The sequence below is a fragment of the Phyllostomus hastatus genome, unplaced genomic scaffold (assembly GCF_019186645.2).
Source record: "Phyllostomus hastatus isolate PE091 unplaced genomic scaffold, TTU_PhHast_1.1 phas_scaffold_93, whole genome shotgun sequence".
NCBI classification, from domain to species: domain Eukaryota; kingdom Metazoa; phylum Chordata; class Mammalia; order Chiroptera; family Phyllostomidae; genus Phyllostomus; species Phyllostomus hastatus.
Genome location: NW_025334042.1, coordinates 13,162,557 through 13,234,645, shown reverse-complemented (window position 1 = coordinate 13,234,645; position 72,089 = coordinate 13,162,557).

Below are 72,089 nucleotides of genomic sequence, written 5' to 3'. Positions count from 1 at the left end.
ATGTGAGTATATCATAAATATTTTTGAATGTCATGCTGTTGGGATAAAGTCTTTGAAGTATGAATGAGAATATTTAAACCAAGTTGTCTTATTGTCAGTAATTTATTCTTTTTAGAACATAAGTGAAAGGCTAATAAAATATGTGCCTTCCTATTATTAACCCTATTCTTTTCTATAAACATATAAAAGGTATGTCATTTTTTAAGTGGAAAATCTAATTTACTTTATGTTCATAATGTCAGCAAATATATAAGTCTACCAACATATGCATATGCTAATAAACATATTTTCATATGGAAATATACCTTGTGATTACAGAGGCAGGTATTTGTAACACTACTTCTGTGGGATTGTTGTGTAGTGAAAAGATAGAGTTTTAAATGAGAAAGGTATTCACTTATATTCTAGCTTTGCTTCTTATTAACATGTTGATTTTAGATTTCATTTATTATCATTAGTTAATTGAAACCTAATATGTTAAGAATTTCAAGTAAATGCATGGAGCTAAAAACATTTAGCATAATGTCTGGCATATACAAATCACTCAGTAGAAATCAATTCTCCTACAAGCCAACTATTTTTCTTAAGGCTTCTCTAAATGCAGTTATTACATGGTAAACATTATTTAAAAAACAAAATTTGTATATAATTCAAGGAATTTTTCTCTCATTTGTTTCTCACAATGACCCCTTTATAGTTAGAATGTTTATCAAATATGATAAAAGACAATACAACAGTACAACTCTAACTGGTTTAAACTACGAGTGAGTTTTGTTGGCTCAGTGGTTAAGAGTACTAAGGGCAAGGTGGGTTTCTCACTGGTTTCTTTCATTAGACATCTAGTTTCATTTGTATGTGGTTTTCTTAGCTTTGCTGTTTTCTGGTTTTCATTTTTGCTCCTCGATATCATGTCCCTCAACATGGAAAGATGGCTAGTATTGTTTTTGTTTGCATTTTAGATCATCTAGAGTTTCTATATTACTAAAGTTCTAGAAACAAGTATCATGCTTTGCACTGAGAAGCAGAGAAATTCCATTCAGTTGACTAAGATCTGTACTTCCTCAATTTCTGTGATCGACTGGGAATTGTACTATTGGCTTAGAACATACTACAGGGGCTAGGAGTAGAATAAATTTTTATTCATATCATATGCCTGGGTGTAATGAAATGAATGCTGAAGTAAAATATCATAATGTTCAAGAGAGACCCGGGGGAACATGTGGGAAAAAGTCTGCCTAAGCCCTTCTGTGTAGAACTGTGGTACTGAAGGAGAACTTCCACTTTATCAATACAGCCCTTTCTTCAAAGCTTGAGAAATATATGCTTAAGAAATTTGAATTACTAATTCAATATAATGTAAAATATTCTACAAAAACTTATTCTGGAGTTCATGCTTGTGACTGCAAAGAGGTCCAATAATCACAGAGATGTCTTACCCAGTGACTCTGGACCACTAACGTTAATGAGAAGTATGGAGCTGCTCTAAAATATTCAGCAATCTATCTGAATATCAAAACAGGATTAACCTGCCAAATAAATAAAATAGTAACTATTAATATAGAAATTATTATAATTAAAATGCCATCATTCTAAAAAAAACTTGAGAGCTATTGCACCATTACTTGCAACAATTCAGATGAAATATTTTCAAAATGTTTACAGGAAACTAATTCCAAATTATGATTTTTATGACATGTTTTTATTAGTACAAGGTTATATACAATTAATTTATAAACAAAATTTCTAATGTACTTTCATGTACTATAATTATCAGTTGTAATGACAAGTACAAGCTAATATTTATGTGATCTAAATGTTCATGGAGTTTAAATTGCATCGGACATTTTATGACATTCACAACTGAAAATGGTGGGAGCAGTATTATAACTTGTTATCTAGTGATAGGAAGGAGAATAGAAGTTATCAAAGTTTTATTACTATGCCGTTGAGTGAAAACTTTACTCTAAAATTATATAAAGAATATTCTTATAGTGATTTTTATAATAGATATAATACCAAGAAAGAAAACCAATAATGATTAGTTTATACATGGCAATTCACTAATGACTAGCACTACTATTTTCTGTGTTTCTTATTTTTCTTTTCTTAATAATTATTTGTAATTTCAAAATCAGTAGCAGGAAAACCCCAAATTAATTATCTATGGTTGCTTAATGATTTACTCCAAAATTCAGTGGTTGTAAACAGCAAACTTTTTTTAAAGCTTTCTATGTATCAGAAATCTGATATGACTAGCTGGGTTCACAGGCACAAGATTGTCAGAAAATTGCTTTGAAGCTGTACACAGAAGTTGCATTTTCCTCTTGAGGCTCAACATTGGTGCATCCACTTCCAAGTTCATTTCCATGGTTGCTAGCAGGCCTCACTTTTTGTACTAGTTCCTCTGCAGGGCTGTCTCCCACATGACAGCTGACATTTCCAGAGTGAGTGATCTGAGAGAAAGGGCACTACTCAACTTCATGACTTACGATAAAACCTCAGTAGTTAAGAGAGTACAGTACTGGTGAAAGAACAAACAGATAGGTCAAGGAACAACATAAAGATGCCAGAAATAGATGCCATATCCATAATCAACTGATCTTTGACAAAGGAGCAAAGGCAATACAATACCTTAAAGACAGTCTTTTCAACTCATGGTACTAGTACCACCATACATGTGCATATAAAAAACAAAAGAATCTGGACACAGGCCTTAGACTCTCCAAAACATTAATTCAAAATGAATCACAGAACTAAATGTAAAATGCATTACAGAACTAAATGTAAAATGCAAAACTATAACACTCCTAGAAAATAACATAAAAGAAACTGTAGATGACCTTGGATTTGGTGGTGACTTTTTAGACACAACACCAAAGGGAATGATCCATATGAAAAAAATGGTTAAATTTAACTTCATTAAAATGAAAAACTCTGATCTGTAAAAAACACTGTCAACAGAGCAGAAAGATAGGCCATTGATTGGGAAAAATATTTGCAAAAGATATGTCTGATAAAAGACTATTATTCAAAATATGCAAAGGACTCTTAAACTGAAAAAGCAAACAATCAGAGGGTATATGTGAGATCTCTGTACCTTCCTCTTAACAGTGCTGTGAAACTAAAGCTGCTAAACTAAACTAAAATAAAGTATGTTTTAAAAATATTAAGCTCTGTCTGGCATAGCTCAGTGGATTGAGCGCGGGCTGCGAACCAAAGTGTCGCAGGTTCGATTCCCAGTCAGGGTACATGCCTGGGTTGCAGGCCATGACCCCTAGCAACCACACATTGATGTTTCTCTGTCTCTCTCTCTCCCCCCCTTCCCTCTCTAAAAATAAATAAATAAAATCTTTAAAAATATATTAAATACAGAATGATATAATAAAACTTTTTCATTAGCCCTTATTGTGTAAACTAGGCACCTTTGATAGTAAAGTAGCTAATATTTAATTATGACTTCCATATAATGTATGATGTTAGTATTATTATATAATTGCAGCTTCAACCTCCTCTCTTTTACTCTAATTTCTGTTTCAGTTCATCCAATTCAATTTAATAAAAAATACTTTAATACTTTTTATATGAACTGTGTGACATATGTAAATTATTAAGTTACTTTCAATATTAAGCAATTTTAACTTGTGTTTAAAAACAGTAAAATTTAAGTTAAACTTAAGTAAAAAAAGAAGCATTAATGGAGGCTTATAAGGGGATGTCACATTTTCCTTAGTAGAAGAACAGGTGCATTTGGACCTCAAAGACAACTACCTCGGAACAAAATTGTATTAATGTTCTGTCTTTCTCCATCTATTTATTTTGCTTATATCAATATGTCAGCTTAATTATTTCTTACTGCATCCAGAATTACCTCCACATGCCAAGACATATGACTGCTGAGAGCTGATAATTTTTACTCCTCTATCAGGTGGTCATTGTGACAAATCTCAGTGGCATAAAGTAGCAATGATTTACTTTATAGATGAGGAAACTTCTTTTGGAGAGAAATATATAGTAAATATTTTAGGCTTTGTGGGCATAAAAGTCTTTGTTGCTACTCCCAACCCTACTATTGTGGTGTTGAAGCAGCAATAGACAATACATAAATAAATTATTATCCTGTGTTTTGGTACAACTTTATCTATAGAATCAGGCAGCAAGCCAGATTTTTCTCCAAGCTAGAGTTTGCCAACCCCTGATTTATTTAGTGTATGATTTGATCATCATAATTTTTGTATTAGAATCAGTTGAGAAGTTCTCCTGACTCTAATCTCAGCTGGTTGTGCCCATGCATCTTCAATGAGCTGTATCACTAGGGAAGCTTTGAACTCTGCTTCTGAAGACTGGTGTGGTCAGCTGCTGCCTGAGGGCAACTAGATTCTCTTCTAGACACTCTCTTGTCATTCAGCAGGTTAACTAGGCTTGTGTTCATGGAGGCAGGAATCCAATACAGAAAGCAGAATTGTGCAAGTCCTCTTTAGTCCTCAACATGACACATCATCTAGTCCTCCACAGTATATTTGCTAAAGAAAGTCATGAGGCAAGCCTCAACTCAAAGGGTGGGAAATATTTTCCTTCACCTGTTAGAAAGTCATGTTGCAATAAAGTGTAGTAAGGAGGGATGATGTTTTCTGGCCATTTTTAAAATCAGTATATCACAACTCCTATGACTCTCTCTTATCACCACCAATGCAGGGATAATTCCTTTTTCATTGGTCCTGTTTTGAAATTATCTGGACAGATCTCTGTTTGACTGAATTAGATCATGTGCTTATTTCTGATTCAAGCAACTAAGTCCCACAGATGCCACACAGGTTTTTATGAAGGCCAATCAACTACTCTCTGGGTGGTGAATACACGTTCTATGGTGGTGAATTAGATATTATCCATACCTAATTATAAAATACAACAAATATGTTTTATTTAGACAAACTTTTAGTCTTATCTTATTGAACTTCTTAACTACTAATACCTTTCTCTCCACTGCACTGTTTCACTCCCTTGGTGTCTGAAACTCCATATTCCTCTGTTACCCTTGCTATTTTCTAATAATTCTATCTCTACTCAAACTTTTAATATTAGTATTTTTCAGAGTGTCTTCCTCAACCCATTCATTTGTCATCCTAAATGCCTATTCTTCTAAGAAGTACTCCTCCACTCTTCTTATCTCAATTATTATCTCTATGTTAATAGCAACAAATCTTAGTTTCCAACTCAGCTTCACATTTATGTAGATGGTACTCAGTCAATATATCTTGATACATGAATACATGATTGAATAATATATGTGTATTAAAGAGCTCTGTAAATCTCAAGGCTCTAACAAGCTACAGTTGTTATCATGTATAATTGTACAACCAGAATTACAGTTTTATATGCCTCTGGAAGTTCTTAATCAAAGGATAGCCTTCATACCTGTGCAGGCTTATCTTTCTAATCTAAATGACTCATCACTTGATATTCCTGAAAAATATTATAATTTATGTTTATTGATTAAAGTAATTAAATATTTTGTTATTAAGGGAATACTTTTTGTTTGTGATTTACCCAAATATTGACATAGTTTTGTTATTACTTTATTTTGACAGGGATCAAGTAGTTTTGACTGGCAGTTTTGCCTTTAGGAGGAGGCAGGACACCTATACAGTACTATCTTAGGACTAACTGGAAATAACTTATGTTGGAAGGTTTTTCAGTTTACCAGAGGTTTAGAGTGCAGACTAGGAAAAGGAGGCAGCTTTGCTCGACTCTTTTTTGCTCAAAAGTGAGGCAGCAGGTGGACATTTACTTTTGAATGTTCCAGAGTATTTGCATCATTCCTGCTTTTCTTAATAAACTTTGGAAAACACCGGCCTGGGTGTATATTTGTTTATTGGCTTTGGAATTCTGCCCTTTTATTATCTTCATGAAATACATTCTCAATAGTTCGTTTATAAAATGACTTTAGCAAATTCAGCCAAGCTCAAAATCATCAAAACTGCCATTTCTAAGACCAAGTGGATTTAAAATCTGTTGCCCCTGTTTGCCAAGTGTTGAAGTATAAAAATGTTCCCAGTGAATAGAACCACATATTACACTTTAGGAACATTATTATTTATACATGGATTATTTATAATCCAATTTTTGAACTTGGACCAATTCTAAATGTGTTATCCTGCCATTTTTAAATATTGGTGAAAACTCTTTTTGGACAAGACAAATAACGCCTGAAAATAATTTTTTTAATCACTCAAGATTGGAAATATACCATATAGAAACCATTTATATGCAAAATTGCCAGATGAAAGCATTTAGTCATTCTGCTGGTAGTAAGGAAATTAAATGTGTGGGCTAATAACTTGCAATATGCCATTTGAGGTAAATGCAAAATTTCCTGTGACCTCTGACATATTGTAAAAAAGAGTTACATTATTAAAAATGAGCATGTTAGAGCATAAAATAAGAAAGGAAAGATGAAATTTTCCTTAATTCAACTTTTCATTAAACCAAATGTTTGTTATGATATTAAATTTTAAGGCAGAATCTCACAGACTATACTTCTCACATTGTGAAAAAATAATGAAAACCAAAATGAAAATTTGCCAGTATTTCACAAAGTGACTATGAAAAGGAGTTTTTCTTTGAATTGAAGGCTCTGAGATTAATGGTAGTTAGTAGTTGCTTTCCTAAAACAAATAATCCCCAGTCGCATTTAACTATCGTATTCAATTTAAAGACCGAAAATCTAAAGTATGTACATTTCTCACCTTCACAATTAAATGCAGATACATATAATTTGTATTTGTAAAAGAAAAGTGAATTTATCTCTCTTCACCTTTTCTCATGACAAACACACACATGTACTAGTGGTGGTTGGTGGCACAGGGAGAGCACTGTGCCACTGCAGCAAATACTTTCTTCCGAAAGAATAAGACCTCTGCCCATTTTCAAATTGGATTGTTAGTTTGGAGTTGTGTGAGTTCTTTATATATTGTCAGAGCTGTTGTTTGCAAATATCAACTCCCATTTGGGTGGTTGCCTTTTTGTTTTGTTGGTGGCTCCTTTTGCTGTGCAGCTTTTTAGTTTGATAATGTCCCATTCATTTATTTTTGCCTTTACTTCTCTTGCCTTTGGGGTCAAAATCATAAAGTGTTCTCTAAGACCAAGGTTCCCCCAAGAACACATACAAATAGCCAACAGATATATGAAAGATGTTCAACTTTACCAGCTATAAGGGAAATGCAAATCAAAGGTATAATGAGATACCACCTCATGCCTGTTGGAATGGCTATTATCAATAAGACAAGTAATAAGTGTTGGAGAGGTTGTGGAGAAAAGGAAATCCTCATACAATGCTGGTGAGAATGTAAGTTAGTACAGCCACTATTGAAAGTAGTATGGCAGTTCCTCAAAAAATTAAGAATAGAGTTACTATATGAGCCAGCAATCCCTCTTCTTGATACCTACCTGAAAAACTCAAAAACATTTGTCTGCAAAGATATATGAACTTCTATGCTCATTGCAGCACTATTCATGGTGGCCAAGAGGTGGAGACAACCAAAGTGTCCTTTGACAGAGGACTGGATACAGAAGATGTGCTACATACCATATATACAGTTGAATACTACTCAGTCATAAGAAAAGAAAAAATACTGTCACTTGTGACAACATGAATAAACCTTCAGAATAGTATGCTAAATGAAAATAAGTCAGTCAGAAAAAACTAAAAACAGTGTAATTTCACTCATATGTGGGATATAAAACTGAAATTCAAAGACACAGGCAAATGTATGATGGTTACCAGGGGGCAGTGGGGGGATAGTAAAGGATACAGGGGGTTAAATATATAGTAACAGAGGATGGTTTGACTTTGGGTGATGGGCACATAATGCAATACACAGATCATGTATCATAGAAATGTATACTTGAACCATATATGATCATATTAACCAATGTCACCCCAATAAACTTAATAATAAAAGAAAAAAGAAGTAATAGGAAGAAACACAGTATCACTGGGCAATGGCAATTGAAAATGCCTGTGGGTAGACCCTGCTTTGATGGCAGGAGTCCAGTGCCTTGTGTACCCCTCTGCTTATGCCTTCTAGGAGGCATGACTGGCTCTATTGCCTATGTTCCAAGCTCAGCCGTCTCAATGCTCTTCATTGTCCATTTAGATGTCTTTGAGGTGGGTACCAGGGATGGATTCTTTTGCAAAGATTTACTGTTCTTTCAAGTTTGGGGATTTAAGGTTTGTTTTTAAGACTCAAATTCAAGGATGTTTTACAAATTTAATAATTTGGCAATACAATTTTCTCAAAAATTTTGTGAGCTTGAGGTCTGTTTATTTCTAGTCAGTTCTATCAGCCAACCAGACAAAAAATCCTTTCCAGAGAAAACTTCTAAAACAGATTCATTTATCTGTTTTTAACTAACTTGGCTCTTTCTCTCAACATAATGAATAGCTGGAGGCTGCCTGAAAGAACAGGTTTGGATGAGGAAGACCCCGTTATTAATCTAAACTTGCAGGTATAAATCCTAATGGGCACATGTCATGCCAATACTTTTTTAACCACATTTTTACTTTTGGTATCTAAAAGTATTTGACTTTTCAAATATTAGAGGCCTCTTAATTTTGGACTTCTTTCACAATTCATTATCTCCTGTTCGCTTGTAAACTCACTCGTCTTGCCCGAGCTCATATTGGTCCTCTAACACCTTGAGAAACTCAGCTGCTTATAGCAAATACATGCCTCAGCTGTCCGTTTCCTAGTGTTTTCTCATACGGCCTTATTCTTAGAAGGAAACCTGGTCATCTTTGAATCACTCACACTTTTACCAATGAAAAGTTTCTATCCCCAAATTTTCTGCTCTGCTATCAGTTTCTGCTCTGCCTGATAAACATCTAACTTATGCCACATTTTTTTTCAGGATTCTTTAATTGTTCTTGTTACAACAGCATCCACTTTGGTTATAAATGTCTGTATTATCTTGAATAAAAATTAGCTGTAACAACAAAAAAAAAATAAAAATTTTTGTAAGTTTCTCCACTTCAGAATTCCACATCTGATTTGTTATTAATGTATTTCAAGTATCTAGCTAATTTACAATGTTGATTTATGTAGATACAAATTAGATAAATCTTTAATATGTTGGCTTAAACAGATGAATAAAGAAAGTATTGGGTCACAAATATCATGTCAATAGTAGAAATGAAAATTCATGGATGTTGGCACATATATACACATAACTATTCAGTTCAATCAATGGTTCTATTGCTAAAACCACTTCAGTGAAAAACTGAGTAAATTTAGTAAGGGAAAAGAAAATGTATTAAAAGTGAATATTCAAAAGGAAGAAAAATGACATGGAAGAGGAAAACTAAACTATGAAATCATTAATAGAGTAGCAGGATAAATTTATGTCCTGGATAAAATTACTGCTGTAACATCTCTTTAGTAACAAAGTGATGCTGTTTAAATTCATTAAATGCTCAGAGATAAAGCAATCATTACACATGCACACACACCACCACCACCAGGAAAGGTTAGAGTACTTTCAAACTATTCCAAAAAGAAAACAAATGCAGAGTTCCAAATGAAATATGTCCAAGGAGTCCCACACCAAGACACATGATAATTAAAATGACAAAGTTTTTTTAAAAAGAGAGAATATTAAAAGCAGCAAGAGAAAAGCAGTTAGTGGCCCACAATGGGACTTCCATGAGAGTGTCAGCTGATTTCTTGAGAGAAGTTTTGCAGTCCAGAAGGAAACGGCAAGAAATAATCAAAGTGATGAAAAGCAAGGACCTACAGACAAGATTACTCCATCCAGCAAAGCTATCATTTTGAATGGGAGGGCAGGTAAAGAGCTTTCTAGACAAGAAAAAGCTAAAGGAGTTCATTATCACCAAACCATTATTACAGGAAATGTTAATGGGTGTTTTTTAAGGAATAAAAAGGTCAAAAATATGAATAACATGGCAATAAATACATATTTTTGGCAAGTAAAAAAAACTACATTGGTTTAATACCAATGGAAACAGATGACTGGCACTTTTTTTTAAAAGAATGATGAAGAACTTTTGCAATATCATCCTCACTCAAGGGAATATACTGGATTTGTAGATTAATATTTTTAACTGTATAGAATTTTAACTGCTAAAATAATTATTGCAACTTTGCTGGGTTATCTTTAGTACTGAGTCAGGTTTTGAAAGACTTGACCATAAAATTATGTTTACTTTTAATTCCTTTTTAATGAATACATTTAGAATTTATTGATTAATTGCGTCACACATCACTACATTTTGCATTTTGACTAGGTAATAGTTTTAAATGATTCTCTGGATCATTTAACTAGATATCTGTAAAACAACTAAACCATAGCTATTTGCCCCATAAAGGACAAAACTTTTTTACTTCCTGTATTATGTTTGTAAAATTGACCTGCTGCCTTCACAGAGACTTTCTTTGTGGGCCTAACCTCATACCACCCAGAGTATTGTTTGGCAGATTTCATCACCTTGAATTGTATTTCTGCCCTCAATTATTTATATCAACTGTTTAGTAATCAATTTCAACTCACCAATCCTTAGAGCACTGCACTGACTGATTTAACAGCTTCTACTGAGGTACACTTCATGCACAATAGCCCACACATATTTAAAATATGTAATTTGAGCAGTTTGGGCATATATATACACACTCATCAAACCATCACCACAATCAAAATTACAATTGTGCCCATCATCCCTCAATAAGCTTAAAACCCTTTGTAATCCATCCATCACATAGACAACTAGTTTTGTTTCTGTTCCTAAATAATAGTTTGTATTTTTAAATTTTTATATAAATGGAAATATATAGTATGTACTCATTCTCCTGCCTTTGGCTTTTTTTCATTCAACCTAATGATTTTGAGAGCTATCCATGTTTTCATCTGATTTTAGTTTTTGTGTAACCACTAGCCAGTAGATCAAAGAAACATAAAAGTAATTGTTTACTTGTTCTTTGACCAGATGTTTTTTTTAACAGACTAAAATTCATCAGTCTTGACTTAGATATCATATTGTATTATAAAATTGTGTATAAATGATTATTTAGGCATTTAAGTATAATAAATATTATATATACATAATTACAATCTATATAATATGCATAGTCATGTGCATATAATAACTATGACTTATCTATGTATCTAAAACTATTTATGCCTTCTATATTTCCTGTATCTAACATTTCACAAAATATCTCCCAGTGTTTCTATCTTTTTGACTATTTGGACCCTGATATTGACATTTCCAAGAAAATGTAATATAGACCCTGAACAGAATTCACAATCATCTGCACAGAAGAATAAAATCCACACGGTTTATATGTAAATAAATATACCCAGGATGTTCATATTAGTTAGTGAGTAAATATAAAATGAAATTACAAAAAAGTGTACTTCATAATTTCCTTTTCCCTCCCATGGAAGATTGTCAAGGAAGAGAGGAGGATTACAGAAGCATAAAAATAATGCTATAATCTTTTTCTGGAAAGTCTCTCTCAAACATATTTACCATATATTAAATTCAAATTTTTAAATCTTAAAAAATGTAGCATGTGTAGTTACATTTTCTTAAGAACCTGTGACAGAATTGGGTTAAACAAGTAGTATTTCATATCAAATACAAAGCAGAGAGTCTTATTTCCCAGCCTGTCTTGTGCTGATAATAGTTGTGAAACACATCATAAAAACTGTAATTTGAGGAAACAGACTATTGTATTTTGCATTTCATTTTTGCTGTAGCAATGGGGTGTAATGTTTGCTGTTGTGAGCTATCACATGCACCTTATGTTTAAAAAAGTTACTCTACTAATCTCATTAAGAATAAATTTCATCTTTTGTATCCAGCAGTGACATTGAAATTCATTCTGGTAGATTTAGAAAACTCTCAACTATTTCAGATTTTTATTCACCTATGATTTTATTTTATAGCTTTTTTTCTCTACACCAAACTTAATGTTTAAAATAAAAGACTAAGCTAGTTAGGGGCGGGAGGTTAAAAATACAAAGAAAAATTATCAAGGAATTATCTAACTTTAGTATGTACCATAGGCCCTTGTGAGGTTACAGTATTTCCATCAGAAAGTAACATTTTCACATTCACATATAATTTATTGCCTGTTTGCTGGCCTCGTGTGACATCTTAGTGCTTGTATGACATTCTGGTGGTGGTGGAGGGGTGTAATTAAAGAACCCAGCAACAGAAAAATCACTATTGGGAGTCTTTGCAACTGTCAGCAGTTTTTTCGCTTTTTACATGAGAATGGGTTTGTTAATTGGGTTAAGTCTGTCTCTAACCATAATCTCAGCAAGCATCATTTAAACAAGAACTGCCGTGTTACACCTGGGTTGTGTTCTAGGAGGTGAAGCACACAGTTTAATAAGAATAATTTAAAGCACAGCCTGTGTGCATAATTAACTACACCTACTTCCTTGATTAAAAATCTGCTTATCAAGGATAATTGCTCAAGTGAATTCTCAGGGTTATCTGGAGTAAGACTACCTATTTTATTTGAACTAGAGGTGGATTGAAGGTCTCACCAAGTGTTTTAGTTATTACGCAACAAAATTGCAGCTGATTTTACAGACTTTAAAATGAGTGTAAGGACTGAGTTTTAGTGCTAGTATATAGTAGAGAATTACAGTGTCATTTGAAATTTTTTAGTAATGAAATATATATGACTTCAAGAGAATGCAAAGTACTGCTGAGTATAGAATCTATTTGGGGGCAAATTTTGCTTATTTAAATAATTTAATGATATTTACTAAGCCGGAAGTTGTTTACCAATCTCAATGAACTGTCTCTATTTAAACAAAACTCCCAGGCTGCATCTGAAGTGTTCTGGCATTTCTATAATGTGAAGCGACCCAGTTTTAACCAGTGAAAAGTGAACAAAGAGGCTGGCTACTAAAACATTTCTCTTTGGCCATTGGCTACAGTGATACAGTTTCCAGGGGGGTATGACCAAGGCCTACAGAGTCACCAAACCACTACATGGAATCAAACCAGGTCCCCAATAACTGCATGGAGCAAAGACACTCTCCCACCTCTACAACTGACCCACATTATGGTATATATGAAGCAGGAAATAAGCCTTTGTTGTGTATCAGTTACTTTAAGATCTGGGAAATAAAAATTCTAAAAAATCAGTTGTGGTAGTTAATGTAGTATAAAATTTCATCTGCAAATTGGGAAGTACTTATGTTGGTGGTTTCTTTTTCCCTACAGTTAGTAGAGAACTGTGAAACTTCCTACATGGAATAGAAATTCCTTTTTAATTTACATTAGGTCCTCAGATAACACCCTTTCTTTCAACATCATTTCACTGTAACTTTGATGAGATGCCCTAGCAACTTAATTCTTGTATATTTCAATTAGTCTATGATAAAATTGGTTTTGTTATATGCCATTTTGCTTAAAGTTGCAGAAACTTGATGTACAATCCTCCACTGGTTGCCACTGGTGTTAGTCCCATAGGTAAATGTGAAATAACTATGTAATTCAGGGCCCTGTACATAGGTGAGTAACTTAGAAAAATCGCTAGTGGTACAAGCATTGTAGCCTCTGACTCAGTTTTATGTTCAGGATGGTTTACTTGCTGGTGTTTATGCTTAGGCTGAATAGTCTCTAGCAGTGGCAGCAGGTGTGACTCAAGAAATGAGTATACATCTTTCCCCCAAACATTTATTTTATTCATCATAAGCTTTTATTCCAGTATATTTCCTAGAATCAAAATGAGAAGCTCAAGTTTATTCCTACTATCTGCTTTTAGAGATCTCAGAAGACATAAACATTACCACATGCTAAGTCTGGACAATTTGTCAACCTGTGGCCCATACCCAGCTGAAGCTCCAAGTAATGTGCCATTGAATGTCATGGCCCCTTTGTTAAGGGAGTGAGCAGTACCCTGTAATTAAAGGGCTATTAAAAGATACGATTTCTTATGCTAGATTCCTCTTTTATCTGAACTCATCATAAGGAATATGTGTATGTAGTAATTTATGGTTATTAAATTCACAAAGTTTATGAACCATTGTCAGTTATACCACTCAGGGTAATGCATTTAGAAAAGAATTATCATACAACCTCAATTAGATGAGAACATTGAGAAAGAAATGTTAGGTCATTTTTTGAGGCTTTATTAGAATGAATATGATTTTAAAGAAGTGTTCTTTGTACCTTTTCTGTAACCTTTTAGTTACAATGAGTTATTTTGTAAACATTTTTATAAACAATATTTTCCTTGATTCCTCTTCTCTGTTCTTAACCAACTGAGCCACACCGGCCAAGCCTGGGCAGTACATTTCTTGGGGAACTTTTTATAATCGTCTTTGTATTCCTATTTTTTTCACTGAATGTATACCCATATAACAATATACAAAGTCTATTTACAGTAACATCTAGGAAGACCTTTCTTGCTCATTGTTCTTTCATTACTACAAGGACTTTTGGAATCGGGGATGAATGTATTTGCCTCTTTATTCCCAGCTACTAAACTTGTATGGGCAATATTAGAGCATACACAAACCTTCCGTGCATTCTGAAATGATTATCTCTTTCATTTAGAGAGGAGGAAGTACTCTAATAACTAGTATAATTTTTTCTTTTAAATGATATTTTATTGATTAAACTGTTATAGTTGATCCAATTTTCCCCTTATGCCCACCCTTTTGTTCATGTCCATGGGTCATGCATATAAATTCTTTGGCTACTCCATTTCCTGTGGTATACATTATATCCCCATGGCTATTCTGTAACTACCTATTTGTACTGCTAAATCCCCTCACGTCTTCACCCATTCCTCCACATCCCCCTCCTGGTAACCATCAAAACAGTCTCTGTATCCATTATGCTGTCTCTGTTCTTCTTGTTTGCTTAGTTTGTCTCTTAGATATAATTGTTAATGTGTTTTCTGCCATTTTATTGTTCATAGTTTTGATGTTCTATTTCTCAAATAAGTCCCTTTAACATTTCATAAAACAATGCTTTGGTGATAATGAACTCCTTTAGTTTTTTTTTTCTTATCTGGGAAGCTCTTTATCTGCCCTTCGATCAAAATGATAGTTTTGCTGGGTAGAGCAGTCTTGGCTGTAGGTCCTTGCCTTTCATAACTTTGGATATTTCTTGCCAATCCCTTCTACCCTGGAAAGTTTCTGTAGAAAAATCAGATGACTGTCTTATGGGAAGTCCCCTGTAGGTAACTAACTTCTTTTCTCTTGCTGCTTTCAAGATTTTCTCTTTATCTTTAAACTTTGGCATTTTAATCATGGTGTTTGGGAGTGGGCCTCATTGCATCCATCTTGTTTGGGACTCTCTGTGCGTCCTGGATTTGTATGTCTATTTCCTTCACAAAATTAGAGAATTTTTTTTCACAATTTTTTTCAAATGGATTCCCTATTTCTTCCTCTTTTTTTTCTCCTTCTGGTACCCCATGAGTGAATTTTGGTATGCTTGAAGTTGTCCCAGAGGCCCCTTACCCTATCCTTGATATTCTGAGAGGTTTTTTTTTTCTTGCTGTACTGGTTGGATGACTTTTTCTTCCTTATGTTCCAAAACATTCATTTGATTCTTGGCTTCATCCACCACACTGTTGATTCCCTATAAATTGTTCTTTATTTCAATTGGTGTCTCCTTCATTTCTGATTGGATCATTTTTATGTAGGGTGGTCGTGTTCTGACATGATCTATAGATGTTCACTGGGCGTACAGTCTCTGGGGTTTCCCAGGTTATGAAGGCCACAGTGAGCTACCACCTGTATTCATCTCGGGGCCACCCAGCATGAGCTACAAAGCAATCTGTAGATGGCTGCTGTTTGTGCTGGCCTTTGAGATTCCTAGGCAAAGTTAAACAGATCCAGTGTTGGCTGCTGTTAGTGCCAGGCCTGGGGCTGCTTAGCTGGAGGCAGAAGGCCTGGGGCTCATTGAGGCTGGTGTTTGTTTGAGAGGATTTAGGAAGATGTGAAGCCTGAGCTGAAACCAGCCATTCATGTGAACAAGCCACTGTTAGCTTGTGTGGGCTGTAAGTTGGGTGGGGCAGAGCCTTAGGGATTCCCTAGGGTGGAGCACCATGTGAGCTAGGTTGATGGAGTCTCAGATATGGCCCCTGCCTGTCAGCTCTGTGACTCTGTAAGGGGAGGTCTCAGAAATGTAACAATGGCCTCTGCTAACCTTTCTGTCTAGGAGAAAGTTGTCCCCAGCTCTTGCCCTGATGCTAGACACTTCAGCTCTTCCCTGTATGCCAATTGTGCCTTTCAAGCTGCTAGTCTGGTACTGGAGCTCAGAGGAAGTAAGTCTGTGTGAGGGCCCTTTAAGAGCCCTCACCAACTCAGATACCATTGGTTTTTATAGCCAGAAGTTATGGGGGTTTATCTTCCTGGTACTGGAACCCTGGGCTGGATGACCTGGTTGTGGAAACAGCCCATTCCATGTCTCCACATCTCCATGACCCTACCAGTCTAGATGAATGTGGTTTCTTTAGTTCTATAGTTGTTGGACTTACATTCAGCTCAATCTGACAGTCCTGAATGACAGTTGTCCTATAGTTTAGTTGTGATTTTTATGTGGTTGTGCGAGGAGGAGTGTCTTATTTACCTATGCCTCCATCTTCACTTGAAGTCCTTATATAACTAGTATAATTGTCCAAGATCTCAAAACGATTGTCAGAAATGTGATTATGTAACCAAACAAATAAAGGGGGTTCAGAAGCTTATTGCCACAAAAGCCAAACTTGTGAGGCGGGTGTTGATGCTGAAGGAAAAAAGTTTTATTTGAATGCTTTGCCTCCTTGGAGAAAGTGGCACTCACCATCTCATAGTTCATTTCCTCCACAAAATCTAGACAAAATCCAATCATCCTCAACAAGACCAGAATAAAATGCCCAGAGTTCCTGCTCCATTTTAAAATACTGACCTTTGAGCTCAAGGCAGCTGCTAATGGGTCATTCAGGTAGCTTTGCTCATTCCCAGCTATTGTCTGACTTCAGGCTCCCTCACGGAGACTGTGTGTGGAAGCCAGGGGCATGTGCTTCCAGTGCTGCAAAGTTGCATGCTCCCAGACAGGCAATCCTACAAACACACTGGTGAATGCTCACCACATCAGTGAAAGAGAGGCTACCTCCTGGCAGCTTTGGGCCTCATGACTGCTAAGGTCATGCGGCCCATAGAGAGGACAGGCTAGTGCACCATCTGAGTGCAGGTTCCTGAGTAGCAAGTGACAAACAAGAAAGAGCAGACAAGCAAGAGAGAGCAGTACCAATCAACCAACAACCAGCAAAAGGGAGTATATTTCTTTATTCCCCTTGGGGCTATATCTGTTTGGGGTATAGAAGGAACCTGGTGCTTTCTCAGAAGACCAACTAACTTTCTAAACTTTCATGAAATTCAAGTGGGTACACATCCCAGCCAATCTCTTCTTTTCCCAGCCTAGATTGACAGGCCCCTCTGGTCAACACTTTTCCCTACCACCATCTGACTTTTATGACACGTATGTCTGATTGCCCCTTGTGCCTTACCCAGTTTGTAACTGGAAAGGCTGGCTTTTCCCCTTATCTGATTATCTTTCTAGCTTACGGCCAGCTGGCCAGGAGACAGCCTATCAAATCATCATTCCAGTTTTCATCATGATAGGACCCCATCCATTCAGCTTTCCAACTTTCCACGCACTTGGTCCCTGTCCACACATTTCCAGCTTTCAGCAGCTCAGCGTAAGAACCTCCCTGGCCACTATCCCAGCTGGTGGGGGAAACCCCCCTGACTCTGCACCACTCTGCTGCAGCTGGGACCAAACTCAGCTCCCACTTGGAGAGGCAGCACCCTGCTGCTTGTGATTTCCACCAAGGTTCCTGAAGACTCTGGGCCAGGCAGTTTTGTGGCCGAAATGCCACTATCAGAGTATCCTCCAGGCTGCTTGCCCCAGTCACAGAGTGGCATCCCCTCTCCCTGCAATTTGGCATAGTGTGCCCAGCATCATGCACTTCAGCTGTCTGAGCAGGGTCAGGCAGAAGGTATGGGCTCATCCACTGGTAACAATTAAACTGGTTCTTTTGTAGCCAATTTATGAATTTTGTCATCATACAGTATATTTTTAGCTGTATGTTTTAGCTGCACTCCCTCTATCCCTCAGGCAGCTACAATATGAACAAACAAGAGAAGCTGCTGAGTCTCTGAAAGGGGTCTGAGAGCCCCAAGACTGCCTGTGAATTAAGGGCAAATGCCTTCTTAGGATTCTGACATCGGTATAATTCTTCCTTCTCCTTAGGCCATACATATACTCAGCAGCTTAAATAAATATCATGATAGAAAAAATTTCTACATCCTAAGCCATTCTCTACTTTGAGAATGTTGGTATTTTATATTATTTTTGAATATTTTTATTAAAAATGTTCTTACTTGGACAGGCTGACATTTAGCCAAAAGTAATTTTTGGCTTTTCCCTGTCTTTAGGCAGAGGAAGAATGATTATACAAAGATAGTCCAACCATGAGTCAAAATCCCTATTTTTCTCATCTACACTATGGTCACTGACACTTTGATGAGCTAAGCTTTAGAAGAAATATCCTGTTTGTACCAATGTATACAGGACTAGAGTGCTCACGTGCAAAGGAGTGCGAAAAATTCTGTCTTGAATCACATTTCCCTTGGTTGCCTTGTCACCCCCATGGTGTGGAAAGGCATATTGGAGCCCAGAGCCCAGAAGCAGATGAAGTGACAATGAGATGTGGACAAGAAAAATAGAGAACAGAATGTACGTTTTCCTTTCTGGTCATAGAAATAGTATTGATTGCTTCACCTTATTGAGAGAAAAAAAGGGCTGTAAGACAAAACTCTTGTTTCTAAATCTAGGCTTCCTTTTAGTTAGAACAACTTGTAGATTCCCAGCCATGCTAGCAAATGTCATCATGGCTTTGTTCAAACTGCTGAAACTGTCAGGAATGCACCCACACTCTGACCCTGTGCTGGTCCACACCCGCAGGTGCAACTCATCATTGAACAATGATTGGAAATGGCATATCATAAGTGAGTTAAGATGAGAAATGCCTAACCAAAGCAGTGCTAGTGGGAAAAAAATCAGGAGAGAGTAGTGCAACAGAAATCAGGTAAGTCAGATAGAAAGTAAGTCAACAAAAAGAGAAATACTTTGTAAAAGTAAAACAATATATTTATGAGCAATATCAGTAAAAGTGGAAATCAGATTGTTTGGGTCAAAGAATGTATAGGAGGTAATTTTTTACAAATCAAACTCCTATAGTTGTTTTAGTTCTTATTCTGTTCCTCCAAAATGTTATTTTAAGAAATAATTTAACTTCTTTGTTTTAAGAAATATTATAGTTAGAAAGCCTGATACTTAAAGGAAGTATCTTCTCTTCAATATTATGTTAATGTAAGGTGGGATGATTATATTGTGAATGACTTCAACTCACAGCATTGGTCCTAAGGCAATTTTCCAAGGAATCCCTTCATTTCATCAAAGTAGCTTTGTTAAGAAATTGCATCTTTCATATAAACAACAATTGGAGCAATTAATTAGTTTCAATTTTAATTAAACAATAATCTCATTTAGCTCTGATTAAATTACAACAGCTAGATAATCCAGAAAGCATTATTTAGCTAATTTAATTAGGTATGGTATTGCTTTTCAGCATTTCCACTCTGAATAACTAATAGTTGGGTGTTAGAATTTTTCCTACATAAATCCTCTGAACTTTTATTAAACAGGCATATGTATATAATATGCAAACTAAAAGTGATATTTTACATTTTTTCCAATATTTATCCTTAAAAATGATTTTATAACACTTGGTAAAAATTGTCTTTTTTTCTTGTTTAAAGTAAAAGAAAACCCTAAACAAGTGTTATTTAATTTTCTCAAGAAATAAATTTAACAATTATTTTGAGATAATAAAAATTTATTTTTATTATAGAAAGCCTAATCCTCCGTACCACCACTATTTTCTTTCTTATAATTTTATGAAGATTGATTTTTCAGTCTTTTAGTTCAATACCTAGATATTATTCTCATTTTCTCTTTTTTTCTTTCCTTTGTTCTCCAGCTTTATGTGCCTAAGAGGATTGAACTTCAAATGGGCATAAACTGTGATTCAACTTTAATATGTCTGGCTTTCTTAGAGAATTATTATATATCAGTTGAGGACTGGACTTTCAGTTTCACAAACAACAGTAAATGAAATAAAATTGAGATTTTCTTTTAAATGACAGCAAATCCAGGGGTAAGCATCCCATGTTCAGGATGGCAGCTGTTAAAGAAAAAAAAATATATGTACTGGAAAAGGTGAACAAACAAAAGTCAATTTTACCCCAATAATATTGTAACAGGGGAGTGATACTGAATTCAATTCCACTGAATCAAAAGTAGAAGAGTTGTTAAGATTAAGCGATATTTCAAGGACGTTTTGTGGACAGATATGAGGATTGAGTCTATGTTTCAAGGAAAATATCTCTTTCTGTGGAGCGATGCATTCCATGAGATTCTCCAGAGTAGACACTGAATTGGTTCACCCACTGCTAATTTAGACTCTAGGGAGTTTGCAAACATAATTCCAGGACAGGAGGGCCTGCAAGATAGACTATCTGGAGTTTTGTTTGTAGTGATATAGATATAACAGTCCATTTTTAATATAAGCAAATACTTAAGTTGAAATATGAAATATGTGTATAAATAACAGTTTAAAAGAGTTTTGAGAACATGAAATGAAATAAGAAATAACGGGAAAAACATATTCTGTTTTGAAACAAAGATATTCAATTTGAAGTTTTCAATATCAGAGTATCAATTCTCTGTAAATTGATACACAAATTTAAAACAAGCTTGATAAAAATGGAAACAGAACAAAGTGACCCAAAATATCTCTTTCCTGATCTCTTTCAGCATAATTTAGACTCGTCTATGAAACAAGTCTTCCTTTATAAAAATTTCTGTGTTGTCCTCTTAACTAGGTGTTCATCCTGTCTCACTAGCTTGTTTTTAGTCATATTGGCTAATTTTTTTTTCTTTGCTAACCTCTTGGTATTGGACTACACCAAGGCTCATCTTTAGACTCTCTCTTATTCTATAGCAAGACCTACTTGGGTGATTTCATTTTGTGTTTTTAGAAATTTGTATGTTCTGATGAACCCCACAATTATATTACCATCTCTGATCACTTCTCTGGAGCTAAGACTCAAACATCTAAATATCTATGGGTCATCTTCACGACGTAAATAATAGGCACTTTGAATTGAACATGAATACATAAATGTTAATTATTTTAAAACTGAGTGAATTTTTTAAATGACAGTTGTTTACAACTGTGTTACTGTCCTGGGAAGATAAATTTGAGAGTTCCCAGTTACCAAAATTGAAGGATTTGAAGGACTAAACACCACCCCCCCCAAAAAAAGGAAGACTCAGAGAAGTAAGCAAAGTATTTTGTATGCAACCTTCCCTTGAGACACATTCCAATTCCTGGCTACACATGTATGCCATAAGCCGAGAAAAATCAGCTTCTACATAGCTAAGATATTACATCCTTCATTGCTTTGGAAATAAAGAATTAGATATGAAAAAAACTGTTAAATACTTAAGCTTTTCATTGAGACCCCAAAAAGACTACAACTCAAATAATTGTCTCAAATGGGTCAAGGTGATCAGCTTATAATTTAAGGGCTTCCTAAAAGAAGAAAATTTCTATGTATTAGAAGAAATCATTATCTAGAATCTCTACATTTTAAAATACAACATAATGTCTTTCTTTTGAGCATATCAGAAAATAAGATATATTTACCAGAAGCCAAGAATAAAAAAATAAGAAATAAAATAAGGTAATCCTGGTGCTAGACTGACCAGAAAATTACTTTAAAATAACTATAATAAATATTTACAACAAGATAGATGAAAAGGTAGAGGGTATCATGAGCAATCTTGAATTTACAAAAAAGAATGAAATAGAATTCCTAGAACTTAGTTATAAAGTATAGGATCAATGATGAGCTTAACATTGGATATCTATAGCAGTAGATAAGTTTAGGAAACTCAAATATAACAAGAAGAGAATATCTAGATCAAAAATTAAGATTATAAAAGGTAAACAATACAAAAAAGAACATAAGGGACTTATGAAATACATACATATAATTGAAGAAGAAGAAAGTTATAGAAGAAGAAATGGAGTAGAATCAATAGAAATGTTGGCCAATAGTTTTCCAAGTTGAGGGAAAGACATCAAAGTAGATATCAGTTCTTTAAATGTTAAGCAAGCCATAAGGCCTTGTGTATTACATGTTTGCTAGATATACATACCTTGTATATACATATACTAATATGCTATGTACATATAGTTTGCATATAATACATAGCACATATAGCATTTTGTAATGTACATACAAAAAAATCCATCCATCATTAATATACCAAGAATTGTTTGGATAACATCAATGTAACCAGGCAGCCAAGGAGGATGGGCTGGAATGTGCATGTGTGAACAGTGACGACTTCACTGTACTAGTCAGTAGGGGTTGTAGCTGCAATTGAGTCAGTATGTGTACTGTGTGGCTGTCACATTCAAAATGACTGAGCAGAGCAATGAATCTGCATCGCATTTTGTATTAAATTTGAATATTCTTCCATAGAAACTATTTCGAGGATTCAGAAGCCTGCATCTGTGGGCAACTGGTGATTGGCAGCTTCATCACAATCTTTCTGCTAATGCATCACGTCTTGTACAGTTTTTTGGTGAAACATAACTCACCCCAGTGACTCTACTCCTCCTATAGCCTAGATTTGGTACCCTGTGACTTCTGGCTTTTCCCAAAACTAAAATCCCCTTTGAAAGTAAAGAGATTTCAGACCATTGATGAGATTCAGGGAAATATGATGTGGCAGCTGATGGTGATTGGGAAAACTTGTGTGGAGTCCCAAGGTGCTGACTTTGAAGGGGACTGAGGTATCCTTGTCCTGTGCATATTGTTTCTTGTGTTTTGTATCTTCTTCAGTAAATGTCTCTATTTTTCATATTACATGGCTGGATACTTGCTGGAGAGACAAATCTGAAAATCAGGTTTTATGGGGTATACAAATTAAGGCAATGTTTTTTCAATTATATTTCATACAAGAGCTCTCTACAGTCAAAGGAGTACCTTCTGAAATTACCAAGTCCCATATTCTCATGAGACTTTATATGCAATCTTTATTTGAATATATGAACTCTGCCATCACTGTTGGAATTGCCTAGATGACAGATTAAACACTATGACTATAAGATAATTTATGCTAGTTTGACCCTCATGTGAAAGAACATTATTGCTGAAAACAATTTTTTTCTCATCTTAAAAATTAAATTCTGTTACCAGACCCAAAGCCACTTGTAGTTAATTAATATACAATTATAATTCCATGAGATTTGAAGTATAGAATTAATTACCACTTTAATATTTTATTTTACTTTCATATTTTATATTATAAATATGTAATTGAAACCTTTTCTCTATGTATAATACATATTAGAAATCTCAAATATGATGATGCCACTTAAGTGGAAACATGACAAGTATCATTAGCAAAATTGGAGGTTCATAAAAATGTTAAACTAGTGCAATATTTATAGAATTGCACTATGAGTGGTGCAATTGTTATTTATTTTTTAACCGACAAGGGGACTTAAGCTTAGACTTCATGCTCTCATCCTCCTCCTCAGCATAATTGGAATGTGGTTTAGAGGGAGATAAATGTGTATCCAAATAAATGCACATAATGGAGGAACAGAAACAGATTTCAGAAATACATGGCTTAATTGATGTCCTGAGGAACTGAAACAGCTGGAAGCCGTACTTCATTATGCTCTTCCTTCACACTATGAGAGAAGAGCATGTGAAACTCTCTGTAGCTGTGAAAACATCCACTATATCCTTTCCCTGTTATAAACATAGTCATACTTTCCCATTTATAGACTCAGAACTTGTGAATAATTATCTGTTCCTGAAAGAAGTGGGAATTCTTTGGAGAAGTGAAGAAATTTTGTAGCATGTGTTTTGAATTGCCTCTCAAATTAAAAAGCACTGATGTGTCTTCTGAATGAAATTTCAGCCACCATGGACAGTAAAATTGCATATTAACTGAAGATTAGTTTATTTTTGTGCTGAGAGTCAAATTAATGTTGTCTTGATTGACATATGAGAGCAGCAAGAGAACTGACTAGGAATCAGGTAAGGTGCTGTACTCTCATTTAATAATAAGTGGGTAAAATCACTTGAGAAATTATTCAAAGATAATTCACACATAATAAATGCAGACCTTGTCAGAACATAGTGGTTGTTTTAATGGATGACAAACCTGATACAAGTTTAAATATTCCTTACAAAGTTGTATCCAAATCCATTGCCTTACTCTACCCAAAATATCTTCAAATGTGTCTGTGGTTTCTCAATTAACTTCCTGGGTAAGAGAACATGGATATATCAGTTATGTCACTTTAGGGTTTATCTGAAGAATGAATTTAATAACAATAATTGGCTTGTTTAGAAAACAGAGTTCTTATGCTTGAAAGGAAATAAAAAAGAAATGGCACCAAAATAAAAAGCATGTGTTAAAATCCCACTACAAAGTGAGATCATGAAAAGAAATAAGTGGGTTCCTGTTCTTTATTCTATAAGTTGCACAAGTGATAGGAATAAAGCTATTTAATCACTGATCAAATTGAATGATCAAATTGTGTCCCCTCAAAATTCACATCCACCTGGAACTTCAGAATTTGACCCCTTGGGAAATAGAGTCTTCATGGAAATAATTCGTTATAATGAGGTTATACTGGATTATGGTGAACTGTAAATCCAATGATTGTTATGCTTATAAGGAGAGCAGAGGACACACAAGAAAGAAAGCCATGTGACATGGAGGCACAGATTAGACTGATGCAGCTACAAACAAAGAAATGCCAAAGTTGCCAGAATCACCAGAAGCTAAGAGAGTGTCACAGATCAGATTCTCCTACAGGTTCTCCTAATTCAGTCTCCAGAATGAACCGATTTTGCTGACATCTTGATTTCAGACTTCTAGCCTCCAGCATTCTCAGAGATTAAATTCCTGTTAATTTAAGTCACTAACATATTAGTAATTTGTCATGGCAGCCCTAGGAAACAGATGCATTAGTTAAAAGATAATGTGGGGCATAATTCATAAAAGTGAACAGTAGCAAGGAAGCTAGGGCCAATTCTACAATGCATGATTCTTTAATATGGGGAATTTGTGCTAAGCCTTGGTAAGGACAGGATGCTCTGGTGTGTGTTAATTCTTCCAATATTAACTTGGGACATTAAACTGTTTCACTCCCCCTCAAAAAAAAAAAAAGAATGTGTTACCAAAGCAGAATAAAATTACACCAAAGATAGCATGGAAAAAATTCACCTGAGATGATTCTGTATAATTTGCTGACACCAAGTCCCTAAATTTAATACATTAAAATAATACCAGTTGGATTAAAGAGCTATAGATGCAAAAATATTTTTCTTTAATTTACAGAAGTACATCACATTTTATGATATGTATTTTATGAAGAAACCCAAAATATAAAAACAGGGTTTTGTTTTTGGGTGGTTTTTTTTGCTACATTTGATTTATCAAAGTTTTGAAATTTTTTAAGGAAATGTGCACTATGGATAGATTTAAAATTCAAACAATTTTTAAATCACATAAAATATCAATTAGGGATAACAGAACACTGGTTCTGTTTCACAATATCATTCATTTCCAGATATTCTCTTTGCTGAAGCAGTAACCCTAGAAGTGACTCATACTGTGGATTTGGTCCCTGATCTCCTGGATTGTTCTATCTTCAGACTTTTAGCAATCTAACGATATTTAATGACTCTTGAGCTTCAGCCTGACATATTGCTATATATCATTTCTTTTCTTTCATTTCTAAATATTTTAAAATACAGAGGTGGGAAAATCAGGTATTTGTTTTTAACATATATTCCAAAAATTGAGAGCAGCCTGTTGATACCAATGATGTGACTAGACAGGCCCTCATGGTTCTTATTATGATTGCAAGACACCCTCAGCGATAATTATTATGAAATTTTTAAAAGGACATGATTCATTATGCTACACACCTAGGGCCACACAGGTAGCTGCCAGGTAGTAAGAGAAGTTGGGAGTGCATGAGCCTGGGGCTCTGCTCTTTTTAGGGTCCAGGGTTGGGGCCTAGGGTTTGCCAGACTTATTCTTTTTGTTTTATTGTTGTTCAAGTACAGTTGTGTCCATTTTCCCAGCCATCCCCACCTCCCTCCCCTGATCCCACACCCCTTGGTTTTGTCCATGTGTCCTTTATACTTATTTCTGAAAACCCGTCTCCTTTTTCCCCTCATTATCCTCTCCCACCTCCTCCCTGGTTACTGTCTATTCTAGACATTGAAATTAAGAACAGACTTATTCTTTATTGGTGAACAGCCCAATAAAGACATAAATTAAAGCATAAAAACTTCAGAAATTTAAAGCACAGAAAGAGAAAAAACAAGTGGTCAATAATCTGAACAGCCTGGGGTTAGGAGGTGGTTAGCCTGGCTCCTTATCTGATAGTCAGTGGCTGACAAGGTGTTTATTGGAGATAGCTGTCTGAAATGGATGCTTTGGCAATCGAAATTTTAGTCATTCATTTGCATACAAAAAGAAAAACAGTCAAAGCTTACATTAAAATCTGTTCTAAAAACTATGAAAGACCTCCCTAGGAAAATGCACATAATCTTATAAACTCACATCTATACACGGCATCGCATACATGGATTTTGTATTCTTATAAGTTACCTGTGGTCTTCCTAAAATTCATCCTTACTCTAATGTTGGTTCTCTGGCCTTAAATTAAAAATCACTGCAAATAATGTTCTCTAAAATGAACTCAATTCTGTTATCTATGAAACACCCAAATAAAAATTAAAAAATAATACGAATATACAAAATTTAGATAATACAGACTATGCTTTCCCCCTTTTAATGCAATCATCTGTCAGACATCTATGCAGAAAAGTTTCTAAAAAGTCATATAAATTTTTCACATCACCTGTTTTCATAGTCATTATTTTTATGCTACAGATTCCTACAAACACAATTCTCGAATCCGCTTTCCAAAATAAGTTTTCAATTGACTGATCAGTTCACCGACATGATTTCACAAAAATGTTGTTTTCCCCCAAATCTATTTGTATCACATTAGTGATAATGTTCTGATATTTTACTGTCTCTTTGTGCATTTTTTCAAGAATTTTGCTTATTTAAAGTAAAAAAAAAAAAACATTGGCTATAATCATTATATGTGGTCTTACTGGAAATCATTACATATTCCCAGTTTAGAAATAGAGTTTTTAAATAATAAGTTCTCAAAGAAATATATGTTAAATAGAACTTAACTAAGGAATACTATTTTCCTTACTATGTTAAAAATTCTTTCAAATTTTTAAATTTAATTTTTTATCTATATTATTGGAGAAAGTACCTACCTTCCAAGATTATTAGTTTCTATATTAAGATAATTTCTGTCATAGAATTTAACAAATGCCTTAGCATATAGGAAGAATGTAATGTGACTTCCTCTTCTTTTAAATAAATCCTTTCTGTTTATGAATGTGATAATGCTATGAATTTTTTATGTATGAATGGTTTTTAAAAGCCACCTGATATATATATATCTATATATATATAAAAATTATGTATATATTTATCATATATATATATATATATATATATTTGCCACCTGATAATTGTGGTGATGATTATTCTACTATGTTGAAACTGAATTTAATTATGAAACATTAATTTAGACACAACCTTAACATTTCACTAAATGTCAACTTTTGTTTCATACTTTGTTTATTAGGAACATTTGGTAAAAATAGAAAATATTTAAAAAAATTAAAAATTACTTTCATGCCTCACTCCTCCTTTGCCTAAAAGGCATAATGTTAAAGTCCTTCCTTCTCCCATCTAACTTGATTTCTAAGAACTAAGCATTATCAATGGTTCAGAGAAGGTTTTTTATTAAAGACTTTTTAATATACTCTCATGGGTGATGTGTGGAAGAGCAAACTTCTATTGAAAATGCATTTACCTATGTACTAAATGCCTATCTTTTTTTTTCCTCATACCCACTTCCCACACTTCTCAGCTTCCAGGTGTCGCCTGTGTGGCTTCCCTGGCCTCTGCTGTCCAATGTGGTTTCCCTGTTGAAGGCACAAGCAGAAGGGAAGAAGGTGGGAAGAAACTGTTAATTAAAAAAATAAAAGGCCAAAGTGAAAAGAAACAAGGGTTCATCTGAGATTTTTTAAATTTTTTTTTAAAGAATAGCTATTTGGCAAGCACTGACTAGATTCAGCCAGAAATTCAAATAAGGAGGTGAAGGCATGAGACATTTATGAGAAAAGGGATGGGGAATAATTACATGAATAGAAAAGCAGAAGTTCTATAGATATTAATAAGCCAAGGAAGGAATTTCTATAGGTGCAAATAAGCTAAATTATTCTCTAGCTATAAACACTGGTGCTAATTCTAAACAACATCTTTAATTTTCATTTCTGTAATCAGGATGTCTGCTTTCCCATTAGCTTTACAAAACAGCTTTTTGGAATACAACACTACTTTGGCCCAGTCCAAAGGTTATTTTGCCCAGTTCAGGCATTGCAAAGTTTCAAGAAGCAAGAAGTGCATGGCAGTCCCTCTGGAATATCTCCCTAGTTCTCTTTTAAAATGGCTCCACCTATGTCAACTTTTCGTGAAAATAAGATTTATTACCCAGACTCCTTTCACTGGGTGTTTGTGCCTAGGCTTCACCTTTCCAGCGTGGACAATGGCTCTGTCCAGCTGCCCAACCTGGATAGCACCTCATCTGGGTTCAGAGGCTGCTCCTACCCTTGTGATGCGATACCGAGGGAGTGTCAACAGCTTTCTTTTGTCATTAGCCTTGTGATACTGTACCTTTTTTGAATAGGTGTGTGGCTTTTTGTTTATTTGTTTCGTTTTTGTTAAACTTTTCTCAGAAGTTTGAGTGGCCAGTTTCTTGCTGCCTGGGTCTTACCGGTATATCTAGGCTTACGTTTATTCACTTGGTTTTGTATTCATGAGTATCTTCTCATTATAATGTAGTGCCTTGGTAGGTAAATATTTTACATAGCTTCCGAAATTGATTTCTGTATTCTCAATTGAGAAAATTACCATGTGTATAAGGGGCCTTATTATTTGCTTTTTAAATATCAAATTGTCTTCTTTTTTCTTAGAAAACAAATGGGATCGATCTATATATTTATACAATAATATGTTCATATTTATATACTTGTTTATATAAATAATTACAATACTGTTTACAAGAAAAGAGGATCTGAAAAACAAGCAACAAAACTCTTTACAAATTCCACAAATTTAGGGTGGTCAAACAGGATCTTAAAACTGTTTACAGTAATAACCATCAAAACTATCACTCTGGCATTTTTTAATTTTATTTCATTTTGGTTTCACATATCTTCTTGGCCATTATACATGTTTCTATATCACGGTATATCATGTGTCTACAATAAACTGGTTTATTTCTTTTAGCTTGCATATTTAGTCCTTGGCTATTTGTCATTTAATGTCAGTTTCTTTCTTTTGAGTTTGTATGACCCAAATTTCCTGAAGTGTTGGGTTTTATTGGATCCAAATTATAGGGTCTACACTTTCCACCAGCACTCCAGAAACAGCTGGGTGTTTTACTTCCAGGATGTTGGATTGGCAATGCTAAGCCAGCTATTCTCTTGATAGTCCTTGATAATTTGTAGGAGTATCTCTTTTCTATATTCCTCTAGATATTTATTAGAATTCACTTTTCTTTCTAATTCCTATAATTCTTGCATGTAAAATGTGTATGCTTTCATGACCAAGGTATCCCACTGTCAGAATGCTTGATATTTGCCCTGTGTCAGCACTACACTTGAATGATGGTTATGGGGCTTTGTCGGAAGGTATGTATCTATCACTTGGTTCTTGAATAAGATGTAGGAGAAGCTGATTAAAACTGAAAAGGCAAATTGGTTTACAATTGCTGAGATTTGAACTTTAGCTCACAAAGTTTATCAGGGTTGTCTTTCTGTGTTGGGAGTTCTGGGGTTCAAGGACAATCCAGAAAACTACCATCACAGTGGGAGATCCAGCTGCACATTATCCATTAGGTCCCTTGTTGCTCTTACATCTCTGCTTTGATAACCCAGTGAGGTGCAAAAGAATAATTTAAAATATGATAAAATAATTATGTAACAAATATGCCTAGATATGCTTTAATTCTATTTTTCTTTTAAAGTTTTGCATAAACCCACTGGTAGGTAGATTGTTTAGAAGGCTGAACATTAGTAAAAATACACATTTGATATGCTTCTATAAATTGGTAAACAATGCCCATATCTTTATGTGGAGAAAGATGAGCAAAAGGAATGTCAGAATAATTAAAGGCAAGCACATGAAAGGTCATTGGCAAATATCTACTTGCCTATAATTTGTTCACATTAAAATATACAGTGAGGAGAGACCAATTATTTGGTCAGAATGACTGCCTCAACAAATCTTTGTATTTTGAAATAGTAATGATAAATGATCATCAAAATGTCTCAAGGTGATGCAAAATATTTAAGACGTTTGAGACCTTTTTTATAGTGGCATACATTCAAAATACTCCAGTGTAGAATTAAAAACATGTAAATGAGTGGATTAAAAATGGTGGTGCATTTACACAATGAAATACTACACAGCAGGAAAAAAAGAAGGACTCCCTACCTTTTGCAACAGCATGAGTGGAACTAGAGGTTATTATGCTAAGTGAAATAAGCCAGGTGGTGAAAGACAAGTACCATATGATCTCACTTATAAGAGAAATCTAAAGAACAAAATGAACCAATGAGCAAAACACAAACAGAGGCATGGAAACATGTAATAGACTGACAGAGGTAAGAGGGGAGTAGGGAGGTGGGGACTGTTTGAAAGAGGGTGAAGGGATAAGTCAGAGAACATGTATGAAGGACCCATGGACATGGACAACAGTGCAGGAGTTAACTATGGAAGTGAGGGGAGGGCTGGGCAGAGGGGTATAAAGGGGGAAAAACTGGGACAACTGTAATAGCATAAACACTTAAGAAAAAAAAATATGTGAACAACAAAGAGCATTGTGAAAGACCAGGGAAAATACTGAGAAAGTTCCAAGCAGGTAATGGATAATCCAAGGATTTGTGACAATACAGAAAGTCATTTCTTTTTTTATTTCAGGAGAAGTGTAGTGTATAAAGACAAGCTCAGCATTTTCAGAATTATCCTGGAACCCCTTTTACTCAGTGGGCATAAATACCATAGGCACCATTAACTAGGGAAGCCTCTTATATTAACTTACTAGGAAAAATCTGGAAGAAAGAACTGTTTATATATATATATATATATAATACTATATATATTGTGTATATATAATATATATTATACTACATATATTGTGTGTATATATAATATATATATATGGTGGAATCAGTACTTTTCACAACTTAAATTGCTAATAAATTAGAGAACCCAGTGGAGGAGATTTGGAATGCTGGGGGAAGGCTGAGTTTAGCATCAATAGGTAAAGACACTAGATTCAGACTATGTACATAAATTCTCATACTCTATATCCAGCATTCCTTGCTGTTAATTGTTGGGTAAGTTCCCAAAACACTTTTAGTTTTTTCATAGATGAAATAAAGGGTATAGCACATAACTCATAGGGTATCTGTGTAGGTGAAACAACACATTAAAAGAACTCTATATAATTTATGGCACTAAGATATTGTTAATCATGGTTTGACTGTTATTATAGAATTGTGACACAATGCTGTATAAGTTAAAACACTCGATTAAATTTACTATCTTATGTTCTTCAAATACCTTTCATTCTATCATCCAAACTCTGCTTCCTAATTTGTTCCGCAGTGACCTAAATTACTTACATCCCAATTGTTAAATTTAATGACCCCTTCCTAGCTCATATATTTTTTACCTCAAGAAGAAATTTGGAAATCTATGTTTTCTCCTTTGTGAAATCTCATTTGTCTTGGTCCTTTTAGTATATGAAAATTACTTCTCAAATTTGAATTCTATCTCCAGTATTTCCAATGTCAGTCATTCCTTTGATTCTGTTTTGCTATTTTTTTCTTTTTTTCAACCTATACATTTACTTAGTGTGGCTCCATTTTAAGTTCCAGTGTTTTCTGATTTAACATTCAGAAGAAAAACATAAAATCATCCTTCCAGAGCTGTAGTCTGACCCCAGGAAAAGTGCACATCCTCAGGAAAGATCAATTTTTTTTTTAAAGATCTGTGTGGTGATGCATTTTCAAAAGAATTTAATACTAAAGTATTGCAGGAAGCTGAGGACTCCCTGCTCCAGGCAGAGACACAGAACTGGGGTTGGTGATTGCCACTTCTGAGAGGATGCTGGTAATCTACAGAGGGAGCTGGAAAGCCTTGGTTGCCTCAGTGACTGTTTTCTGTATCTCAGCCATCACGAGGCTTTACAAGTTTGCTAGGAGCTTTGAAGAATACAGTTCTCTTCTCCACAAACCATTTCTTGCAGCCAAAACCTTCAGCGCTCATCTTCAATGTCATTTTCCCCTGATGTCTGATTCCATGCAGAAACATCTGTGATGGCCCTCACCAGGGATATTTTGCTTCTTCTGTGTCTTTCTAACCACAGGGTCTAGAGTTTCTTGAGACAGGAGACTGTTTTTCATCTTTACCCTTCCAGTGCCTGAAAACCACTCTAACAAGGTTCTTAGGAAATGCTGCCTAAAAAGGATTCTGGACATCAGGGGAAGCAGGTCGCATAGGTCAGGAAGGTTCCTCCTGGTGCTCTGAGCATCTGTGCTTTTCAGACCTCAGGAGAGGGTGCCAGGTGCCTCACCTTCCTTCTGTTAATGCTGAGACTTGAATGATTTTGCTCAAATACATCACCATGTGAATTAGATCATGCCTATGATTTTCTACTTGGATCCCCTTTTCTCATGGGCATGTGAGTTTTATTTGTGGGGCATGGTTCTTTTTTTCTGCCCATCAAGGAGATGGTGTTCTGCTGTTACTGAGTTACATATCTGCAGAGGAAAAAGGGTGTTTTTCAACCAGCAGGGAAATTACTCACACATGTTGCCCTTCTGATAGTTTATAAGCAGCTCTGTGCAGATGCTTCTCTTGATCAGGGAGTGTGCAGGGATTACTTCAAAGCAAATGTCTTCAGAGGATGTAGAAGTCCGGAACATTTAAAATCAATGTCATAGAGAAGCACAAATATTAATTTCTGAATGGATTTTAGCGCACCTTTTGTCATTCCAGAACTCTCAGTTCATGGTTCCTGCTATTTTTATCAACACAAACTCCTCCTGAAATGAATGGTTGGAGAGTTGTCAGGATAAATTTCAAAAGAAATGGGGGCCTGACATTTGGTCATCTTGAAGAGTTGCAGTGAGAACCAAGGAGTTGCTGCTTTGGTCTGCAGTAGTGCTGGAATGAGAGCTAGTGCGGGACTGAGAGGCATCTATAGTGGTAGCTGCCTTACTCAGGGCAGGAAAGGGCCAGTCCACAAGATGCATGCTGAGGAAAAGAACTTCTAAGATGGAGTGCTTACCCTCCGCTCCTACATTTGCATTGCACAGGGTACCCCTGAAAGGGAGCCTTTACATTCCTTCCCAGGCTCTGATAAAAAGTCCCTTCTTAGCCGTTGAAGGCCTCTGCTGGAGCTCTGCATTGGGGTGTAGGCTGATCCTGTGATCCATGTTTACTATAACGGGAAATAGCCCTCTAAAAAGAGAGACATGAATTTGCGTGCAGCCAGTCTGATGGTGTTAGATGAATGCAGCACTGCCCAACTACACCCGGCCAGCACATTGCAAGGAAGACAACCAACCTGGAAAGCTGATTTTTCTCACCACCTTTTTTAGAAGCCTTCTTCATGATCATCTACCTGATGTTGTTAACATTAAGGTAAATGTAGCATTACAGTTAAATACTTAGGTTTTGGAGACAGCCCTGTGTACAAATCTATCTATTAATGGATGTATTTTCCACATATAATCCATGTAACTTTGGAGGGAAGTTAGTTTTATGAGCTTCATTTCTTTCATCTACAAACTGGGCATATTCTAGTGCATGGATCTGTAGAGTCAATACATGAATGTAAAGTATTTTGCACGATAGTCGCTGCCTATTAAGCATCCAATGGCAGGTAGGCCCTGTGTTCAGTGGCAGCATCATCATCATTCTGATTGCCTCATTGACTTGGATGGGTATGGTAGTGTATATAATAAAATACCTGGCCCAGAAAAAAAAATTCCAATGTTTTAACCACACATAGCACCACCACATACAATCACATACCTAACAAATACTTCTACTTCTACTGAGCTTCATAACTAATGTTTCCAGTGCACCACTCAGTATCTTCACCTAGATGAACCAGAAGTAAGGAACCTGAAATTTCTAAAGACTTAAAACATCTTTCAAAACAAGAGCCAGCTACTCAAAGACAAACTTGAATCATCAAAGTACAAATGATTAGATTCAAGTAGTCTTAATCGAAATTGTCTTATGTGAGCAGGTAGATTTCAGATTGAATATAAATAGGATAATTTTAAAAACCAGTAGGGAAATTATAAAAACCTATTGGAAAATCTGAGATGCTATCATGAAAGATTACATTTTAATGGTTAATTTTAGTGAAGAACTGCTATGTAAATTGGGTGGTGTGTTTGATGCTATAATGTACATAAACATTTTATTCTTTACATTTGTGGTATATACAATGTATGTTCAAAATAAAGATTGGGGAAAAACTGGCTTTACAGTTGTTCATATGGAAAATAATATAATAGTACAAGAATAAAATCTGGTTTGCATACTCAAAACTGTAAACTTACTTTTGCCCCACCCTGTATACTGTATATTAATATGTACATGTAATATATGTGCATATATATTATTCATATGTACTTATATATATAAAGTGATATCCCAGAATTCACAATTGTTATTATATATTTTCAAATACATAGATTTTTGTCATATATATTATATGTTCTTTGTATTTTAACATAATTATAGGCAATATGCTGATCTTAGTTCAAAAATTATGCATTAAAGCAGCTACAGAAACCAGTAGCACATTATTATACTAATATTGTAGTGCCTTCCAAATGCACATATAAATGACTACTATAATAATAAAGCTAAAGAAAAAATTCATAATTTATGCAGAATAAGGCCACCACTTTCATATCTCTGAATAAAATGTGTGTACAGCAATAACCATTTCTCATGTAAATAGGACAAATAGCAAACCTGATTCCAAATATATCTGATAGATTATGTGACATCCTAAATTTTAACATTTAAATGTTTTACAAATTATATACCCTTGTACTAAATTTGGCCCCAATTTTGTCATTGTAAACCACAAGTTGATTATGATATGTCAAAGAAAACCTGAAAAATTACATTACCTGGAAACAAAGAAAAGTAACAAAAAATATTTAAATTTAGTATGAGTAAAGTAGTAAACTCATGAATAAAATAGATTATAAAATGATTTTAAAACAACAAGAAGATAAATATGAGGTAACTAATTGCATATAATAAATATAATTGAGTTAGTGTTTAAATTCCAATATAGTGAGAGTCATATTTAACTTCTGAGAAACCCTTGTGTTTTTACATAATGAAGTAAAGGGTTTAGATAAAAATACTCATCAATCCATGAGCCCATGACTATTAAGTATATTTATCATGGAAAGAAATTCCATGGTGTCTACTAGGAATGGGTTGTCATAAGAGATCAAATATGAAAACAAGTATGTGACTCATGCTGAGCTATAAAGAGTAAGGAATAAAATATTTTAATAGTATAACTTTCACCTTGATATGAATGTATCATTTATAAATCTTCTCTCTTAATGCTTCCAGCATTGAAAGGAACATGAATGCCTTTGTTCAAATTATGAATAAGCTTACTAATGTAAACATCACTTATTTTCTCAATAAAAGCAATCTAATGTATTCTTATTCACAGCTTTGTTGGTTTTAATCATAAATAATTATACAGGGTGGGGCAAAATATAATAATTAATAAGTAATAATACACGAATAAGCTGTGTTTCACATACTCACAACTGTAAACCTACTTTTTCCCCACCCTGTATAAAGTTTTGCCATACTTTGAAATAAATACATATTAGAATCTATTCCCCTCTCATATCCATGAGATTACTAGTCATACTCAGTCTTGAAAAAGGAGGAAGGAAAATGTGTTATAGTTCCAAACAATATTTCTATCAAATTGCAGCCAGTAAATTAAATTAAAATTTAGCAAATACATATTGGCCATTTGGCATATAATAATCACTTTTAGATGCTTTACAAATTAAGTCTAAAAGTGAGATATGTTTTGTGTATGTAGCACAGAGTAAGATTCTATATTTTCTGGCACCTCCTTACTTGTACTTGTTTGAGCTGTGAACTAACCTAACTAGTGGTATGATAAAGTAGGAACTTAGAAAGTATAGTTAATATTATTTATATGTCTGTGCATAAAAGCACTTCTAAAAATTTTATTAATATAGTCTGGTCACTTTCTGAATAGACAGATAGCTAGGTAGGTAAGTAAAAAGACATCAAAGATTCACTGCTTCATTTTATTCTAATTCATTAAAGGCTAATATTTATATCTACAAAATCATTATATTCATTAAATTTTTACATAAATTTCATATTTTTATTTATTTGAATTTATTTGAAAATTTGAATTTTCATATTCAAATTTTACATAAATGTGAGTGGATTGCGATTTAAGTTGTCAGGCACTTTACTTCTTTAAATCTAGCACTATGTCTTTCTTTCATAATTTCCCATTGCTAAACAAGTAATAAATATATAAATTTGGTGTTAAATTGCTGCCAATTGAAAAGAAACAGATAAACAGGAAACACAGCTATAATTTTATGTAGCCAATGATGCAAGCTAATCAAATTCCATGAAATTAAAGTTTTCAAAATATGATGAAGACTATCAGGAATCAGGGTGTGTGTTTTATATTCCTCATCCGGGATTATGACTTATTCCTTAAGTAATTGATTAGTAATGTCAGCACATATACTCTTGTTGAAGTCAGAGCTCCACATGCCACTCAGTGTTAATTGTCACTAATGAGAGGCCAATGCCCACATACAGAGTTTACATTTGCCAAAGGTCATGTGTATATAATGTATGTAACCAGTTTGGTTCTACTCTCTAGCCATCTTTTAAACATTCCTTCTGAAATAATATTCTCCATTTTACCTGAGAATTGTGATAAATATAGAAAATACTTCATCTTCCATTCCTGCTCCTTAGATGAAGCTAAGTGCTCTCATATTTTAAAGAAGTGTAAGTTACACATGCATGAAGTATGAAAAGCTATTTCTTTCCTTCAAGAAAGCTTATAGAATTCTAGAAAATTTATACCACAAAGTAATCTTTAATTCTGTCTCACTGGTCCATTAAACCATGTGTTCATATCAACAGGAAAAAATTTATTCCCTGTATAAAAATTCAGACTGTGAATCTCAGAGCATAATCACTGTGTTCTGTAAGCATTCTGGGATTAGGGAGCTAATACAGTCCCACCCATGTGTAGAAGGTGGTGATCATGTGCTATCTGATCAGTATGGACAGTGCTGAGACTGCGTGTTTAATGCGAGTAATCAGTAAGGTAGGTATTTCTTAGGGTAAGACACAGGGTCCACTAATGCCCTTGTATTTTAAATTCCAACAGCACACCAGAGCATGAGTGTGATGGTCACTCTCGAACTACAGGTACTTTAGAAAACTCTTGATAATTTTAAATAATGTTTAATTACAAGACATGAAAGAGGTGCACTTTTTACTTTTTTCCAGATGTCTTTAATTGCTTTGATACATTGAAGGACTCTCAAGAGTTAGGAGGAAATAATAGAATTGCAAAATTTTCAAGTAGGAGGTAGACCAAAGTTATTCAAATGTAAGCTCTCATCCAATTTAGTTAACCTGGCAATGATACCTAGGATTTTACATGAAATCGTGCCTCATCCTAAATCACTTCAAGGGGAAATCTGTTATATTTTAGGAAAGCATGCATAATTAGAGAAAGTGTTTACATTTGATTATGCCCAAATATAAACAAACACCCAAAGGATGGATACATATGTGTGTGTTCGCCAGTTATATGTATGATGTGTGAAATAACAGAGTGAATTACCTGATAGACTTGAAATTTTAGTTAAATCAGGATGGTTGTGATGCTGTCTACAATATTTCTTTGTACTACTTGAAATGTTGACCTGAACATATCATTATAAAAGCTCTGACCAAGGACACTAGTGGCATGCAAATACAGTGGTACTTTGGTACTCATCATTAACTCATCCCGAAACTCGTGATGAGTGCTGGAACTGAGTACCAAGCAAATGATGAGTGGTGAAGCATTTTCTCTTGTGGGCAGCAGCGTGACTCATACAAGTTCTAGCAAGTGTGGTGAGTTCCTAGCAAGTGCTGAGTGCTGAAACATTTTATTCTCATCAAAATGCAACAAGTACAGAGTTTGACAAGTTCTGAAGCCAACAACTGCCAAGGTATCACTGTATATAAATGCAAACACTTTTATTCCCTCTACAGGTCCCTCCACCAGGTCAAAACATTGAAGTTTTATATCTTCAGCTTCACCACTGACCAATTTTCCCTTACAAATTACCTAATTCATCAGCACAGGAAGTTGGGTATTCTTTAATATTCAGTTCTCTGTGGAGGTTCCATACTTTCCTTTGCTTTTCTCTATGCCTGAAAGTTCCTAGCCAGCCCTCTTTGTCTTCCTCCCTCTTATTTCAGCTATTAACACCATCCTTGGAAGTTGTTTTCTCTAAGAAGCTTCCACTAAGTGTGTGAACTATTATTGTCTTATGTTTAGTATGTGAACTACTTGCATTGATATTTCTGACACCAAATATGTTTTTTTTCTGAACCAACCAATTCTCCAACTTTCAGCACACCAACTGAGTGTCCTAGAATTCAATTCAATTCTGATACCAACTGCAGAGTTAATGCAGGCCCCACAGATTAAAAGCTCAGTCCCACAAAACTGTTATTTCAACACCAGTTGCAAGTCTGGGCCACCCAAACTTCTGACAAGCCACCTCTAAAAACTGCAGTTTCCCACTACTTGCTCCACAGATTTGATAAATTACTAGAATGTCTCACAAAATTAAAAAATGTGTTTTGCTTATTATTACCAGCTTAATATGAAGGATAACACTCAGGAACAGCCAAGTGGAAGAGTTATAGGGAGAATGGGTTGAGAAGCTTCTATGTTCACTTCAGGAGCACCACCCTGTTACAGAGGATCTGGTGAGATCACTGGGGAGTGGGGAGGGACCCTGAAGTGAGGCAGGACAGCCTGCCCAAGCCACTGGAACAGGGAGGTGCTGGGATTGAGGCCGAAGCTGGTATGTGATTGATTTCCCCACTCCCTGGTAAGGGCAAAAAACCAACACAGTCGTGACACAGCAGGAGAAAGCTTGCACAGAGTATGTGAAGCTGAGAAGTTTACTACACACCTGTACCATGGAAGTTAACATGGCTGCAGGAGGAGGCCCCTACACCAGGCATGCGCCAGGCTAGTGAAGTGTTTGGACAGAGAGAAAAAGTCCTCCCAATTGCTTTTAGTAACACATAGGATTTGGAGGCCAGAGGTTTAAATGGAAGACAGGCAGTCTCACCCCTTTTCCTCCTTTGCCCCCTCACTTGCCCAGTCAGGGGCCAGCCCGAGGAGGCTGAGTCCCATGTGCTGGGTCACACCCAGGTGGGGGAGATGCATGTCCTGGTGGCAGTCCATGGCATACTGCGACTCCATGCAACACGGGTCCTAGACAGTGCCCCTTCTCTCTCTTAGATCAGTGCATGGAGGCATAAGCTAGAACACTCATGGCTGGGGGATGCAAGCAGCCACAAACACCAGGTGCCATGGATGAAACCCCAGCACATGCAGCAGACCCTAGTGCTAGAGTGAGAAGAAGCTGTGGTAAGGCAATGGGTGCAGTCCAGAAAAGGAGCCTGAAGCCAGAGTCATTCTCAAACAGCCTTGAGTCCCTGAAGGGCAGATGAGAATGTGACAAGATTTCTGGAAACCAATTCTAGTTTTGGGGGTGGCTGAATTCTTTCTGGCTTGCAAAAGATTGGCCTGGTGTTGAGTCTTGCTTCCCCAGATTGTGCTGCCATTAGCAAAGACCTTTTCCCTTCCCCACCAACCTCTGTTTTATGCCTGTGTTTGACAGCACGTGGCTGAATCCCGCCCTGTTCAGTAACAACCATGCCAGCACCTTGGTATGTTTATAACAGAGTGAAATGCTTGGCATCTCTGACTCCATCTTGTTCAAGCCTGCTTTGTACACATGGACTTTAAGTTAATAGATTCTTCTTAGTGTTGCATATAGTCATGTTAATCATTAAAGAAATTCTGCTTGAAGCCTGAATTTCACAAAAACATCCTCTTACCAGAAACTGCCTCTCCCAAAGAGATCAGGGAAGTATGTATTGTTTAACTTTGCAAAAGGACTCACATCAATGAAAGTCAACAGACTAAGATCAAAGCAATCTTCCTCAGACCTCCAGTGACATTCAGATGTCTGCCGTTTCTTTTTTTTTTTAAGATTTTATTTATTTATTTTTTTAGAGAAGGAAGGGAGGGAGAAAGATAGAGAGAGAGAGAAACATCAATGTGCGGTTGCTGGGGGCTGTGGCCTGCAACCCAGGCATGTGCCCTGACTGGGAATTGAACCTGCGACACTTTGGTTCGCAGCCTGTGCTCAATCCACTGAGCTATGCCAGCCAGGGCTTGATGTCTGCCGTTTTCTTTCAGCCTTGACCCCGCCTGTTTCCTTCTTCTCACCATCTTCTCTGCTTGCTGGCTTTCTAAGTAAAATTGCTTTCCCTGACTGGATATCTTGTCAACCAACTTATAGCTGTCATGTGGCAACCAGTATAAGGCTGGACTGGGTTACATGTTCACCAACCCAGAAGTTTACTGAACCCAGTTGTTTATAGGTATTTTTGGAGCTTTCATTAAATAGGTATAATTGATTAAAACATTGACTATTGATAATTCATTTAGACTTCCCATCCTCTCTCTTCCTCAGAGATCAGGAAATGGGGCAGAGAGGGCTGTCCCTCAATCATTCTTGATCTCTCTGGTCATCAGCTCCCATTCTGAAGCCATGGGGGAACTTCCAGTAACCAGTATCTAATAAGATAGATACTGCAAAGATACTAATAAGATAAATACATGCAAAACATGTATTTATCACTCTAGGTATTTCAATAGTTTCAGAAGCTCTGTGTCAGTAATTGGGGACAAAGACTAAATATACACTTCTTATTGTGTCACAGTGTCATTTGTTGTTCTTTTATATATGAGGGGGACCCAAAATGGAATTTATTTATACAACTGTGTGTATTTTTTCTTACATGAGCAAACTTCAGTCACCTTCAAAGTACTCTCCATTTGATACAATACAGGAATTGAAACTTTTTTCACTGCTCAAAACAGTTTTGAACTGGATCATTTTGATGCCTTTTAGTCTTTCTGCTATTTTTTTGTTTCACCTCTTCCACATCGGCAAAATGTTTCCCTTTGAGGACAGCAACAAGAAAGTCACTCAGGGTGTAATCAGGTGAAGAAGATGGGGCATGGGGATCATGCTGTTTCTGGTCAAAAACTGCTGAACACTCAGTGCAGTGTGGGCAGGTGTGCTTATAAATCACTCATCACAAAATGGACAGATGCATTGTAAGTGTCTTCAAAAAAAAATCACTGAAGTTCAACACAGTGTTTCATAGCAATGCCAGCTGATACACTGATATAGATGTGTTCCCGAAACACTCACTTAGTGGGGAAGCCTATACTACAAGGGATCTGCCATCTAGAAGATAATTCTGGACTAAAAAACCCATTTCGGGGAGAGATCCTCCCTTGTATTTCTAAAATCTTCAAAATTTAGACACAAAGAAAAGATTAAATTCTGGTTAGAAAAGATTTGCAGTTTGTATATTGGCTCCATTGGCAGAGACAAAAAAAGAGCAGTTCAAAAGTAGCCTCCAAAATTCAGGAAGACATATGCTCTGAAATGCATATACTGGTTTTGCCATCAATATGGTCTTACTCAAGTACCACTGTAGCCTGGGTCAGAGAGGGGAGCTGGAGTGAGACAGGCTAGTCATCTAGGATGAGAGGAATAGGGAAACTGAGACTGGCAGCTAAACAGTCATTATTAATTTGAAAAAAATGCACATCACTGTCACAACAAATAATCATTATCTACCTCCTCAACCCCCAGGACTAAATTTAATAGATGAATATTGTATATAATTTAATATGTGGAACAATGAAAACTTTTATATACTATGAGTATAAATTGACATAACCACTTTAAAAAGCCTCTGGCATTATCGACCAGCACAGAACTTTCTCATGCAGATGACTCGATAATCTACTTCTAAGTCTATAATTTAAAAAATTATATACAAATGTATACCAAAATACACTTAACAGAAATGTTGATTCTAGTGCTGTTTGAAATTGTCCCAAACTGGAAAAGCCCCATGTCCATTAACTGAAATATGAATATATAAATTATGGTATATTTTTCAATTCAATTCTGTTACATAATGCCAAAAAACAAATGAAAGCTACACAAATCAACACAAACAAATATCACAAACATAGCACCATGATAAAGCCAGCCTCAAAGGGTACATAAATGCATTTTTCCATTATATAAAATTTAAAAGCAGGCAAAAGATAATATACCATATTAGTGTTGTTAAACTTCCAAAAACATGGTGACTAGAATAAATTCAAATGTGTCTTCTGGAATGCAGATGGTTATCAGTGTTTCATTTAAAATGCTGTATATATAAGTATGTTGACTTTGTAAAAGGTGAGATGTAGACTTAAATCACACACACAAACACACACTCCCTATTCATTATTTGGTCCTTCTGCTCTGCTACTCCACATTCTTTCCCCTAACCTAGATTTCAGGTGAAAAAATTCTGAAAGCCAGCACAAGATCCATGACATTTTAGAGGATGACTATTTTAATTACAAGTAACAGAACATTACCTCTGATACAAAGAGACAACAATGGATAGATTTTTCCAGACATAAATGCAACAAGGAAAGAACAGCCTTAAATGACACACTAGTTCAGATGGATCTGGTGATTGATATCTTGATATCAATATATCAATTGATATAGTGAAGATGTAATTGATATCTTCAGAGCATTTTGCCCCAAAGCAATAGAATATACATTTTCTTCAAGGGCAAATGGAATATTTTCTAAGATAGAACATATTAGGACACAAAACAAGTTTCAGTGAATTTAAGAAGCCTGAAATCATATCACACATCTTTTCTGACTATAATGGTGTGAAACTAGGAGTCAATTACAAGGAAAAATCTGAAAACATACCAAAACATGGAAGTGAAATAACATGTTACTACACAATGAAAGGATTAACAATGAGATCAAGGAGGAAATCAAAAGATACCTTCAAAGATATGGTAATAAGGACACAACAACCAAATACCATGGGAGATGGCAAAAGCAGTCCTAAGAGCAAAATACATAGCATTGTAGACCTACCTCAAGACCCAAGAAAATCTCAATCTAACTTTATACTTAAATGAACTTGGAAAAAGAACACCAAACAAACCCCAAAGTGAGAAAGAAGGAAGTAACAAAGATCAGAGCATAAATAAGTGAACTGAGTATAAAAAAAACATTACAAAGTATTGATATAACCAAGAGCTGGTACTTTGAAAAGATACACAAATCTGACAAAGCTTTAGCCAGATTCATTAAGAAAAAGAGAGGACCCAGATAAATAAAATCAGAAATGAAAAAGGAGAAGTAACAACTGACTCCAAAGAAATATTATGCCTAAGTTGTTTCTGTAACTTGCCTATGATAAATAATGCTAAATAAACATAGGGGTGCCTATTATTAGTGTTTTCCTTTTCTTCAGATAAATACCAGAAGTGATATTTCTGGGTCCTATGGTAGTTCTATTTTTAATTTTTTGAGGAACCTCCCTACTGCTTTTCTTTGTGGGTTCACCAGTCTAGTTCCATCAACAATGCATAAGAGTTCCTTCTTCTCCACATTCTTAACACCACATTATTTATTTATGTTTTCACAATAACCATTCTGACAGGTATGAGGTGGTATCTCATTGTGGCTTGAATTTGCATTTCCTTAATGATTAGTGATATTGAATATCGTTTCATGTTTCTGTTGGCTACCTGTATTTCCTCTTTGGAAAAAGAACTATTCATGTCCTCTGACCATTCTTTAATCAGATTTTTTTGTTGTGTTGTATTGGTTCCTTATATATTTTGGATATTAACCCCTTATCAGATGTAAAATTTATACATATCTCTCCCATTCAGTAGGTTGTTTTTTTGTTTTGTTGATAATTTCTTTTGCTGTGCATTTTGAATGTCTGCCAAATCTAATATTTATGCCTGAGTTCAATCAAACTTGGTTCTTTTGATTGCTTTTTTCTTTTTTCTGTTTTTAATTTTCTGTGTATGGCTCATAGATTCCTTTTCTTTTCTTGTCTTACAAGTTTTAACTGAAAATCCCACATTAGATAATATAATGTTACCATTCAAGATTTTGTTTTATTTTGTTGAGATTGTCAATTCTCTTTACTTATTTATCTGCTTATTTATGTAACTTATTATACTAAGATACCTTAATTTAAATTATAGATTTTTTTCTCCCACAGTGTGCTGTTGCTGATAGCTCTACTCAGTTTTTTCTTCTTGTTGTTTCATTCCATTTAACTGGGAAGCAACCCTGTGTGTATGTAATTTTGTGGTCAGAATTTGTACTTAAATACCTTGATGCTATGGGTTTCTACCCTCTGTCAGTCCTGCTGTGCATGGCTAAAGAATGTGTTAATGGTTTCAGCCAGTTCTCAAGTCTTCTTTGGACTTCGCATTCTACTGCTAACTCTTCAGTCTTCCTCATTCATGAATACTTTGGAAACCATCAAGAATATCTAGAGAGCTTATCACAGCCTTTCTATATCTCTTTAATTTCCAGTTTGTCTACATTAAATTCTAATTGGACTTCTAAACACCTTGCACCAAGCAAGACAACTGTTTCAGACTAGCAACAATACAGGATTTTCCTATTCATTACAAACTATGTTGGTCATTTTATGACCAACAAAGCTAGAAATTTTTATTTCATTTATACCCCTTCCAGTACCTAACTGAGTCTGTCATTGCTCATAGCAAAATCTATGTATTTTCCTATCAGCTTCAAGATCGTTTGCCTGCAGTTCTCACCTGGGTTGAGTTTTATTACCAGCCCATATGGCACAAATACTCAACTTTCTTTCCCTAAATATTTTTTTAACCTCAGAAATAAACACTTCTTACTTTATTGTTTTCTTGAAAGGGTTGTTTTGGACAATTTTATTTAGCTTTATATTATTTTCTATGTAGAGGAATGCAGAACAATTCAGGTCACCATTCTCCAAAGTCCTCTCCCAATATATGGGCTCCATAGACACTTTTCCTTAGAGCAAGGTGGGATAAAATCTTTTAAACACAATTTTGTATATCTTGTAATCATTTGCATATATCAATATAAATATATATAAATTAAATGAAAAAAATGTAACAGCACTCAAAACTGAAAGAAATGTGGTACCCATAACTATAATTATGCACAGCTGCTCAAGTTTTCACATCAATTATTAAATCTTTTCTATAAAATAAATTATAAGCTGCTTTATAATTTGCTATAAAATCTATATTTTTCTATTTTATTTATACAAAGTTTAGTATAGTTTCCCACCCATTGAGTTAGGTTTGGGAATGTAATCTGTTTTAGCCAATAGAATACAAATGGATGTCTCATATTCCACACCCAAGCATAGGTTTTACAATCAACTGCTTCAAAAATTTGTATGTTTTTCCTGTCAAGAAAATGACATGTCCCAAATTGGAGAAGCTTTTTCAAGCTAGATTCCTGAATAAAAGATATATAGAGAATAGCATCAGCTGAAAAATAAACAAACATAATTGAGCTAGATATGAATCTTTGTTTATAATGGGATATGTTGTGAATTATTGAAATTATGGTATTGTTGTTTTAATTTAGGGTGCCCTTGTAAAACTTAATATAGGGATACCTTCCAATAAGCAGCACACAATAGTTTCACTTATATCTCTTGGTGAAAATTGAGCTGATAGTCACTTTTCAGTTCAAGATGTACTGGCAAACATAATATTCTCATAGGGCACATTCCTAACCCCAATAATGAGGAAGAAGGGGAAATGAATTTTGGGTAAATAACTACCAGTCCCTACCTTACCATTACAATACCAAAGGTCACTCATCGATGAATTTTTATTTCCTTTTCAACAAATATGTGCTGTGTATTCTCTTTGGTCTATTATATTTTAATTTTATTTTAACTTTATAACATGGAAAAAGATGCACTGCATTTACTTTGTTCAGTGTACCTGAAAACTAATGCCAACTCCCTCACGGCTTGATTCAGACCCCACTCCTCTTTCTTATTTTCTTTCATTGCTGCTCCATTCTTCCTCATTCCTTTTTCTTTTACCTCCTGTTAGCCCAACTTTATATTAATATCTGATAAAATAGATTCACCAAAGCCAATTTTAAGAGAATCTCTGGTCTAATTATCTCTTAAGTTTGTATACAATAATCAAATAGTCAAACTCTTTTTTCATATTTTCATGCTTTTATGTTTTTCCCTAACAAAGACTGAAAGTAGCTTGAGGTGCTTAATACAGATTAAATCAACACAAAATATAATTAGTATCTTCACATTGGCATTTTGCACATTTAGCATAAGTTAAAAGAATAATCTTAGAAATAATAAATAACTTGAAGTTGGAGAAAAGAAAACTATGAAGTAGTTTTAATGGCATTTTACCCTACTTTTTTTTTCTTTCTCCTCAGTCCATCAGGAAAAAAAAATATCTACACATTCAAATTCTGTTTATGTTATAATAAAAAATGTCTTAGCAGTGCTTGTGCTCACCTTGTTGAGTGGACACCCTTTGTGTTATGTCAGATTAGATATACGGGAATTCTCAAACATGAGAAGAGTTGACATACTGGCATTTATCACCACTGAGTAGAGAGCAGTATCAGAAACAAACTTTTTTTTTCCTGAAGAGGAGTTTATTATCAAGTGCTGAGAACAGCTGGCTTGACAGATTGTCCTTGTTTGTCCCAGGCTTAGACTTTGTTGAACACTTTAGCATGTATTGGATGTGCTATATAGGCCAGACATGGCATTTCCAGTACCATTTAAAGGTCAGAATGACAGAAGTCTGAGTATAATATTCTCTACTGGAAATACAGTGATCAATGCCTATGTATTTTTTTCAACACTACTCTTTATTTTAAGTGATATGTAAGAATTTGGTTTTTCAGAAACCCAGATTCCAGTCCCAATTTTTCTATATCTAGCGTATAACACATAACACTCTGGTAAAATGAAATCATACAAATGTCTGCTCTATAAAGTTATTGTGAGAACTAAATACATAAAAATGTTTTGCAATTCTAAAGTGCCATATTAACACTAGTTATTTTAATTATAGGTATTGCATATGCTTACTTTTATATGAATAAAATAAATGCACATACAAATTTTTAAATATGTAAGGAGGTAAATAAGTAAGTAAATAAATAAAAAGTAGCTGTTTGCATCTACATCTAATAGATACTTGGCTTATTCACATGTTGTCTCTGCTGTTACCCAGGAAAAATCATTACATAGGGATCGAGTCAGCATCCTTTCATCATATGGGGACACCACTAATATCCTAAACACTATCATACCCAGTACACTTACCTAGATATTTAAGGAAGGAGACAACACATGGTTTAATGTAACATATCTCGGCATGTAACTTTATAATTAGCCCACTTAACACAGCTCTACTCCCAAATATAACTGCTAACTGGAAGTGGTGTTTGGGGTTGAGTGTTAATTTTGCCTTTGATCAGTCTTCTGTTTCTTTGTCCCTTGCTTTCTTTGCTAGTACCTAGATCCCTCCTGCTTCTCCCTAACTTTCCTGCACACTTTACATAGAACACATTACTTTTACTCTACTTTAAAAAAAAATCATATATACCATCATTTATAAAGCATAGCTCTTATAGAAAATCATTTACTAGAATTCACATTCCTAAGAAGCAGGTGATTTTAGACAACTATTCTCCCAATTAAACAAGGCAACTTCCTAAATTGAAATGTTTTTATGTGGGGGGAAAAAGTCAGTGTAATATGTTCTACCCAATTATTCTAATGAACTGTATAGGTAATCTTATATTTTAAGGCTGTGTGTAAAGAACTCTTACTTTTCTCTCAATGAACCTATGTAGATTATCTGGTGTATTTAATACTTAAAATTAAATACTTTAAATTTTACAAGTTACATAAAAGAGACCTATGAATTTTGCTGTCCAGGGAGTACCCAAGAAGGACAATAACATTTAAAAATGTTCGACTTCTGCCTTTAAGGTGTACTTTCTAAAAATGACTTTTTTCACTTAAAATATATACTTGTTTTAACAGTAGAACTTGTTATTTGTTAAAACATTTTCATATATTTTGGTATGAATTCTTTTTCATTTTTAGAAAAATTTTACAGGTTTATATTTACATTCCTAAAACTTTGTGCTTTTGAGCTTCAATAGTACATGTCAACTGCATAAGTAATGATAAATATTTATATCCCAAGATGATTGGAAATGTTTAAAAAGTGCATTCGTATTTAGTAGACAAATATGTTTTTAAAACACATCCTCAGAATTCCAGCAACAAGCAATATTTGTTCACACAATGGTAGGATGTTTCTAAAATTTTTGGAAAATAATAATGTGGTGTTCATATCCATCATGGCAGAAGATTGTGACATTCATATAAATAGACCCTTCAGAATCTTGCAGTATAAATAACAAAAGAATGCATCAAGGTCTTTGTGTGATTGTTCAACAGCCTAATTTCTCTTGTAGGAATGTCAGATATCCCCATTATTGTCAGGCCTCCTTGTAAATGCAGTATATTTTTTCTTCTTATTTTCAGGCTTAGCCATGCGATTTGCTTTGACCATGAGAATGTGAATCTATATGGAGTATGCCATAGATAAATAGAGGATTTAAACAAATTTGCACAGTTTAGTTAGTCTGCTTGTTCCTCTCTTCTTCCAAGAGAACAGCTTGCTCCAGTTCACAGCTATCCCTGGATGGCGAAGTAAGATGACTTGAAGAACAGAGCTGGATGCAATGGAGCTGAGCTGGGTAGAACTTACCTGCAGAATTGTGAGTGCAATTACTTTTTATTGTTGAAATACATGGATTTGGGGATTGTTTTCTGGCTACAGTAAATGCTACCAATAATGCCTTTCTAAAGGTATGTTGCAAAGAGAAAATAAAGCAAGCAGATAAATAACATTTATAGCCAACTTTTGACTTATTTTACCCCATGTCATTCACTCATGCATTTATTCTTTCCTTTATTTAACAAATGTTGAGCACTGTAGAAGTAAAGAATTGCCATTTGTTACTGGAAATAAAATAATGGATATAAAAAATTCCAAAAAATATTTTCTCTTAAGAAATCAATTCTCTACCAGAACTATGCAAGTTAATGTTTTAAAAATTATTTTCTCTACAGTATTTCAATACTGGATAGTGTATTATAATATCAATAGGTGAATCAAAATTTTATAAGTATGTCTCCCAAATAATATTTAATACATATGTTGAAAATATTCACTCTTCCTGGCTGGCGTAGCTCAGTGGATTGAGCGCAGGCTGCGAACCAAAGTGTCGCAGGTTTGATTCCCAGTCAGGGCACATGCCTGGGTTGCAGGCCACGGCCCCCAGCAACCACACATTAATGTTTCTCTCTCTCTCTTTCTCCTTCCCTTCCCTCTCTGGAAATACACAAATAAAATCTTAAAAAAAGAGAAAAATTTAAAAAAGAAAATATTCACTCTTCCATATTTTATATTATATGATCAACATTAACAAGGTAAATGAAGAAATGTGGTAAATATCAGAATCCTGTGTCAAGTTTTTTATCTGTATATACCTCTTTTTCTCCTATATAAAGTGTGTTCTCCAACATTCCCTATAAAAATCTTGACCATTGATGGGAACAATTTTAGGAACTGTACTGCAACATACTAAGATTTAGCTTGAATTACTCTAGGAGTTGATTTTGTGCCCCATGTTTAGTATTGGTGTATCTCTCTTCTTTCTTTCCAGGACAGCCCTTACCTGTGTAGTGAGAATGACTTTCAGATTTCTGAATTAGATATTCATTAAATACAACTTTTCTTTCTTCCTTTCTTTCTGCTTGTTCTCTCTCTTTTACTCTTTATTTTTCTCTTTCTCTTTTTCTTTTTTTCTTTTAAATGAAATTCAAATTTTAGCTCACATTTCTTTCAGGCTGCAAAGAACTTTAACTTCCTTTTCTAATTAGGGCAAAATTCACTGCTAATGTGTTGAGAGACTGGGGACACAAGGGGTGATAGTAAATCTTATCACTGAGTCATCTACACAGGCTTCTTTGAGATATTTTGAACTCTTTTTCTGTCACCATGACATTCTCTTTAAATTTGAGCCTTGACTATTCAGGAGGGTGGTAAGATGAAGGTGCATGTTTCAGAAAGACTTATGCTTGCAACATGGGAAACTTTGTGAGACTAGAAACTCCATGCATCACTCCCAATCTGGCAACAGAACAATACTGGAGACAAAAGCAAGTTCATGACTTATCTTAACCCATTACAGTGATGGCTGACATGCCTAAACAAAACACAGCCACACACCAAAAATGTGAGTTCAGCTAGGGCTATTAGCATATTGGTGAAGGCCAGTTAAATTCAACTGCAAATATTGTTAGGAGTGTCCACTGCCTTGCAGCTGCTGGTGAGCTTTTTATTTACCATCTTCAATGGAAAAAAAAGAGAGAGAACATAGAAAGTCTCTCTTGTGGTGTAGAATTAGAGAAAATGAAGAAAAGCATCTGCAGAGAAGCAGAAAATTTAAAAATTCTTGCTATCCTTCTCTCTTATTTCTTCTATGGAATAAAAACTTAATTTGTGAGGAAAGGGATAAGAAACTCATTGCAGTTAAAAGGGTAGAATACAAAGAATAAAAACTTCAAGACTTAGGAGGGGGTTAAGAATATGTTCTGAGTTCAGAAATCATGTAGGTAGAAAACAACGGAATGCTATCTTTAAAGAAACTGAGAGAAAAAAACAACTCAGAGTTTTATGACCATAATTAATAGTTTTCAAAAGCAGAAGTGAAATAAACACTTTTTTTCAGGCAAACAAAAACTGCAGGAAAATTTTTCAGGATAAAAACATTTAATATCAGAATCTTGGATCTACACAAAGAAAAAAAGGAACATTGGAAATGGAATAATTAAACATAAAATGTAATCCTTTTCTTACAATTTTTTGATTGCTCTGAAAGATAATTAACAGTTTCTGAGCAAAAAACTTTAGCAATGTGTTGTATGCTTATTGCTTATGTGAAAATGTCATGTATGACAGCAATTACACAATGAGAGAGAGGAATTTGGGAATACACTATTGTAGGGATCTTACACTACATGTAACATAAGAAAAGATTATTTGAAAGTAGAATTTGTTTAATTAAAGATGTGTAATCTAAATTCTGTAGCAGCCAACCAAAAAAAAAAAAAAAAAACCCATCAAGGAAACAAATTTGAATCATAAAGAAAGCTCAGTTCAGATAAAGCCAATAGTGCCACATTCATTATATGTTTTCCAGCCTGCTGGAAATGCTTAGAACTGCTCTATAATGATTTCAAACACATTGTTTTTTTCCATTCAAGGATAGTTTCCTCGTATGGGTGTGCTTATTAGCACTCTGCTGACTTCTCCAGGGACACTCATCAGGTTTCTGACACCTCCCTTGTGTATCTGTCTCCTCTCCAGTACTTCATCTTGTGAATGCTTGCCTTTTATTCTCTGAATTCTTAGCTCCATGTTCTCAACTCAAGGAACCCCTCCCTCACATTCCCACAGAATGGAAACTTTCTCAAGGCAGTTAAATGGGGCAATCTTAGTGGCTGTGGTTATTTCTAATCTCCCAGAGATCATGATCATCCTTTGTTGCATTATATCCAGTGTCTTGAAATCTGTTTCATATTTTTTCTGAAATTTTGATTGGTTTAGACAAATATGTGTGTTGATATATACTAACAATGAGGCAATCAGAAATTAGAGTAAACAGACACTTCAAAGAGAAATAGGTATGGCAAATAAGCACATGAAAATATGTTCAACATTATTATGTGATCAGTGGAAGGAACAGTGGAAGGATCAGGAGTCTACAGAAAAAGAATTTCCTGAGTCCCACATGGCAGGATGAGGGGTTCTGTGGTATAATTTATTAATGATGTAAAATTAAGGGGGTTTCCCTCCTGACTTCCCAATGCCCTATCTCTGTCCATCCTGTTGTGGAAAAAGTCCAATCGTGTCCTCAGCAAGGCCAACAAAAGCCAGTGTCCAGAGTTTCTGTACCATATTAAAGTAGAATCCAGTTCAGCATCCAGAGGTGTTTCCAGCTGCAGTCCATTGCTGTCCTGCGGTATTTATGCTCCCTCCCCAGAGCCTGTGTGTGGGGTTTGCATGGTTCATTGCTAAAGCCACATGGCCATGGAGAGAAGATATGTGGGTGCAAGAGGCAAGTGCAGATCCCAAGTCAAAGAGAGAGGGAAAGAGAGCTTAAGGTTTTTCAAGCTCACGCTATCTTCTGTGTGCCCCAGTAGCTGCTAGGCCCACATGGTTGAGACAGTGCATGAACAAATGGGACAAGTGCATCACCAGGTGGAGGAGAGAAAGAGAGAGAAAGAGGACTTCCTTGTTTCCCTGGGAAGCTTGGGAAGCACCAAAAGCTTTTTCAGTTAGTCATGAGACAAATGCAAACTCAAAACTCAGATACCTTTGGACACCTATGAGAATCACTAAAAGATTGGCTATACCAAGTGTTGGCAAAGGAGTGAAAGAAATGGAATACTCATTAATTATTGTTGGCAATGTAAAATTATCCAATGACTTTGGAAACAGTCTTTTCCAATTCTTAAGGAGTGAAACATACACCTGCCGTATGATCCAGCCATTACGTTTAGCTATTTAAGGAGATGAGCCATGAACATTTAAATGCAATCTAAAATTTTGGATTAAATGCTGGAATTTTAAAGAAATATTATTAGTTGTGAAATTTGAATAGTCTGTAGTTTTGTTAATAGTGTTATAGCAATATTAATTTCTTAATCTTTATCATTGTAACATAGTTATGTAAGATCCTAACTTTAGAGGATATTAAGTCAAAGGTAGATGGAATTTTTTTGTATTATATTTGTAACTTTTCTATAAATTACTTCTACAATTATATTTAAATTAAAAAATCCTATAGTCACACTTATTTTAGTCAGGAAGCTCAAGAAATGAAAGCATTAACATCATACCAGCAAATGGCAGAAGAATATGAATTCCAAGTTCATTAATCAGATCAAGGTTCAAAAAGTGAGATTCAATCACTCTTAGAACTTATAACATAACATGCAGCCATATTCAATGTAACTGAACCTTGGACTTCATTTTGTTCAATTATTATAACTAGCCTACATATTGCTAAGAAAACACTTCTAAATTTTGGGTCAATATCAGTATTACTTGGAAATAATTATTTTTTCTTTGTTGTTATTATTATTGACTTTGTTTTATCCATTTTTCTTCTAAAATATCTTACCATTGCAATTTAAAAAATGAAATATTTATGTTTCAAACACAGTGTAATTGGTTAACAATCATACCATTTCTAAGAATAATACAGTAGGGGTTCATTGGTATATATGTGTATGAGTCCTGTCCAGAAGAAGTCCAGCCACTATTAATATAATGAGAATAGCTTGTGGGACATTGATGTAACATGGCAACCAATGAGAATGGACTCGAATGAGCATGCATGAACAATGATGACTTCACTGTTCTAGTCAGTGGGGAAAGTAGATACCATTGAGTGAGCATGTGTACTGCATGGCAGTCACATTTGAAATGACTGAGCAAGTACCACAACAAATCTGCATCAAATTTTGGATCTGTGTGGCACAGATGCTTCACAGGTAGTCAAGAATCATTTGAGTATGTTCCACTTTCTGGAAGGCATGCAACAAGCAGAAGACCTGAGAATATTGAACATGTATGGTATGTAATCAACAATGTTTGCTGACTGACAGTGCAAGAATTAGAAGTTGATCTGGGTTTTCCAAAAACTACTATGTCTGAGATTTTGACACAGGATCTTGGCATGAAACATGTCATGGCAAAATTTGTTCCATGGCTTCTGCCACCAGAGCAGAAGGAACATAGTGCTGCAGTTGCTAGTGACTTGATTTAAACTGCTGTCCATGAGCCAGATTTCCTCAAGAAGGTCACTACCAGAGATGAAATGTAGGTCTATGGCTATTATCCTGAAACGAGGGACCAGTCCTCCCAAAGGGAGTCACCTGGGTCTCCATGCCTAAAAAAAGTACAGCAGAGTCACAGGAAGATCAAAACCATGTTAGCTATGTTTTTTGGTTGGGAAGGTGTTGTCCAAAACCAGTACACCCCTCCAGGCCACACAATGAATAAGAAGTACTACTTTGATGTTCTTCATTGGTTGAGAGATGCAGTACAATGAAACAGCTGCAGCTATGGGCAACTGGTGATTGGCAGCTTCATCAGCACAATGCACCCACTCTTGCATCATGTCTTGTGCAGAGTTTTAGGCAAAATATCAAATCATCCAGGTGACTCAGCCCCTCTGAAGCCTATATTTGGTACCCTGTGGCTTCTGACTTTTCCCAAAACTAAAATCACCTTTGAAAGGAAAGAGATTTCAGACCATTGATGAGATTCAGGAAAATATGATGGGGCAGCTGATGGTGGTTCCAACGAAGGATTTTGCGGAGTGTTTTCAATAGTGAAAGAGATGCTCGGAAAACTGTGTGATGTTCCAAGGTGTTTACTCTGAAGGGGACTGAGATGTCACTGTCCTATGCATGATGTTTCTTGTATCTTGCATCTTCTTCAATAAATGTCTTTATTTTTCATATTATATTACTTACCAGACAGACTCATATGTGTTATACTATGATGTTAATAACTACTTCATAATGTCTTCACTGGTCACAAACATTTAATATCATGTAGTTCTAGGTCATACATGATAATTTTTCAAATCTATATGGAAATCTATGGGCCTTTTTATAGTCCAGGATTAGTGTTTTACTACTTACAATTCTTACAAACTTAAACCAACAGTGTTATAAGAAAATTATTCTAGTATAGAATCCATTTCTTTCACTGATTCTCATTTAAAATTCTTAACACTAATATAGCTCAATATTAGGGTAGAACCAATCTCATTTAATACAAGAAACATACATACTTGAAAAGGTGTTAATCATTCCTTTGCTTTCTTTCAAGGACGAAACTGTGGACACCTTTTGAATATAAAAAAAGTTTCCAATGTTAGCTAAGATTAAATGCCAAATCATGAGTTTCTTTGTGACAAACATACTAATAGAGTTCAATGTTTAATATTCTTAAATTTTACCTATATATTGTAGTTGGCTTATTATAAATGAATTGGATTATAATTTATAACTATGAGAAACACTCACTAGGTTAGGACCCCCTGAACAAGGTGATTTACAAGTAAGACCTTTTATTAAGAATTATTTACCCTGCATTGAAGGGAAGGAAATTACTAACTTTTCATTTGACTCTGTTTTTGAGAAGAAGCTCTAAATTTCCATTGTAAGAACAGTTAAATTTAAGCCTTAATGTTAGAATTCAACATTACTCACTATAGTGAGATAGGTGTTCATTAATTAAATATTCCCAGTGAGCTAAGTGCTGCAGAGAACAATAGAGACAGGGTCCTGGTCAGTGTGGAGAATGGAAGTCATTTCCCCTTGGGAAAATAAAGGAGCATGCCTCATCATACGTAAAAGTATAGTTTCCTTCATTCTGCTTTAAGGATCATCTTTGCTACTTATTCTTGAAGCACAGGAAATGTGCAATGGCATCTCTGAGGGTTACACTTTGAGGTTAGTACTTTATGATTTAATAATAACAAAAGCCACATGAACAAAGAATAGCCACCTACTCTGCCAGTAGGGTTTATTACAGAGATGTCAAACTCATTTTCATCAGGGGCCACATCAGCCTCATGGTTGCCTTCAAAGGGCCTAATAATAAACTTAATTTTATTAAGCCAATAAACTTAATTATTAGACTTAATAATAAACTTTATTAGCTTCTAGCATTGAATTCCACCAATAGCAGAATCCTTACTGCCCACTTTGCTCTACAGCTTGGGCAAAATTCTATTCAATGGTCAAGTTCCAACTCACAAGTTACTTCCTTTGTGAAGCCTTCTAAATTCCTTTAAGAATCATTTGCTATTGTCTGTACTCAAAATAGTTTCTTACTCTATTGACAGATCTTTACTACTTTGGATTGTTATTTATATGTTTATTGATTTTCTTGCAATTAAATTGTGAATTCCTTGAACAAAATAATATTTCTTGTTTTCTAGTTTCCATCAGAAGTAGTATATAGAAACAAAATGGAAAAGGTCAAAATAGTGTCTATAAAATATAACAATTCTACTTTTTGAAGAGTCAACAAAAATGGGGAGACAAAGAAAGAATCTGAAATTGAAATAAATGGAAGACTCCCCAGTAAAAGAGCTATGAAATGGAGGCAAGCAAGCAATCAGATATAGAACTCAAAAGAATGGTTATAAAGATGCTCAGGAACTCACAGACAACTTGACTGGGGACTACAGTAATGTGAAATAAGAAATAGAAACTATAAATGAGAACCAGAAAGAAATGAAGAATACAATATCTGAAATTAAAAATATACTAGAAGGAATTACAAGCAGGCTGAATGAAGCAGAGGACTAAATTAGTGAGCTGGAAGACAAGATAGAAAGAAATACCCAGGTAGAATAGCTGCATGAAAAAAAAGACTAAAACATATGAAGATAGCTTAAGGGAACTGCAAGACCATATGAAACACAATAACATTTGAATCATAGGAATACCAGCAGGAAAATAAAAGGAGCAAGAGATAGAAAATCTTTTTGAAAAAAAATGACAGGAAACTCCCCTAACATGGGGATGGGAAAAACCATGCAAGTTCAGGAAGCACAGAAGGTCCCAATGAAGATGAATTCAAAGAGGCCCACTCCAAGACACATCATAATTAAAATGACAAAACTCCAAGACAAAGAGAGAATCTTAAAGGCAGCAAGAGAAAAACAGGAAGTAACATACAAAAGAGCTGTAATAAGGCTAGCAGCTCATTTCTCAACAGAAACACCACAAACCAGAAGAGAATGGCAAGAAATATTCCAAATAATGAAAAGCAAAGGCCTGCAACCAAGACAACTCTACCCAGCAAGGCTATCAATTAAAATGGAAAGTGAAACAAGGAGTTTCCCAGAAAAAATTAGGAAAGGATACATCTCCACCAAACCAACATTCCAAGATATGCTGAAGAGCCTGCTTTAAGAACAGGAAGAAAAAGAGTGAGAGAGAGAGGATCAAAGGTACAAAGGGAAAAATGAATAAGTACCTATCAATAATAATCTTGAATGTTAATGCATTAAATGCTTCAATCAAAAGACATAGGGTAGCTGAATGGATAAGAAGATATGACCTGCATGTATGCTCAGAACAAAAGACCTACAGACTGAAAGTGAAGGGATAGAAAAAAATATTCCAAGACAATGGACAGGGAAAAAAAGCTGGAATAACAATACTTAATATCAAACAAAATAGACTTCAAAATAAAGGTCATGAGAAGACACCCAGAAGGACACTTCATAATACTCAAGGAGGAATCCAATAAGAAGACATAAGCATTGTAAACATATATGCACCCAGCATAGGAGCACCCAAATATATAAGAAAATATTGGAGGAGTTCAAGAAAGATATAGACAATAAGACATTTATAGTAGGGGATTTTAACACCCCACTGTCAACAATGGATAGATCTTCCAAACAAAATATCACTAAGTATATTGTGGCATCGAACAATGCCCTAGATCAAATGGACTTAACTGATATATATATATAAGTCCAAAGGTTATATATATTATATGATATATATATTATATAGCTATATATATTATATAGCTTCATCCCAAAGAAGCAAAATATACATCCTTTTCAAATGCACATGGAACATTTTCAAAGACAGACCACCTGGTAGGACACAAAACAAGCCTCAACAAAACAAATTCAAGAAAATTGAAATCATATCAAGCATATTGTCTAACCACAAGGGCCTGAAACTAGCAACCAACCTCAAGAAAAAAACTCAAAACCATTCAAATTCATGGAGATTGATAGCATGCTATTAAATAATGAATGGGTCAATAAGGAAGATCAAGGAAGATCTCTTCCTTGAGATCAAGGAAGAAATCAAAAAGTTCCTGGAAACAAATGAAAATGAACACACAACAGTATGAAACCTATGGGACACAATGCTTGAACAACCATATGGGACAACTGTGTTTGAACAACCATAAAAATAAATATATAAAATAAAATAAATTTTTCAAAAGTGCTTTCTTAAATTTTTTGCCAGTTTTAAAATATTTTATTCACAAAATAGCTTGAAAATAATGGCAAGAAAATTGGCTGACTAGCTGGGTCACACAGAAAATACATTTCCACAAAAACATGCACATCTGTCTGCACAGAGTGCAAAGAACAGACCCTTACCAATTATGTCTTCTTGTCATAAATTAGTCTCCCCTCATATACCTGCTGATTGTGTATCACAATTTTCAGTCTTTGCTTAGTGTCTATCAGTATGTCTATCATTCCTAAGAATTTAGCTACAAAAGACTTCCTCACCTTTTCCCATGCTTTCCTCAATACCCTCTTCTTCAATACTTCTCTCTGTGGATTTTCCCCCTCTGATTACATTTTATTGGGGCTTCTTAATTTTTTTTGTCAGAATGAAAACAACCATTTTTATTTGCTTGAGGGCTACAAAGCATATTTAAAAGAATAGGTAACATCAAGGTACAGAGTTTAAATATATGGTTATACCAGATAAGATCAAATTTGCTCAATAAGAAACAAGTTTCCACTTTTTTCTCCTATTCATGTTCATTTATTTTGTTGTATTTTTTTAGATTCAACTGTTGATAAATATGTATTTATTGCCAATTTATTGTACACATTTGTATCTTTTTTCTTCTTCTTCTTAAAGAAGCCCTTATAACATTTCATATATGATTGGTTTGTTGGCAATTAACTCCTTTAGCTCTTTATTCTCTGGGAGGCTCTTTATTTGTCCTGTGTTTCTAAATAATAGCTTTGCTAGGTAGAGTAATCTTGGTCATAGGTCCTGGTTTTCATCACCTTGATTATCTCTTGGCAATCTCTTCTGGTCTGAAAAGTTTCTGTTGAGAAATCAGCTGATAGTCTTATGGGAGCTCCCATGTAGGTAAGTAACTTTCTTTCTCTTTCTGCTTTTAAGATTCTCTTTGTCTTTAATCTTTGCATTTTAAATAGGATGTGTCTTGCTGTGGGACTTTTTGAGTGCCTCTGGTTTGAGACTCTTTGCACTTCCCAAACTTGTATGCCTATTTTCTTCACCGCATTAGGGAAAGTTTCTGTCATTATTGTTTTTAATATCTTGCTCTCTCTCTCTCTCTTCTCTTTCCAGCACTCCTATGATATTGATACTGGTACACATGAAGTTGCCCCAGAGGCCCCTTACACTTTCCTTTTTTTTGGATTATTTTATTTCTTTTGCTGTTCTGATTGAGTGAATTTATACTTCCATATATTTCAAATCATTGATTTTATTCTTGGCTTCATCTACTCTATTGTTGATTCTCTGTAAACCATTCCTCATTTCAGACTGGTAACTTTTTATACTGTGAAGTTCTCACTAAGTTTATTAAGCATCCTTATAACCAGAATTTGAAGTCAGCATCTGGTAAATTGCATGTTTCCACTCTGTTTACTTGTTTTTTTTTCCTAGAGTTTTGTTCTGTTCTTTCATTTGGAACATGTTTCTTTGTCTTCTCATTTTGTCAGCCTCTCTGTTTTCTTTGTTTCTTTGTATTATGTGGAGTTGCCACATGTCATAAGCTTGGTAGAGAGGACTAATATAGTAGATGTTCTATGGCCCAGTGTCCCAGGCTTCCCTGTGATCCAAGCTGGGCATTTGACATGTGTCCCTTGTTTGGGTTCTGCATACCTTTCTCTTGCAGCTGAGCCTTGATTGCTGTTGGCATATCAATAGGAGAAATTTACCCCCAGGATGATTGCTGTGAGGACTGACTGTGACCACCGTGGAAGACCAGCTGTGTAGGGGCCCACCCAACAGAGCAGGCTTTACTTCAGCAGAGCTCTGATGCCCATTGAGTCTATCCCTTGAATATGTCCCTTGTAGAGGTAGTTGGGTGATGATTCTTTGATGTGGTCTGAAGCTTCACTGGGTGCACTGGCTCTGGGGACTCAGGAGATACAACCCAAAGTCAGTTGCTGTTTATGTTCTGCCCAGGGCATAAGTTACAAAGCAATCTGTAGATGGTTGCTACTTTTACAGGGCTTAGAGATGTCCAGGCAAACACAAGCTGCAAAACAGGGTCAGCTGCTGCTAGTGTTGGGCTCAGGGCTACCTATCAAGAGGTACAGTGCATGCTGAGACCAGATGCTGCTTGTTTGAGAGATTTTAAGAAAATCTGAAGCATAATCCATGACAGACCATTCTATGGAAAAGCCACAGAAATAACTTGGGTATCTGAAGGTTGGTACAGCAGGGCCTCAGGTAACCACTAGGGCAGGGCAAACAGTGGTAGCCAGGTTGATGGAATCTCAAATATGGCACCTGTCTGCTGGTTCTGTTGAGGGGGAGGGTTCATCAGAGGAACAGAGGAACAGCCACTTCTGCCAGCACTTCTGTCTGGGAGAAAGTGTCCCTCCTGCCTTTGCCCTGATGCAGGACAATTCAGTTCTTCCTCAGGTGCCTCTGGTACCTTTCAAGCTGCTGCCCCAATGCTATAACTCAGAGGGAGTGAGTTTGAGTACGTTCATGCATTGGCCCATTAAGATAAAGTTACTGGGATACCAGGAGCCCTATGTCTCACTTAGCCACAATCTCCACTGGGTTTTACTGCCAGAAATTATGGAAACATTTCTTCCTGGCACTGGATCCCTGGGATGGGGGCCTGATATAGGACTGGGACCCCTCACTCATCATGGGGGATCCTCTGCAACTGAGATCCCTCCCAATTTTTATCAGCCACACGAGAGTGTAAGACCAGTCTCTCCCATGTCTCCACCCCTCCTACCAGCTTTGGTGTGGTATCTTTAATTCCCTAGTTGTAGGACTTCCATTCAGCAAGATATCAGGTGGTTCTGAATGATGGTAGTTCTGTAGTTTTGTTGTAATTTTGATGTGGTTGTGGGAGGAGATGAGTACCATGTTTACATACTCCACCATCTTGACAAGAAGTCTATAACAATTTTCAAAGAGAAAGCAATGAGGAAGGTTCTGTTCTGTATTACCAACATGTAAATTTTTGGAACTAGTCAATACCCTTTACTCCTTAGTGTTATCATTAAAGAGTGTTGGGAAAAGTAAATTGCATTCTTATTTTATTAAATAATGGTATTTACTATAGCATCTGGGAGGCATTTTTTGTCAGTAATTAATATTCATATCACCAACTCCATGAACCTCTCTCATTTTTTTCAGTTTTAATCACATTTCATATTGGTGAACATAAAACTGGTTCTCTTCCAAACTCTGATAGAAAACATTTGTGTGCAAATTTGGGACAAATCACATTGTTCTCTGTTTTATTTCCTTTTCTATAAAATAAATGATTTAAGATAAGTTTTTTTACCCTTGGTATATTTTAGGCATCAGAAATCAGTTCTCTAAGACTTTTCCTTTTTTTCTTCCAAAAGTTCTATTTTTCTAAGCTAAGAAACTACTCAGTGTACAAGTCACTTTAAAGCATTGTTTACAAAGATGGTATTAAATAACATCCCGAAGACCTATTCACATGAGAATTTTGATCTCAACAAATCACTTTATCCTTCTGTTAGTAGTATGCACTCTCAACTGCAAAGGTGGGATGCCATTTTATACACTTGAATTAGAGGAGAGAACTTTAAAATACCTGGAAGATATCTTCACAAAAAGGTTTACATGTGTGTTTGTGTGTGCATTTTTTTCTTGGCACATAAATAAGAACTGGTAGATTTTACAGTGTTTAAAAATCCATGGGAGTTATTTAGTTCTGTTCCATAATTTTTCATACATCAACTGCATATATTCTTCCTCTCTCAGTAGTATTTTATACATATGTGGTGATGTTACAGTAGTAGTGGTAGTTTAGTGTATTCAAGTCCAGTGTGAATTCATCATAAAAGTTAAAAATGGATAGCCTCCTTGCTTATCTGTTATGCTAACATCACTGCCAGATAAATAATGCAATCTTCTTAGCTTTGTTCGGAATCAGATCAATAAAAATTTCAAAAACTCTCAGGATGAAGTAATATCTTAGGTTTGCTTTTCTTATAATGATTCTACTTTATCATTAAGTGGTTGCAAATTGGCATTCTTTCAGGTACCTGAAGTTGTGCAGTAGATAGACTTCATACTAGACTCTAAGTACTTAAACTATATATAATGAAATAGTGTTGATCTCATAAATATCATTTCAAATATGGGAAATAAAAGTAGGAAAAGGAAGAAAACTAAATAGTACAGTACACTATAATTTTAGTCCATAAGACAAAGAAATACAATAGGTGATTTCAACTCTTATATTATGTGCAGATAAAATAATTTGAATAATAACAGAATTAAGAGACAGTGCAAAAATATTCTGTATATTCTATCTACATCATACTCTCACTACTCATAGGATTAAAAGTTCTACGATTCATTTTGGTCTATGATTAAAGTTCTACTTAATATAAAATATCCACATTATCATATTTCTTCTTATAAATGCAAATACACAAGAGTGTTCAAGACATATTAAGACTCAGTCATTCCAGCCTCAATATAAATTTGTAAATGAGGATCTTGTTCATTTTATGCCTGAATAACATCATTTGTCATAAAAGAATGGAAATTTTGATATGGTAAAAAATTGATCTCAAAATAACATTGAAACAATTAGTCCTATCCACCATGCTCACACCTTTGTGATGTGAAAAATGTACTATAATTGTATTGATTTTGTTGTAGAATATTCTAAGAATCCAGCCATATTATAGATAAACTAGGGATCAAATAATTGGCTGCAAGCACTTGTCTTAATTACTAAACTGCAGTATAGTAATTAGGCAATTTTTCTAATTGACTATCTAGTAGGGACATGATTTATGTCATACATTTGATGTCAGGAAGGCTTCTGTCACCACAAACCAAGTATGTTTTTATATTTCCTCTCCATCATTTAGTGCATGCTTCAGAGATATAAATTTCTTTTAACACCCTTTTTGATGTAACCTTAATAGCATGCTATAAATGCAAACGTGACTAATACCACATTTGAAAGTCGGCATGTGTGGTTTTTATATTTCTCTTGTTTAGAGGTTATCTGTGCTACTTCTGCCTTCCATTCAGGCAGATAATCATGATTTGAATAAATCCCTACTGAGAAAATGCTTTTCATATACCTATGCCAGGGGATATGACAGAAGTTACTAATATGTTTTTATTTACTTATGTAATCATATATACTGATAAAAATGAAAAAAGTTGTTCATACAGTATACAAATCACAGAATATATTTACAATGTGTTTATTCATAATACATTACAACTTTTTAGAGACTAAATGTATATGTCTCTATCAAAGAAACATACCAAATCTATTCATGCTTACCTCCTTTTTAAAAATGCTTTTTATTTTATTATATTTTCATTGTTTTTGGAATGGTTATTTTAATCATTGCAAGGCAATATTTAATAATAAGCCCACTGATCATTTTAAATAAGAACAATTGTACTTGAACACCAATAAACAATAAAATAATATAAAAAGTAAAATAAAATAAGAATAAGATAGCTATATAGAAATGTAAGAACATATTTTACTTCAGTCAATTTATAATTAATGGAAAGATATATCAGAGGAACTATTTTATTGATAATAACATGAAAAATTGTAATTAAAAATGTGAAAGAGGAAACTGAGATTTTAAAATGATACAACAAAATTATACATATAAACTTCAATGTATCCATTCTCTAGTGCTTCCCACCTAAACTTTTTTTGTGTGTGTTATGAAGCTCAACCAGTTTGAATATAGCCTACATCAGCCTCAAAATTACTGATATGTAGATTGATATTAATACTGAGATTTTCTTATTTGGAGTATCTGAGATTTTTTTTTTTACTGGAGTATCTGGAGAAATCTGTATACATATCTCCAGAAACAACCTAAGTTCTTTCTGAACAATTTTAGCTTATACAAATGGGCTTTGAACAGATTACCCTCCTAGCAATCTATCTGGCTTTACCTATTACTCTCCTCAACAATTCTAACATGCCTCTCCATACTTAATTACAAATCAATAAAATTAATTTATTCTGGAACTTAGCTTGCATTTATCTTGGGCATTGTGTGAAATGGCTTTCCATACCTGTTAGAGCCCAAGTTACAGTGTGAAGGGTGGCTCCTCTTGTTAAGCAATTTTCTTTCTTTCTTTCTTTCTTTCTTTCTTTCTTTCTTGCTTTCTTGCTTTCTTGCTTTCTTGCTTTCTTTCTTTCTGTTAACAAAATTTTTTAAAGATTTTATTTATTTATTTTCAGAGAGGGAAGGGAGGGAGATAGAGACAGAGAGAAACACCAATGTGCGGTTGCTAGGGGTCATGGCCTGCAACCCAGGCAAGTACCCTGACTGGGAATCGAACCTGCGACACTTTGATTCACAGCCCGCACTCAATCCACTGAGCTACGCCAGCCAGGGCTACAATTTTTTTTTTAATTCTGAGACTTGGGAAGTCTGTCAAATACAGTTGACACAAAAGATTATATATCATTATAAAACAATATTAAATTATTTACCAAATTTACAATAAATGTATTAACCAAAAATGTAGCCCTGGATAGTGTGGCTCTGTGGATTGAGCACTGGCCTGCGAACCAAAGGGTCACCAGTTCAATTCCCAATCAGGTCACATGCCTGGTTTTTGGGCCAGGTCCCCAGTAGGAGGCGCATGAGACACAACCACACATTGATGTTTCCCTCTCTTTCTCCCCTCCTTCCCCCCTAAAATAAATAAATAAATAAATAAATAAATAAATAAATAAATAAATCTAAAAAAATACAGATAAATAAAACTTTAGTTATTAGGATTCAGTCATTAACAATTTTAATTCCTTAATTTATAATAAGCTTAAACATAAATACATGTTTGTGTATTTCAGTTGGTTTTACTATTTTTTTTAAATTTCAGGCTCATGTATATAACTTTATTGTATAAATGCATATGTATCTGGGGGGTTTTTGGTGAAGAAATTGTGCTTTCTATATTGTTCTCCCAAAGAACGAAGCTTAGTTAATATTAAAGTTAAGCTTACTTGGCCAGTTAATTTGCTTTAAGATTTTACTGTTAGCTGTTTCAAGAATATTGTTGTACTGCTTGAGTACACCTAGAAAGGAACATTTTTAAAGTATTAGCAGTGACATTTATAATTACAGGATCTTTAATAGGTAAGTGCTATCAATGGAGTTAAATGCAACCTGACACTCTCCAATGCCAATTTCAAAGAAGAGCTTGAACACGGTAAGCAGATTTCACTCATATTCTGCAGAATGTGATGATCATCTTTTATATTCTGTTTCAATTATCTTCTTAAATATAGTGATCTGATAAAATGAATTTAAAACCTAGGAATATGAGTATATCTACAGACATAGGTGAATCCTTCTCTAAAGGAAAATGAAGATAATGATCAAAAGAGAAGACATGCCAGGCCAGAGAAGAATGGTTTATTGGAGGATAGAGTCGACTTTTCAATACAGCTGCACATGAACTAGGGCACTTATATTAATAAATGTTGTGCTCTAAATTGTTTGTGTTTTTGCATTTTGCAATTATTTCCTATCACAACAAATATGGCATTAAAGGATTATTTTTTTTTATGAAGAAATAAAGAAGGTTGGATAACTCAGGGGAAATATATATTGAAATAAATATATACAACTGTAATAAAATATCAATAAAATACATATGAAACAAATATATATAATGATATATATTTATACATTTGTGTGTGCACATATATATACATATATATATATAATTTACTTCTGTAAACTTGATAGAGAATGTAGTGAATAAGCCAATTCATTCAATAGTCTGTAAACAGTTGGAAATCTTTGAAGTTAGAATATACTGATGTATAAGAAAATTTTAACAGCTATTATACTTTCATTCCCTGACAGAATAGTGAGCCAACAACTTCAGAAGCATTACATCTCTAATATGAATTATTACTTAGTTATTGTATATCTTACAATAATTATGTTGAGTTTTTTATTTGTTTTTATTTGAGTAAATGTGTTTTCATTCCAGCATTGTTCAGATTAGTAAAGCCCTAGTTCTGTGTGCTCAAACGGATGGCAATTGCTTCAGAAGAATGTTAATTTTCTCAATGGCAAATTATATGTGCTTTAAAATTATTACAAGATTAAAAACATTTTCATACACCGAAACTATTTAGGTATATATTTCCAACTTTTATTAGAGGAATTATAACTATACCCATAAACTTTTAAAATAGTCTATTTAATTTACTTATAATCAATACTATCACCAATTATAGTAATCAAAGCAGATAAAAATCAACCAGATATAGTTTATAAGCAAATGAGGTAGTTGCAAATATATGTTTTAATATTTTAAAATAATCATTTATGGAAATTTTTAAATAAATTTTTAAACTATAGTATATACACATGCTCCTATTTTATGATGGCTTTCTTTAACCCTAAATATGATGTTAAATGATTGGCTTAAATAAAATAAGCCAATCAAATGATTGGCTTAAATGTCTTTCAAATTAATGCTTTTATAAGCATTCAGTACATTTTGTCATAGTATCATTTATTAAAATTGCTATTATAGTTTTATCCTCATGTTAAGACATACTTATTGATTTGTTGGGTCGGGGGAGAGGCAGAAAGAAGGAGAGAGAGAGAGAGAAGTCAACATAAGAAAGAAACATCGATTGCTTGCCTCTCATACACATCCTGACCCAGAATCGAACCTGCAGCCTAGATATGTGTCCTAACCAGGTATTGAACCCATGATCTTTCTGTTTATAGGAGAAAGCTCCAACCAAGTGAGCCACACTAGCCAGGGTTTCTGTGGTACATTAAAACAAATTAACAAAATAACAAAACAAAAAACCTTCTGTAATCTAGTTTGATTTTTAAATATATTTTAAAATATCAAAACATTAAATTGAAAGGAGTAGTTAATATTCCAGAAAGTAAGTAGAAAATAGATGAATGAATAAGAAAATTCAAGTTGCTGAATTAGCTCACTTAAAAATATAGAAATGTTATCCTGTTTAAAAATGCTTGAAGTATTTTAATAGTAATTTTTATTTATTTCCAAATTATGTAAACACAACACCACCAACAAAAAGAAGTATAAATCTGCAAAGACACTGCTTTCTCACTAAACTGAAATATAGGATCACACATTCTGATTTTTTCCTTTTTTCCGGATATGAGGGAGTGGATTAGGATTGCTTCTGTTAATGAGCAAAGAATCCTTGGTGCCACTCTACCAACACATTCCAGACGATGAACAAACAAAAATGGTGAGGAGTAATAAAAGTTTGGTGAGAATCTTTAGGCCTCACATGTAAAGCACCTGTGGGTAGGAGACAACAGCAGGAATGCCACACCCAAATAAATTCTGCAGAGAATATTTTATAAATATAGGTTTATTTCTTCTATGTTCCTTTTTCTTAGTCATTTCTTATCCACAGTTTTTTTCTTCACTCTTGGAATTTGCCTGTGTCTTCTTCAACTTGAAACATTTTAGCCAGTTGTGCTTACTTTCACAATCAAGCCCATGTGTTTGTTTATACATTCTGGATTGATTCACATTAGCCAGCCAGTTCTAGCTGACGAACCTATCACTCATGTTTGCCAAATCTGAGCTGTGAGATACTTGGAGTACATCTTTTCTGCTTCTGGACATGCTTCTAGGAGATGCCTTCCCTATCTTCATATCCAATCTGGCTCATAGGCTGGAATTCTGGTCAGCGTAATTATATCTTCCTGGTATAAACAGGAATGCATTTAGTTATATCAGCCACATGGAAAAGTACACATCTTATTGTGTTGGCAATTAGACATGAGCAGAGCAAGGGCAATGGGCCAGGTACAGAAGATTACTGGGATGAAAAGCCTGGGTGCCTAGCAAAGGGCAAAACTGAGAGCCTTTCCTCAGGGTGGGTGACCTTTTCTCCTGTAGCATATCTCTGGTCATGCAGTTCAGATCCTCCCCTGACCTCTGCTCCCCTCATATGTTGCTAGTTCTGTGGGTTAGACCCCCAGTGTCCTTAAGAATGAACGAGGTAGACCATAATACAGCCCTTAAGCTTTAAGATCGAGAACGGTTAAGTTCTGACCCGCACCAAATGCATCTAGGCCTCAGGTGGTCAGCTGCAAGCCCAGAAAAACAGCAAAGCCAGGCAAACAACACCATCTCTGCCTCAGGACCAGATACATCGACTAATGACCCTTTGCCCCAGTGCTGGTGCTGACCAGTAAGTGGAGGCCATGATCCTGAAATAACACACATGGAAAGCTGATGAATATTCTATTGAGATCCTCCCTTGGGACATCTCTTAAAATTCCCAGCCCTTAAGGTGGAGGACGCACTGTGCACCTTTCCCCTCCTCCACTTCTTTCCCTCAGGCACACTGCCATTTCCTTCCTCTCTGCTAAACTCCAGGGCCCTCCTTTAGTCTCTCTTACTTGGTTTCTGAACCCATTTCTTCTATGGCTCCCTTCTTCTACCTCTGTGACTTTCTAATCAATGTTCTTTTTTGTTCAAGTCATGGCTCTAAATTCTTTTCTAGCCAGAACTCAGGTACTGAGGGAGGTTGCTGAACCAAGGTCCTGACTCCACCTCCAGCAGGTGTAACACCTGCTGCCACTCTCACCGCCGCCATTAGGTGCCCTTTGCAGTCTAAGCAGAAACATATTTGTTCTGGTTGGGGAGGAAAAAGTAACTTTCCTTCTACCCTTCTAAATTCTCAGCTAGAGTCCCTGTAGCAAAAGACAGATTAACAAGTGGGAAAAAACCCCACAAATTTATCAACATGTATTTCTTATGCGTACATGTGAGATACCCAGGTAAAAATGAGTAACCCTCAGAGGTGGCTTAGATTTCCGATTTAAACACCATCTTCATCTAAAAACAAAATAGAGTGTGGGGAAGAAAGGTTATGAGGAGGTGATCCGGTAAAGCATGGTAAGTAAGGGTGAGGTTTGTTATGCAGATTAAATCCATGTCTTCTCCCTTGGTATGATTCTCTTGTGATTTAGAGTTCTTCTTTTCCCAGTACAGAGAGGGAAACACTTCTACAAATGGAAATTTCCTTTATATATGAATGTGAAATTTACTTTCAAACAGATAACTTCTATTTTGTTTTTAGAGCTTCTTCTGTATCTCAAAATAGTTCTTATGTTAAAGAGGCCTAGTTTGAAGTGGCATATTCTGGTGTCTTACACTATAATTTTGGAATTCCAATCATATTCAAATAAACTATGAAAATGGTTCCTTAATTTGGAGTTAAACAAAGGTAATTACATAATAATATTTTTACTACTTTACATTATGGCAATATAGCAGACCATATTTCCTAGAATACCTACAAAACACCCTATTTTTTTTTGAAATGGCAGGGTTTTTTTAATATTTATTTATTTATTTTTAGAGAGGGAAGGGAGGGTGAGAGAGAGAGAAACATCAGTGTGCGGTTGCTGGGGGCCATGGCCTGCAACCCAGGCATGTGCCCTAGCTGAGAATCAAACCTGTGATACTTTGGTTCGCAGCCCGAGCTCAATCCACTGAGCTACGCCAGCCAGCGCTAAAACACCCTATTTTTAAAACCTAAAAATTATGGATTATGTAGAACTGAAAACATTTCAGATGCATAGTTAGGCCTTCAAGGAAATAGGGGAAGCTTGAATGGTGATAGATTCTAGAATGGTAAAGATAATTGTCTATGGAAATATGCCTGCCTAGTGAGCATTAATAAGTCCCTTTAAATCCAGAGACTCAGTATATAACTGCAGAGAGGATAGAAGACACTTTAAGTCTTTGCAAACTATGAATATAGTTGATACTGAAATTCCTGCAGAAATCTGAGTCCTCTGAAAGTTTGGAAACTCAGTAAAAAGTCTAGAACAATATGCCCACCTGAAAAGTAGTTGGCAAGAAAACTTGTCTTTCTCAGCTTAGAAAATAAAAAGAAACAGTATCCCCTGCAAACTTTTTTAACTGTAAACTTTTTTAACTGAAAAGTTCCTCTTAGCATAGCTGAGAATTTTATTTACACCAATTACCTGACTCAAGAAACTAAGAATTTACCTTGATTAGTCCTTCTTATTTCACCAAGGTGCTTGGTAAAAGCAAAAGTAATATTCTCTGGAGGAACAAATGGTCAACACAACACCCACAAATTTCCAAAGAGAAAGCCTAGGAAAATACAGAATCATTAAAGAGAAATTGGGAGAGAATCAGATGCCCCTTCTATATGTCATGTCATGAAATATTGGTCTATCAAAAATAATAAAATACATATTACTTTTGTATAGAATTTCAAATAGATACATGAAATATTTTGATACATAAAAAATAATATAGCATAATGAGAAATAAGATTCTATTTGAAAATATAGAACAAATAGGAAAAGCAATCAATTAGACCTTCTAAGAAAAATAGAATAGTTGTAATTACAAGTCAATGGAAAGATTAAACGGCATAGAAGTTGCAGCTCAAAAGAGGTATTATAAAATGAAAGCTGGCTTCAAAGAAATTCTGTAGAACAAGCAAAAATAGACAAAGGGATGAGGAGTGTGATGGAGGCATTAAGAAGAGAAATAGGCACACATTCCATCATGTGTTCAGTGGGTATTTCATTTAAATTTCAGTTACATACAATAGTATTTGTAGATACATATACACACACAACTCACTAAATAACATATATATGGATATATGTATAGGAATACTGAATTGAGGTGTGTGTATATATATACATATATGTATATATTTGAGTACATTTTGAGAAATTCATATAGTTCATGTCACACAGCAATGATTGGAATAGAGAAAAGTTTTCTTACCACATACAATAAATTCTGTTTTTCTTGAATCCTCCCACCAATATCTCAACCCATTACCACCACTAACTCTTTTGTTTCCCCTGATAGCTTTGACTTTTCCAGAATATCATATAAATGGAAGTGAACAGTGTGTAACATTTTGACTTGGCTTCTATCAGGAAGCATAATGCATGTGAGGCTCATCTACACTGCTGCATGTAACACCACGTAACAGCATTTCCTTTCTGGTGCTGAGGGGCACACTGTTGTCTGTGCATGCCCATAGGATGTCTGTTTTTAGATTTTCACAATTATAAATTACACTCCTATACATATTCATATGCAGGTTATTTTGTTAAAAATGATTTTAATTTCTTTAAGTAAATACCTGGGAATGGAGTTGCTGGGTCATATCATAAGAATATGTTTAAGTTTATAAAAAATGCAAAATAGA